A 62880-nucleotide genomic window follows, 5' to 3' on the forward strand; every position below is an offset into this window, starting at 1 on the left:
CTCCGCATTATTAATTTGTCAGGCACATGAACCTGTATTTCCTTTCTTTCTAATGCTTGTTTTTTCATGTTTAGTAGTGTCTTGATGAACAGAAGTGTTTCAATTTTAATGAATTTTGAATTGCTGTTTTTTATGGTTAGTACTTTATATAACTTAAATCTTTACCCAAGGTTACAGACATTTTTCTGTATTTTTTCTGTTTTATAATTTTTAGTTTTCATGTCTGTGTGTATGACACATCTCAGATTTGTAAATTTTTTAAGTGATACAATCATTGTGCATGCTTATGGGGTGCAGTGTGACATTGTGATATGTGTATACATTGTGTACAGTGTGATGCTGTGATGTGTGCACAGTGTGACACATGTATATGCACACATGTGATGTACTCATGCACCAGGCCCCTGTGATATGTATACATGCATGTACACACATGTGATGCACACATTGTGCATAGTGTGACCCTGTGCTACCTGTGCTGATGCACACACATGTACAGTTTGATGCCATGATGCTATACATGAATGTGCACATATGTGGTGCACACACACTGTGACCCTGCAACATGTGTACACATATGCACACACACGCAGTGCAGTACAGTGTGTCCAGTGTGATGCTGTGATCCACATGCATGCATGTGCACATGCATGACACACATGTAGAGCATGATGCTGTGGTACGTGTAGTTGTATGTGCACATATGTGATGAAGTATACAGTGAGACTGTGCACATCGTACAATGATGAAATCGGGGAAATGAGCTGGTTCATCACCTCAATATTTATGGTTTCTTTGTGCTAAGAGCGTTCAAAATCCTCTCTAGCCTTTTGGAAGCATTCATCACAGTGTTAGGTGCAGTGCCGTGCCATGCAGGACACCAGGACTTGCTCTGATTCTGTCCCCTCCTCTACCCTCCCAGCTCCTGGTGACCACCGCTCCTCTCTGAGCTTGTATGAGAGTGACTCTTTCAGACCCCACTTGTGAGGGAGGTCACACGGGACCTGTCCTTCCATGCCCACTTACTGCATTTCATACAATGACTTGCACATCACTAGGCTGAATAGTATTCTGTTGTGTACAAGGTGACTTCAAGGAGTTTGTGGGGAAATGGAATTAAAAGATGAATTTAGGAACAGATGTTTGCCACAGCAGTTGAAATTCTGCGTAGGATGTCTGCACCCCATATCGTAGTACCTGGGTTCGAGTCCTGTTTCTCCATCTGACTCTAGCTTCTTGCTAATGCACACTCTGGGTGTTAGCAGGTGGTGGCTCAAGTAGTTGGATCCCTGCCACGATCCTGGGGGACCTTACTGAGTTCCAGCTCCTGGGCTGGAATGTGAGGTCTGTCTGTCTCTAAGTCTGCCTGCCAAATGAAAAAAGATGTATTAAAAATTATTTGTAAAGTCAGAATCAAGCACAGTAGAGGCTATTGAAGCTGAATGTGAAACGCTGTGAGACAAAGGAGCTGGGGTTTGCAGGGAGGGCAGGCTGGCCGCGGGCGGGGGTCCCAGAACTGAGGTGCGGAGGGGCCGCGGTGGGCCTGCTGCCCTTCCCACCTGTGGTCTTCCCTGCTGCTGTCCTTGTCCGGAGCAGCGGAGCTGGCGGGCTCTGTCCTCGGGTCCCGTCTGAGGCACCGGGAATGCGACTGCTCCCGCCCACTTCTCCGCCGAGCGAGCGTCACCGCCTGGATGACACACAGGCTGGCGGCTCTGGGCCGTGCCTTCCTGTGATGCTGGCGGCGGAATCTGAAGGGGCCTTAGTCACAGCACATTTCCAAGTCAGCCAGCTCAGGGAGTGCAGATAACATCGCGTCGCAGCCAAGGAAGCTGCTGCAGAAGTGAGCAGCCCGCCTCCCTCTGCGATCGAGCTGCAGGTGTCTTGTTTCCGGCTGCGCCGTTTCGTTTCCCAGGGCTGCTCATCTTCAAAACCTGCTTGTTTTGGTTAATTTCCAGGTTCTGGTCTTAGAAGAAGGCGTGGTGCCTGGCTGGATAGTGAGAGCTCCGTGTAGTGGACTTCGCTTCTGCTGTGTTGTGACAAGCTGGGCAGATAGTTAATGCTTTCCTTTGTTCCCATCTTTCTCTTTGGAACCTCCTCACCCATTCACCACGGCAGCTGCATGTATCCACAGCCAACCCCGGAGGGAAAATACTGGGGAAAACTTTAGTCTGCACATGTATGCATTGTGTTCTTGTCTTTATCCCCTGACAGCACTGGGCACCGACTCTTCACTCACATTCTCTTTTTTTTAAAACATTTTTTTTTATTTGACAAGTAGAAATATATATATATATATATATATATATATATAGAGAGAGAGAGAGAGAGAGAGAGAGAGAGAGAGAAAGGTCTTCCTTCCATTGGTTCACTCCCCAGATGGCCGCCACGGCCAGCGCTGCGCCAATCTGAAGCCAGGAGCCAGGTGCTTCTTCCTGGTCTCCCATGCGGGTGCAGGGCCCAAGCACTTGGGCCATCCTCCACTGCTCTCCCGGGCCACAGCAGAGAGCTGGGCTGGAAGAGGAGCAACCGGGACTAGAACCCGGTGCCCATATGGGATGCCAGCACCGCAGGCAGAGGATTAACCAAGTGAGCCACGGCACCGGCGCCCACTCACATTCTCTGAGGTCCTGTAAGTCTGCTAGAGATGACTCAACAGAGGGTTAGTTGTGTGCGGCTTTACCAGAAGCAAACATGATGCCACTTTCTGCAAGCGACTTGAGCACCCATGATTTGGTGTCTGTGGGAGCCATCCCCGCGGATTTGAAGGACAGTGGTGTTCTCTTATTCCCAGTTTTTGCAGACCTGGACAGATGTGGGGTCAGTTCCTCCCTGTGGGCAGTTCCTGATCACTGTCAGTTTCTTTTCTTTTCTTTTCTTTTTTTTTTTTTTTAAGATTTATTTTATTTATTTGAAAGGCAGAGTTAGCTAGCAAGTGAGTAAGAGGTCTGCCATCTACTGGTTCACTCCCCAAATGACCACAAAAACGGGGGCTGTGCCAGGCCAAAACCAGGAGACAGGAGCTTCTTCTGGATCTCCCTCATGGGTGCAAAGGCCCAAGCATTTGGGTCATCCTCCACTGCTTTCCCAGGTGCTATAACGGGGAGCCGGGTTGGACGTGGAGCCCCTGGGACTCTAACACCCATATGGGATGCCAGCATTGCGGGTGGCAGTTTTACCCACTGTGACACAATGCTGGCCCCTCACCGTCCATTTAGGCCTCATAATTCCAGAGTCCTCTTCCCTCTGTCTCAGTCATTCCTCTGCCCTGTGCTTTCCTCTGTGGGCAGCTGAGCCATCACTGCTGTTGACCTGCTCCCAGCCTAATCTGTGCAGGTGCCACTCCGATGACATTTCTGCCTAGTGCCCACTTCTCTGACTGTAGATTTGAAGTCTGCTAATGTTGTAATAAGAGGTCATTCCCTCTAATGAAAAATAATAATAGAAGAAGCATATGTATTCTTATAACACTGTTACCATTGCAGTCTGATCAGTGTAATTTTTTTTCAAATGTATTGATTGATGCATTTATTTATTTTTTATTTGACAGGTAGAGTTACAGAGAGAAAGGTCTTCCTTCCATTAGTTCACTCCGCAAATGGCCGCCACGGCCGGCACTGCGCCAATCCAAAGCCAGGAGCCAGGTGCTTCCTCCCGGTCTCCCATGTGGGTGCAGGCACCCAAGCACTTGGGCCATCCTCCACTGCCCTCCCGGGCCACAGCAGAGAACTGGACTGGAAGAGGAGCAACCGGGACTAGAACCTGGCTCCCATATGGGATGCTGGCGCTTCAGGCAGAGGATTAACCTAGTGTGCCACCACGCTGGCACCTGATCAGTGTAATTTAATCACAACTCCATCTGAGTCTGCCCTCTGCGTGTTATGTGTTACATACCTTGATGTTTAATCCCTGTGACCCCAGTCATTGTCACCACCCACAGGGAAGGAAACTTAGGATCACAGATGTCACTGAACCCAGGCATGGCTTTTTCTTTAATCTCTTGTAAATGTTTGTCACTTTCAAACCCAGCATCCTTGCTTCTGGAAATTTTTTGGAGAGCCATATGGCTGACATGGGATCGACATGTGGTGGCAGGGTCCTACCCCCGGCCTCTGAGCCGTCTTCCACATTTCTGTGGACTGGGGTTACGAGAACATTGTTCAGAGTATTTTTGTATGTTGACAAGTGACACATACGAGTTGCTGGGGACACATCTGCCCCCACAGGGACTGCAGAGGTGCGGGTGGTGCCTGAAGATGGAGTGGCTTGGGGGACAGCCTTGCCGTCAGGTTCCCACCCTGTGCCTGACTACAAATGCCCCTTTGGTGTAAGCTCCACTTTTATGTGAGTCACTTAGAAAGCACGTGAGGCCAGCAGCTCCTGACTGGCTCATCAGTTAAGATGAAGATAGATAGCACATGAGGCTTTCATTCAAAGGCTGATTTCTGCTCACTTCCAGTGGGTGTCTGCTTAAGTTTCTTTTTTCCTGATCTCAAGTACATCTTATCTATTAAAAATAGTTGCATTAAGAAGTAGCCAAGGGGCTGGTGTTGTGGCGTAGCTAGTTAAACTACTGCCTATGACACTGTCATCCCATATGGGCACCAGTTTGAGTCCTGCTGCTCTGCTTCTGATCCGCTCCCTGCTAATGTGCCTGTGAAAGCAGTGGAAGATGGCTCAAGTGCTTGGGCCCCTGTACCTGCATGGGAGACCTGGAAGAAGCTCCTGGATCTGGCTTTGGCCTGACCAGCCCCAGCTATTGCAGCCATTTGGGGAGTGAACCAGTAGATGGAAGATCTCTCTGCCCCTTCCACCAGTCCCCCCCACCCCCCCGCCCAGCCACGACTCTGTCTTTCAAATAAATAAATAAATCTTTAAGAAAAGAAATAGCTAAGTCCATCTTTTGCAGAAATAGAAAAACCACTCAAAAAGTCATGGAAACTGGAAAAGGCTCCAGATAGCCAGAAGAGTCTTCAAACAGCAGAGGAGGCATCAGAGTTCTTTCTTTTTTTAGAATGTAACTTTCCATGTACTTTTAAAAGAGATTTTATTTATTTATTTATTTGAAAGAGTTATAGAGAAGCAGAAGCAGAGAGAGAGGTCCTCCAGCCACTGGTTCACTCCCCAGACAGCCACAATGGCCGGAGCTGCACCGACCTGAAGCCAATAGCCCTCTCCAGGTCTCCCACATGGGAGCGGCATCCCAAGGACTTTGGCCATCCTCCACTGGCCTCCCAGGCCATAGCAGAGAGCTGGATCAGAAGTGGAGCAATCAGGATTTGAACCTGTGCCTGTATGGGATGCCTGCACTGCAGGCAGCAGCCCCACCCACCATGCCACAGTGCCAGCCATGACATCAGATTTCTTGATTTCCACATATCTCACTGGGGCCAGCATTGTGGCACAGTGGGTAAAGCCAGTGCCCACAATGCTGGTATCCCATATGGACACTGGTTTGTGTTCCGGCTGCTCCATTTCCAGTCTAGCTCCCTGTTAATGGGCCTGGGAAAGCAGTGGAAGATGGCCCACGTCCCTGGACCTCTGGACCCACATGGGAGACCTGGAAGAAGCTTGTAGCTCCTGGCTTCACATCAGCCCAGCTCCAGCTGTTGTGGCTATTTGGGAAGTAAACCAGCAGATGAAAGCTCTTTCTTTCTGTCTTTGCCTCTACCTCTATATGCAACTCTGCCTGTCAGATAAAGTATGTTAATCTTAAAAAAATTCAGATATTTCTGTGAAGGAGATATACAGATGGCCAAAGGGTACGTGAAGAGATGCCCAACATTGCTAATCATCAAAGAAATCAAAACCACAATGAGATGTCACCTTACACCTGCTTGGATGGCTGTTGTCCAAAGGCTAGGGCAGGGCCCGTGTTGTGGTGTAGTGGGTTACGCCAGCACTGTGATGGTGGTGTCCCATATTCGAGTGCTGATTCCAGTCTTGTTGCCCTGCTTCTGATCCAGCTTCCTGCTAATGTGCCTGGGAAGGCAGGCGAAGATGGCCCAAGTGCCAGTTTAGCAGCAGTCAGTTCCTACGGATGTGGTAGAAATTCACTGCATTTCAGCTTCCCCACATCAGATGTGGCAGGAGTGGGTCCACCTTGTAGTGTAATGTGTGGATGGATGTGTGGGGCCAGATGCTGCCCACCTGCCAGTGCTGGCCGCGTTCTCCCAGCTCCTTGTGGCTCCTGAGGAGCGAGCATTAGTCATCCATGTGCTTTGTGTGTGTGTGAGAATGTGAGTGTGAATGTGTGCAAGAGTATGTGTACCAGTGTATGAGTGAATGTGTGTATGTGCAACTCTGCACATGTAAGTGTATGTGTGAATGTGAGTGCACGTGAACATGAATGTATCACTGTGTGTGTGTGTAAGAGTGTGAATGTGTGAAGAGCATACACGTGTGTGTGACAGTGTCTGAGCATGTGACACGGATGTAGGAATGCACAAGTTAAGAGTGACGATCCATGACTTCGTAATAGAGTTGTGAATGTTTATGAATGTGTAGGACAGTGTGAGTGTATGTGAGTGTGTGTATAAATGAGTGAAAACCAGTGTTCTGTGTGAATGTGAGCATGTGAATTGTACAAGCGTGTGTGTGGGGGGGGTGAAGGGCTGACTCCTTGGTGAAGCTAACAGGCAGTACAGAGCTGCAGGGGCACCAGGTGCCAGATTCCCGAACTATAGAGACTGGGGTCTGCAGGTGAGTGCTGGCCTGGAGTCCAGGGAGAGGCCACGCCAGCGGGGTTGGTGGGGAGAGGGTGAGGGGACTGTGCATGCCTGCTGATTGCCCAGAGTTCCTGCTGGGCGCAGACAGGGTGGGAGACACCTGAAGACGCCCTGGTGTCTGGGTCCTCTCAGCTCGCTGTCCTCTCTCAACAGGCCAGACTTCCACGTTGTCCCTGGAGTCGGGAGAAGGCCGTGGTGGTCGGATCTGTGTCCTTGGGTGCTCTCCTGCAGGGCACTGTGTTGACACAGGTGGGTGCAGTTGGGGTGGGGCTGGGGCTCCCGATTAAATAGGAGGCCCCTCCAGCACTCAGCTCTCTCTTAACTGAAAACATAAAGTCTGACGCCACTGGAGGATCACTGCTTAATTGTGCGTATTTTGAACTTTCCTGCCGTTGAAGCTCTGTGTCTGGCAGGCCAGCGGGAGCCCTGGCCTCTGCCGCAGCAGTGAAGATAGGCTCACTGCTGCGCAGTTCAGGCCCCCCAGGTCATGAGCAGTGGAATCCAGCTTCTGGAGGCTTCCGTAGCCGGGTGTGTGGGGCTGGCGGCAGAAGGGCAGGCTCTCCCGCGGCAGGTACGCGGGAGCTGTAGCTGCGGTCCCCTGCGCCGAGTGTGTGCTGTGTACACGTCCAGGGGGAGCCGTCAGGTTCAGCTAAGCTAAGGCTCATCATCCACAGACGCGCAGAGTTAGCGCTCCGTTAAGGAAATGCCACAAACAGCCGGGTCAGGATGAAAGATGAGGGGTGGGAAGAAAGCTGGCTGTTGCATCACTGGCGTGTTCTGTGAAACCAGACGGCGCCACTCTGCCAGTCCCCCCGGGGCAACGTGACAAGCCTGTGTGATAAGGCCGTGTGCGACTGTCAGTCACCTGTCCCTTGCATGTCACAGGGTAGTGGCAGCAGGCCGAGGGTGTGCCCTCCCTGCTGCTGTCCCCTGCGCCCTTCTCCCCACGCCTCCACTCCCTCAAGCTGCGGGAGCTGAAATGACTTGGAGAGCAGAGCCGTGTGCTGACAACCTGTGGCTGACAGCTGGACCCTCGTCATCACCACGCACTTTGTCACCGACACGGGGTAGCTGGCGGGTGCTGAGCTGCCCTCCCACTGCTCTATAAGAGCCCCAGCGAGGGGACCCCAGCAGCATCTGCCCTGGGTCCGGGCGAAGGTGTGGTGTGCAGCGCCGGCCAGCATGTCGCCCGCCTGCAGACTCGGCTGCCACCTCCTCCTGCTCTGCCTGTGCGCGCTACGAGGGCGCAGCCAGGAGCTGGAGGTGAGTCCTGGCCGCGCGCCTTCCTGCCCCTGCTGGGGTCTCCATGCCCTCCGCCCGAGCAGCCCCTCCCTCCCTGCGGCCTCCGGGGGCGTCCTGGTTTGATGGAAAGGGTCTGAGGTCTCGGGGTCCTCCCTGGCCCTGCGGGACACTGACCGGCTCTGGTCGCTCTGCTGAGCCACGAGGGGACGCCGCGTTCCCGGCCCCCGCCTCCCCATCCCTGGGACGTGGCTGGACGGATCCCGTTCTCCTTGCCAGCTGCGGGAAGCGGAGGATTACGACCCCTTCCTGCTCTTCGGCGCCAGCCCGAAACGGGATGCCGACGGGGAGGAGCTGTACCGCCGCACGCTGCGTGAGTCGGGCTGCGGGTCTCAGTGCTGAGTGCTTGGGGGGGCGAAAGGTCGGGTTTGCGCGGGGCTCAGAGTCCGGGGCTCCGTCACTGGAGGTGGCAGGACTGCCCAGGGTGCGGTCCCCAGCAGAGAACTGGCCCTAGGAGGCTGGCGGGGAAGCGGCGCCGGGAGGGTTTGCGGGAAGCGGTGCGGGGAGGGCGCTCCAGGGAAGGGTGTGAGCCTGGGAAGCAGCGGGGAGAGCACCGCGGGTCACAGGCGCCTCCCCAGGCTGCGTGGACGCGCTGAGCCTCCAGGGCCAGTTCACCTTCACCGCGGACCGGCCCCAGCTGCACTGCGCCGTCTTCCTCATCGCGGAGCCCGGGGAGCTGCTCACCGTGCGCGTCGACCGCGCCTCCCTGGACTGCCCCGGCGGGGACTTACTGAAGGTGAGGACACCGCCCGGGGCCGCCTGGGGCGCCCCAGTTCCTCTCCGTGTGCTCCACACCAGGAACTTGTAGAGACTTGAGCGCCCTGGGGTCTGCCAGGCTCCAAGCCGCGGAGCTGCCCCGCGCCTGAGGCTGTGGCTTGCTTGCGTCAGATGCAGCCATGCGTGCCCTGGGGCTCTGGGGGGGGGGGCGCAGGCCACAGGAAGGCAGTGGCTCCTACCCACATCGCCCCACACCCGCATCCAGCCGGGCTCCCTGCAGGACAGGTGCCTGGGGCGCACCCGGTGAGGTCCTGGGTGCTGGAGGCTTCCCCGGGTGCAGACTGCGCTGGACGTCTTGGGAACAGTCACTGGAGGGGCTGCAGCCAAACCTTTTTGTGGAGGGAGCGAGCGAGCGAGAGAGAACGAGAATGAATGGGAGGGGGCATGTGGGTGTTGCTGAGGGCTGTGGTCTTCAAAAGTTCCCACAAAATGTGTGCTCAGAAGTTTCTGCACCAAAAATAAGCTGCTCTCCACTCCGTGTTGAAGTGCGCCCTTAGAGCCGCTGGCGGGCGAATGGTTGCCCCAGCTTTTCTCCCCCTGCGCGTCCGTGACCAGAGCAAGGGCAGGAGCCGAGTGAGCCCCGATTCCGCGGGATTCTCCTGCAGTGCTGCGGGAAGCAGGACCAGGATCAGAGCCACAGTGGTGGAGGTGGTAAACAAGGCATAGGCGAGCAAATGAATGGGTAAAATCACTGCCCCGGCCCTGACAGTCGCAGTGAGCAGGTGGGAGTGTGAGCTGCCTCTGCCTGGCTCTCCCCCCGCCCCCTCAGCACCCCCGGGGTTTCAGGACTGACGGGGTCACCAGGTCTGTGCCCTCCCTAAGGTGTTTTTTTTTTTTTTTAACTGTTTGAGTAGCAGTTTTACCATTAATTCGCATAGTACAACACATTAAGGGCAGAGGTCCTACAGGTGCACAGTGACTGCCGTTGTTGATTTAACAATGACACTCTTATTTATCCAAAGGTCTTTGATGGCTGGATTCTCAAGGGGGAGAAGTTCCCCAGTTCCCAGGACCACCCCCTGCCCACACCTGCGCGCTACATGGATTTCTGCACAGGGGGCCTCAGCGGACAGAGCGTCACATCCTCCCAGAACGTGGCCATGATCCTCTTCCGGGTCCACGACCCAGGAAATGGGTTCACAGTGACCGTGAGGACAGATCCCAACCTCTTCCGTAAGTAGGCCTTGGGGGCAGAGGTGGGGCGTTGCTCCCTGAGGGCTGATTTGAATGGAGGTTCTTTTGTAATTAGAAGTGACCTCAGTGATATTTTCCGTTTGTCATTATGAAAATTGAATTTTTCTTTCTTCTCCAAAGTCTTGCCCTGACCCCCTCAGCCACCTGGTGAGTCTGGCAGCACTTTCGCATCCCGTGTCGTTGCCCGCATCTAGGCTAAGCTGAGGGAGCAGGCGAGAGTTGGGTCCTGGTCACTCCTAGGCAGGTGGAAGGCTGCAGGGCAGGGAGGTGGGGGCACAGGGCTTGTCCCGAGCACCTGCGGGCGCCTTCTGCTTAGTTCCTGTCTGCTGGGCACTCGGAGACGGCGCTGTGAGACGTGGCAGCCTGAGCCTGAAGCAGTGAGTTCAGAGAGAGAAATCAGAAACATGGACTTCATCACTTCAGGCTGCCCACGGTGGTGGTAATAAACGCCTTGTCCTCATCTGCTGGACAGTAACATGCTGTGGTCGGATTTCAATTAAATAACAGTATTTTGGAAGACGCCACCACCCCTAAAAGGCTGTTTCCAGGGGTCGGTGCAGGATAAATCTGGAGGGAAAAAAAACAGATGTTTCTACTGTTTTGTCTGGTTAGGGACTAGAATCTTCTAGAATCATTCAGGAACCTTCTAGAATTGTCAGGGACTTTGACTTTTAAACTAAAACAGCAGGAGGCGGCCACAGGTGGCTCTGACCTGTTCTGGTTCACCAGAAACTTTTATCCCAAAACTGGCAAAAAAAAAAAGTGCAAAATCTAATGCTTCTGGTCTCACCATCACCTCTAGAAGAGTAAATACATTGTGATGAAAAAAGTTTCAAGAATTTCTGTAAATTAAACGTTGAGAGATTACCGTTTTGTCAGCTTACCACCCCACCCAGCAAATATTTATGGCCTAAGCCTGCTGTCTATTTTTTTCAGCCTATTTTGTCAGTATTATAAACTGTTCAAACATTTATCATTTAAAAATAACGATATTGCTATAGACAGGCAGGGGTTGACTTCTGGACTTGCTTTTTTTTTTTTTTTTTTTTTTTTTTTTTTTTTTTTTTAATTTTATTTGAAAGGCAGAGTTATGGAGGGGGAGAGAGAGAGGGAAAGATCTTCCATCTGCTATTTCACTCCCAAGATGGCTTCAAATGTCACAGCTGGACCAGGGACAGGCCAGGACCCTGGAACTTCATCTGGGCCTCCCATGTAGGTGCAGGGGCCCAAGCACTTAGGTTATCATCTACTGCCTTCCTGGGTTCATGAGCAGAGAGCTGGACTGGCCCTCACACTGGGTGCCTGCACTGTAGGCAGCAGCTTAACTCACTGACCATAGCTGGTGCCTGGCCTCACCCCTAAGCCCCAATTCTTCCAGATTCCTGGCTTGCCCTTGGGCCCTGTGGGCTGAAGTGTCGCTGGAGCCACTCCTTTCTGTATTGTTGGGTTGATTGTAATGGTTACAGATGGCAGCATCGGAGGCCCCCTTGCTGCCGGCCTCCAGGCCATGGCTGCCTGTCCCTGACCGTTTTTATCCCCAGCCCCGAGTCTCCAATGGCCCTTGCACTGTGTGTTCTCTTCTGGGTACACCGGTCCCACCGCGTGCAAAGGTGCTTAGAGTAAAGTGGCAGTGTTTCTGTAAAACCCGGCATGCCAGCTAACACAAATGTGTTTTCCCCACAAAGCCTGCAACGTGGTTTCTCCGACTCCGAGCGGAAGGTTCACACTGGTGGTGCCGCGCCAGCGCCGCAACTGCAGCTTCTCCGTCGTCTACCCCGTGGTGATCAGAATCTCTGACCTCGCCCTGGGCCGTGTCGGAGGTCTGCATGTGCAGGTGAGCCATTCTCTGGCTGGCTGCGGGTGTCAGCGGTGCGCGCTGGCCTGGCGGCGGGCGGGCGGGCGGGCGTGCTCAGGTGCCAGTTCTGACGCCGGGGCTGCGTTTCTGGGGACGCGGTGAGCTGCGCTCTGTAATTACAGTTGAGCTCTCTTGTGCCCGCCTCTGAGATCGCCGTGCCGATGCCGGCGTGACTCATGCACACAGCTGCTTCCCTGCTGCTTCCGATCTTCCTTCCACACCCAGGAAGCAGCTCATTGACAAAGCTGCCACAAGGGATGCCAACTATAGCAACAAACACGAGAATGGGTTTTTATATTGCAAAATACAGCAAAAGTTTCAAAGAGTAATTTGCATTAAATTTAGTCCAATACATTTCACTTTCAAAAAAAACATCCACTGAGAACCATTATCAGCTTGTTTTCAAGTGAGCCTCTGCATGGGCCTCCACACCCAGGCTGAGCTTGGTTGACCTGCCCGGAGCTGCCCTCCTGGGTCGCCGTCATCCCCCATGCCCTGTCAAGATAATTCACGCGCTGGCGTCTGTCAGAGGCAGTCTTTATGCCCAGAGTTCAGTGAAAGCTAGTGAGTACGTCCGTCTTCCTCCAAGCCCTGAGCTCACCGCCGGTGCCTATAGTATCTTTTTTGGCTGCAGCTTATTGGAAGAGGGGAACGCCTGAGGGGCAGCCCTGTTGGCCTGGTGCCGTCTGTGTGTCACTCCGGGCGTAAACACTGGTTCTGTCGAGGCTCTCAGGAGCGATCGTGGTGTCTCTTCTCAACAATCTGGAGCCCATGGCGTCCTAGGCACCTTTTGCCTATGTGCTGTTTCCTGAATCCTTGCTGTTTGCCTGACGCTGTTCTGGATGCTAGAAATGGGCTCCCAGGTCCCCTGTTTCACAGAGTGGTCAGAGCTGCAGGACGCTGCCTCAGAGCTGGGCGGTGCACAGTGTGGACAAGGTGTGCAAAGAGGGCGGGAGCTGCGGGGGTACGGAAGCGTCCAAGCAGCAGCCCTGAGAGTGAGCTTAGAGCAGCAGTCAGCAGCTGGGAGCAGGGTGCAGAGGGGTCAGCAGGCAGGGGCTCGGAGGCAGCCTCAGGCGGGTCAGCAGGACCGGGGCTCGGAGGTGGGCTCAGGCGGGTCAGCAGGACCGGGGCTCGGAGGTGGGCTCAGGCGGGTCAGCAGGACCGGGGCTCGGAGGCAGGCTCAGGCGGGTCAGCAGGACCGGGGCTCGGAGGCAGGCTCAGGCGGGTCAGCAGGACCGGGGCTCGGAGGCAGGCTCAGGCGGGTCAGCAGGAACAGGGCTCAGAGGCAGGCTCAGGCGGGTCAGCAGGCAGGGGCTCGCAGGCAGGCTCAGGCGGGTCAGCGGGCAGGGGCTCGGAGGCAGGCTCAGGCGGGTCAGCGGGCAGGGGCTCGCAGGCAGGCTCAGGCGGGTCAGCAGGCAGGGGCTCGGAGGCAGGCTCAGGCGGGTCAGCAGGACCGGGGCTCAGAGGCAGGCTCAGGCAGATCAGCAGGCAGGGGCTCGGAGGCGGGCTCAGGCGGGTCAGCAGGACCGGGGCTCAGAGGCAGGCTCAGGCGGGTCAGCAGGACCGGGGCTCAGAGGCAGGCTCAGGCAGATCAGCAGGCAGGGGCTCGGAGGCGGGCTCAGGCGGGTCAGCAGGACCGGGGCTCGGAGGTGGGCTCAGGCGGGTCAGCAGGCAGGGGCTCGGAGGCGGGCTCAGGCGGGTCAGCAGGACCGGGGCTCGGAGGCAGGCACAGGCCTGCTGGCGGCCAGGCGGCAGGGCCAGAGCGCGCTGAGCCCGAGGGCGTCCAGTAGCACCGCAGCGGGCTTGCGGGAGAACAGTGGGAAGTGTGGGTTTCTTTTGGTGTAGAAAGAGTAAATTGTGCATAGCTTTATCGTATCTGCGTTTTTCACGTATCATGAAGAAAAGTGTTTTTGCACCAAAATAAACTCGTTCCTTCGTTCCCATTTTGAAGGCCCCTGGTGGTGAGGAGCTCGAGGGTAAGTGTGGTGGGAAGCCACGGATGGGTTCAGGCAAGACAGGGACGTGAGCGATTTGAAGGCGATGTGGCCCCCACGTGGGGAGTGGGCTGGACTTCGGTGGTCACGGTGAGATGCTATTTGATTGTTATTGATGTGCCTCTCGGGGTTATTTCCTGCAACAGGACAGCCCAGATCTTTGTAAGTTGGACGATGAGCTCCACCAAGGAAAACTTAGGTTTTGCGCACTGAGCAGTGTGGTTGTCTCACAGTGGGTGCAGGGGTCCCCCGAGTGTACTGGCGCAGCCCAGGCTAGAGAGAGCTGTGGCTGGGAACCGCAGGAAAAGTCAAGGGGATCCTGCGGTGGAGGGAGCCCCAGGGGGGTCTCCCAGGGGCTGCCCCTGTCCGTAACCAAAGCAAAGTCCCAGGACACCTGGACGGGCAGAGCAGCGGCCTCGTGTCCGCATGTCTTCCTAGTGTCTTCCTTTCCTACTCTGACGCTGCCTGCTGAGACACGGTGGCCGCAGAACCGAGTTCAGCCGCAGTGAAGCTCCCGGGCAGAGCGGTCATGTTCTCCCCTCCTGCTCTGAGCGGCTTGGTCAGCTCCCTGTGCCAGAACACAAAGCGGGGGACACGTGCGGCTCATGAAGCCGCCCTCACCTGTGGGTGCAGCGGCGTGCGGAGCTCTGAGCCCAGCCCCAGCCCCAGCCCCAGCCGGCCTTCCACACGTCCCGCCTGCCTGCTTGCCTCAGCCCAGCCACTGTCCTGTTGTTTTCTAACATGCTGTTTAGTTCTGTTTGTGTTTCTGTGTCCTTCTGAGTGTGTGGATGTGTGGGCTTGTGTGTGTGTCTGAAGTTCTCTGTTGGGCCCATCTGGTTCACCCCACCAGCTCTCTTTAAGGAAGAGGGGCGCAGGCAAAAGCAACTACACAAATGGCAGGGGGTAACACAAGACGAAAATGTGGGGCCTTGTTAAAAATGAGCGGCTCGAGATTGCGACCCAGCTCAGACGAAGCACGGAGACCCTGTGAGCATGGCCCTGGGCTGCTGGTGCCAGGCCCACGAGGGAGCCCGGTCACAGGCGACAGGGGCCTCTCCATGGCAGGTAGGAGTGACTGCCCTGCTGGGTGGGGTGCAGGGGGTGGCGGGAAACAGAGGGGACTCTGTCTCAGACTCCACCCCTCTCTTGATCAGTTTGGAAACATGCTTTTGTTGAAAGGAGAAGGACGTAGGTAGCTCCTGGCTTACGTGGCCCCAGTCAGAGCTTAGTCTCTCCTCTGTGCTCACGGCTATCTAAGCCCATAAGGTGGACATGAAGTATTCCAACAGCGGGCACTTGCCTTCAAGAAGGAGAGGGGAAGGGGTGAGCTGAGGGGAGAAACGAGGTAGAGGCCCCGTTTGTAAATGCAAGTGCTGGACTCTGCGGCGCTCAGGCCATGTGCAGGAGGAGTGCGGGTGACTCATCAGGACGTGAAGGGCAGGCGTTGCAGCCCTGCTCCACACAGCTTCTATCTCACAGATTCACTGTTTGTCGTTCAGATGCTTGAGCTGAAAATGACTCACACACATTCAAAAAAATGATTGCTCAGCCGACTTGGAAAAGCAGCCCTCGTGATCTTTCCCTTTAAAGCCTCTGATTTCCGGGGTCCCGGGAGCGCCACTGAATGGTGCCGCCCGCGGGGAGGCTGGCTGCGTCAGCTCTCTGCCCTGTCCTTGGTGGGCTGGCTGGACGTCCTTGGGGGTCTCAGCGTCTTTCTCTGCCGCTTGTTCTCTTAGCTGCCCTCGGCAGGTTGTGGGGGAACAGGAGACTTCGTGGAGCTGCTGGGCGGGACCGGATTGGACCCTTCCAAGATGACGCCTCTGGCCGATCTCTGCTACCCCTTCCGTGGCCCTGGTGAGAGACTTGGGACCCTTGCTTACGCGCCTGAAGCAGAACACCTGCAGCCTCTAGTACACGGAACACTCTGCACGTGGGACCAGCACACAGATTTTACACTGCAGCCTGTGCACAGTGTCAGAGCTTTCAGGTTCTGTTTCCCTGGGGTCCCTGCCTCCCTCCCCCAGAGGCTGATAGGTTTGTCTGGTAACTGAACAACGTAGATCAGACAGTAGGTGGATCACTGATCAGTCCTGGTGTAATGCTGACGTGATAATGAAGCTTCCCACACATATGGGACGTGAGCAGGAGACTCAGTAGGTGAACAACACAGTGAGGAGCTGCATTAGAAATTCTCAGAACTGCCGAGTGGGCTGACTTCCAGCAGCCAGGACCCCCTGCAGGGCCCGTGACACAGAGCTAAAGTCCAAAACCTCCCCGTGTCTCCTGCCACACGGGCTGGCTCAGTGCACGGCATGCTGGCATAGCCAGGAGTTCCCATTCACTCACACTAAGGTGGCCGAGGCTTGGTGAGGATTACCAGCTTGGTACCAAACCAGACCAGGCAGTCTGACCTTTCTCTGGACGTCACTCCCAGAGCTGGTTCAGGTTCCCTGGACTGACTCCCAGGTAAAGCAAGGTAACCAGTCCCTAGTTGTGTGGTGAATTCCTTCGTCAGTGCAGACCACTGACCTACCGGGGAACGAGGCTGCAGAGGGGCCGTCCGACCCGCCAGCTGTTACTGCCACAGGCAGACCAGGTCAGCCACCAGAGCTTTCTCTGAGCAGATGCTGAGACCTTAACAAACACACTGGCTCTGAAACAGAATCCATATCCACAGCTAAGCCTAAGGCCCGGGATATCCGTGCCCTCTCTGGACACACCTGGTCAAAAAGGGTTCCAGTGGCATTTCAGCTGGGCCAGGGCTCAAGGCTTTCTAGACAAGGAGAGGGCAAATGGTTTCTAGAAACCAGTTTCCTGGAAACCAGAGGTTTCTGTGAGGCCAGCCACAGTGAGCCCTGGTGCCCCGGGCACTGTGCAGCCTGCTCGGTCATGTGAGGCCAGCCACAGTGAGCCCTGGTGCCCTGGGCACTGTGCAGCCTGCTCGGCCACGTGAGGCCAGCCACAGTGAGCCCTGGTGCCCTGGGCACTGTGCAGCCTGCTCGGCCACGTGAGGCCAGCCACAGTGAGCCCTGGTGCCCCGGGCACTGTGCAGCCTGCTCGGCCATGTGAGGCCAGCCATAGTGAGCCCTGGTGCCCTGGGCACTGTGCAGCCTGCTTGGCCACATGAGGCCCCACAGTGAGCCCTGGTGCCCTGGGCACTGTGCGACCTGCTTGGCCACATGAGGCCCCACAGTGAGCCCTGGTGCCCTGGGCACTGTGCAGCCTGCTCGGCCACGTGTGTGCGGTCTCCAGACCCTCCCATGCCAGTTATGGACAGTGTCTTTGCGAAGCCACTGGGGCAGAAGACAAAATTGCGACCGAAGGACACTCATGCCTTAGAACTTAGGTAACTGAGGCAGGAGGTGCTCTTCTGCTGGAGGGGTTTGGTTTGGTTTGCATTAGGCAAAAAAATGACATGAAGGCCAAAAAGCACTTTGGCCTGCATTGCTTAGATAATTGAAACCAGTTTTAAGACAATGTGAAGGCTTGGGTTATCACACTCCTTGGTTCATTTTAAACCTCAGTTTTTCATTCATTTACCATATCTTATGAGCACCTCCTAAGTTGTTAAAAAAATATACAGAGAAGTAGTCAGGACTCTGAACTTTTTTTTTTTTTTTTTTAAAGATTTATTTGAGAGGCAGAGTTATAGACAGAGAGAGGTTACAGAGAGGCCTTCCATTTGCTGGTTCACTTTCCAAGTGGCCCCAACAGCCAGAGCTGGGCTGATCAGAGGCAGGAGCTTCTTCCCAGTCTCCCACGCAGGTGCAGGGGCCCAAGGACTTCCACTGCTTTCCCAGGCCACAGCAGAGAGCTGGATGGGAAGTGGAGCGGCCAGGACCGTAGCCGGCACCACAGCCAGCACCACAGGCGGAGGTTTACCCCACTGAGCTACAGTGCAGGACCCCAGGACTCTGAACCTTTAACGTGAACTGTATTCAGGATTTTCCCAAAATAGTAATATGCACATATCTAAAGGAATTGGGTTATCTTAGGGAAGTGTCGCACTAAGATCAGGAAAGGGCCGACGTGCATGGGGGCCCTGGTGGATCCCTCATTCAGGACCCCTGGCCTCACACTGCCCTAGCTCCAGGGCACCTCCTCCCTGTGCCCTTCGCTGGCTTTCCGTTGGACTCACCTCCACTGTCCCGCGGGAGGGGCTGGCACTCAGAATTTGGCAACGTCCTGTGGGGACAGAGTGGGTGGGAAGTGGCAGAGGCACCGCTGTGGGGACATGAGCCAGGGAGCCTTGACAGGCTCGGTGGTGAGAGCAGGACCGTGAGCCTGGGTGTGAGAGGCACCAGCCTTCGGAGCCGTCCCCAGGAGAGGGTGCGGGTGGATGTGACACCCACCACGTGCTCCACGTGTCTGCGCCGTGCTGGCGACTTCTCGCCCCTGGTAACCTGGGCTCCGGCCTGGCTCCTGAAAGTGCTACACACCGGTGCCCCAGTCTGTGCCTAAGTGCCAAGTGTTCACCCTCTGCCCAGAGACGGGCAGCCGGAGCTGGGCACTGGGGGCGGGGGCGGGGTGGCCTTGTAGGCCCGAGCCCGTTGTCGTGCAATGAGACAGCGGGGGCAGAGCCAGAGCAGGACCTCTGCCCGCCCGCCCGCCTGCTGGAAAACTTTCCTTCTTTCCTGCCCGTTACAGCACAGATGAAAATCGGCTGTGACAGCGCCGTGGTGCGCATGGTCTCCAGCGGGAAACACGTCAACCGCGTGACCGTTGAGTACCGCCAGCTGGAGCCGCAGGAAGTGGAAGCCCCGAGTGGGAACAGCCTGGGGCAGCCCTGTGTGTCCGGCCCCTGAGTCCCCGTGCCACGACCAAGCGCGTGGACCGTGGTGACCCGCCCGCGGTCCTCGTGTCGGTCAGAACCCCAGCCCTGGCACACCTCCTTGTGGACTTCCCTTCTCTGTAATCTAAATGACCATGGTCAGGAGGGAAGCCCCTTTTGATGGGAGCAGCGTTCAGTGGGGAGCTTTGCAGTTCTTGGCGTGCCGAAGAGCGGAGCTGGCACAGCAGCGCAGGGCAGCCTGCAGGAGAAAATCGGATCTCCAGGGGGCTGCGGCAGAGGAGGAAGCGGAGCGCGTGGCGTCGGACTCCGTTTCCACAGGAAGCCCCGAGGCCGCGGATCCCCCAGGAGTTGCCCCTGTCGAGTATTTACGTAGGTTGTAGTTGTAGCCGTGTGTGACTTGTAACCTCTTGTTTTCCTCAACTCTGTAGCATGGGAAAAGCTTCGCATCTGTGAGCATGGAGGTGAATAAATCACGCTCAGAGGTGGCGCCTGGCGTCGCGCTGTTTGCTCTCTCGCTGCCGTCAGAAACCAGCGTCTCATTTGGTGCACGGCTGAGTGGCCTTGTGCTTCCCAGAGCCGCAGAGGACGGCAGCTCTGGAGCGGAACTGTTTGGGGCAGAGGCACACGCGGGGCTGGCACAGCAGTGGGGCTGTGGGTCCTGGCAGGGAGCTGGCACAGAGATGCGGATTCTACCCTCCTCTGGGCAATGCCAGGGCTCAGGGCGGGACCTCAGCACTGCCCCAGACACAGTGCGTGCTGTTGACCTTGGTGTGACACTGGCTGGAGGTGAAGCAGGCAGTGTAAGCAGAACAGGGCCTGAGCAGCAAGGGAGATGCTCCCTCGTGAAGCTTCTCTGGGGCCAGTGGGTGGTTGCTTCAGACTGCACCTGAGCGCCGGCCCGATTCTGAGTTCCGAGACAGGCTTAGTATAAAGTTCACCGAATGGGCTGAATCGCACCCGCTACCTGAAGCCCAGACGGGAGGAAATCACTGGGCCAAAGTGCCGCAGACCTCGAGGATTCCACAGAGGCTTTGGCTCAGGCCGTCTGCAGGAGTGAGGGAGTGAGGGCTCACACTGTCTGGCTCAGGCAGTGTGCAGGATTGAGGGAGTGAGGGCTCACACTGTCTGGCTCAGGCCGTCTGCAGGAGTGAGGGAGTGAGGGCTCACACTGTCTGGCTCAGGCAGTGTGTAGGAGTGAGGGAGTGAGGGCTCACACTGTGTCTGGCTCAGGCGGTGTGCAGGAGTGAGGGAGTGAGGGCTCACACTGTGTCTGGCTCAGGCTGTCTGCAGGAGTGAGGGAGTGAGGGCTCACACTGTGGCTCAGGCAGTGTGCAGGATTGAGGGAGTGAGGGCTCACACTGTCTGGCTCAGGCCGTCTGCAGGATTGAGGGAGTGAGGGCTCACACTGGCTCAGGCAGTGTGCAGGAGTGAGGGAGTGAGGGCTCACACTGTCTGGCTCAGGCCATCTGCAGGATTGAGGGAGTGAGGGCTCACACTGGCTCAGGCAGTGTGCAGGAGTGAGGGAGTGAGGGCTCACACTGTGGCTCAGGTGGTGTGCAGGAGTGAGGGAGAGCTCACACTGTGTCTGGCTCAGGCCGTCTGCAGGAGTGAGGGAGTGAGGGCTCACTGCCTGGCAGGTGTTGCTTGCTGCTTGGTTGTCTGCCCGGGCCCTCCCCATGCCTTGCGCTCTGAGGGTGCCGTGACCTGGGACACAGCTGCCTGCCGGGGCTGCTCAGGACTGTGACCTGGGGCCAAAAAGCAGGCTGACCGTGACCATCGCCCTGGAGGGTGGGCCACCTCTCTCTGGGCCACGCCTGCCTCAGCACAGCAGACTCGTCTGTGGGCTCTGCCTTGCTCCAGGACCGATCCTGAGTGCAGGCAGGACTTGGTGGGACGTGCTGGTCATGAGTAGTTGACCCACAGAGTGCGTCTCGGCTTCCTCCCCCCGCACCCCACTCCAGTGTCTGTGGTCTTCCTAGATCTTGGGCATTTGACTCTTACTCTTGCCTGGGCCTGGTCTTACCTTTGCTCCTGCCCCTTGGTCTTCCTGAACTATTGAGGTGACCAGGGCAGCTCTTGGCCTTCTGCTAATGGGTTGTCTCCACCTGCTCTGCAGCTGCCCTCTTGAGGGAGACTTTGGCTCAGGACAGAGTTCAGTGATGAGACTTTGTCCAGCCTCAGGCTTTCCTTCCCTGGAAGCAGCCTTGCCAGAGTGTTCTCAGAGAGTAATGCTTTGCTGGACAGGGCTCTCTTGTAGGCTGTTTTGCTTCTGAGCTCAAAGGCACCACGGAGTGGCAGAGAGGAGGGCCTATTATGGGGCAATCATGTGGAATTACACCTGCGCGCGCACTCATCCTCACAGGCAGTGTGCCTTTGGATGTCCGGATAAGCAGGCTGAAGGGCCTCTCTTCTAATGGGTCCTCTGTCATGATTACCACCATTTTTCTCTTCACATTTGAAAGCGTTTTTTTCCCTACACAAAGAACCATGTGGGGGAGGAGATGCAGGGGAGAGGAAGCTTGATGAGAGGGTTCGAGAACATCATGAAAATCATGGGCTCTAAACTGGCCTCTGGGCTTGGCTCGTGGGAGTGGGAACAGCCGTGCCCTCAGGCCCTCTGCAGCCAGGGCTGGGAGTGAGAGGCGTTCTGTGCTACAGGGCTGAGACCCAACGCCAGCTCCAAGACAGGAAGCTGGGTGGCTGAGCAGCGCCGTGACCTTTGTGACTGACTGCAAGGGTCATCGGGCTTTGGGGACTCCTGTGAGAAGATGGACCCCTTCTCCCACTGACTCCACGTCCCCCATCAGAGGACACGTCCTGAGTGGTTGACAGCCCACCAGGCATAGGCAGAGCAGAGGGGCACCTGTGTGGTGTGGTGCGAGGGGCAGCCAGAGGCCCACCCAACTGAACACACCACCCTCCACTGAAATTCCCACTCGCAGCCCTCTGCCTCTTGTTCTTTAAGACAGTTTACAGAAGCAAGTCACTCCTTTCCCTGTTGTTTTGAAGACACAGAGATAATTAGTTGATGACACAACGGGCAGATCAGTACGTTGGCTGCAGAAGATGTTGTCCACTTGGGGCTGGCATGTGACGCAATGGGTTAAGCCACCACCTGCAACACCAGAATCCCCTATTACAGCGTCAGTTCATGGCCTGCTCCAATTCCTTTTTTTTTTTTTTTGACAGGCAGAGTGGACAGAGAGAGAGACAGAGAAAAAGGTCTTCCTTTGCCATTGGTTCACCCTCCAATGGCCGCTGCAGCCAGCGCACCGCGCTGATCCGAAGGCAGGAGCCAGGTGCTTCTCCTGGTCTCCCATGGGGTGCAGGGCCCAAGAACTTGGGCCATCCTCCACTGCACTCCCTGGCCACAGCAGAGAGCTGGCCTGGAAGAGGGGCAACCGGGACTAGAACCCGGTGTGCCGGCGCCGCAAGGCAGAGGATTAGCCTAGTGAGCCGCGGCGCCAGCCAGCCTGCTCCAATTCCAGTCCAGCTTCCTGCTAATGTGCCAGGGAAGGCAGCAGCAGATGGCCCAAGTGCTTGGGCCCCTGTACCATATGGGAGACCCTGTTGAAGGTCATGGCTCCTGGCTTAGGCCTGTGGCCATCTGGGGAGTGAACTAGTGGATCGAATATCTCTTTGTTTCTCTGTGACTTTCTCTACCTTTGTCACTGTTTTCAAATAAAATGAAATTTTTTTTCTTTTTAAAGATATATTTACTTATTTGAAAGGCAGAGTTACAGAGAGGCACAGAGAGAGAGAGGTCTTCCATCCGCTGGTTCACTTCCCAGATGACCGCAGCGGCAGGAGCTGTACCGATCCGAAACCAGGAGCCAGGAGCTTCTTCCAGGTCCCCAATATGGGTGCAGGGGCCCAAGGACTTGGACCATCTTCTGCTTTCCCAGGCCAAGGCAGAGAGCTGGATCAGAAGTGGAGCAACCGGGACTCAAATCAGTGCCCATATGGGATGTGGCACTGTAGGTGGCAGCTTTACCTGCTATGCCACAGTGCAGCCCCCCGCCAATAAAATCTTTATAAAAACTTATTGCCGAGCCGGCGCCGTGGCTCAATAGGCTAATCCTCCACCTTGCGGCGCCGGCACACCGGGTTCTAGTCCCGGTCGGGGCACCGGATTCTGTCCCGGTTGCCCCTCTTCCAGGCCAGCTCTCTGCTATGGCCAGGGAGTGCAGTGGAGGATGGCCCAGGTGCTTGGGCCCTGCACCCCATGGGAGACCAGGAGAAGCACCTGGATCCTGGCTCCTGCCATCGGATCAGCGCGGTGCGCCGGCTGCAGCGGCGGCCATTGGAGGGTGAACCAACGGCAAAAGGAAGACCTTTCTCTCTCTGTCTCTCTCTCTCACTGTCCACTCTGCCTATCAAAAATTAAAAAAAAAAAAAAAAAAAAAAAACTTATTGCCAACCAGTATGACATACATGGAACTGACAGGCAAGTTTTGGATAAAGGTGAGCGTGTGAGTGGAGTGAAGAGTATGAGATGGTGGGACTGGCGTTGCGCATCAGGTGGCTAAGCTGCTGCTGGTTACTCAGGAATCCCATATCAGAGCGCCTGTTTGAGTCCCGGCTCATCCACCTCTGATCCAGTTCTCTGCTAATGTGCCTGGGAATGCAGTAGATGATGACACAGTGCTTGGGTTCCTGCACCACAGAGAGACCCGGATGGAGTTCCGTTTTTCAACCTGGCTCAGATCTGGCTGTTGCAGATATTTGGGGAGTGAACCAGTGGGTGGAAGATCTTTGTGTCTTCCTCTGTCAGCTAAGTTAAATTAATCTGGTGAAGAAGAAAGAGGCCCAGAGGAGAGCAAGGGCCAGCACGTTGTTGCCAGTGCCAGCAGCTGGCTGGAGTTTGTAGAGAAGCAGAGGCAGCTGCCTGTGGGGCTGAGCCAGTCAGACAGATCTTTGTTTCTCCTTGGCTTTGCCTGGGGCCAGCTCAGGCTGCAGTCCCACTGTGTGAGATGGGCAGGGCCAGCTCGGGCTGCAGTCCCACTGTGTGAGATGGACAGGGCCAGCTTGGGCTGCAGTCCCACTGCATGAGATGGACAGGGCCAGCTCAGGCTGCAGTCCCACTGTGTGAGACAGACAGGGCCAGCTCAGGCTGCAGTCCCACTGTGTGAGACAGACAGGGCCAGCTCGGGCTGCAGTCCCACTGCGTGAGACGGACAGGGCCAGCTCGGGCTGCAGTCCCACTGTGTGAGACAGGGCCAGCTCAGGCTGCAGTCCCAGTGCGTGAGATGGACAGGGCCAGCTCAGGCTGCAGTCCCACTGTGTGAGATGGACAGGGCCAGCTTGGGCTGCAGTCCCACTGTGTGAGACAGGGCCAGCTCAGGCTGCAGTCCCACTGTGTGAGACGGACAGGGCCAGCTCAGGCTGCAGTCCCACTGTGTGAGACAGGGCCAGCTCAGGCTGCAGTCCCACTGCGTGAGATGGACAGGGCCAGCTTGGGCTGCAGTCCCACTGCATGAGACGGACAGGGCCAGCTCCAGGTCTGAAACAGGGAATAGACCTGGGTCCAGGCTTCACCACAGAGACCTCCCAGGCACTAGGCAGCTGCATGTTCTTGCGTGAGTCGTTGGGCTCCCGGGACTTCAGCCTGCTCCCAGCCTGGGGGCAGGCACACCTGCCTGTCCATGCATTGCTTGGTGAAGGGCCCAGCACCTGTCTGGACGCCAGGTGTGTCGGTGTGTCTGCTGCACATAACTGTCTCCAATGCTGTAAGGAAGTTTGCTATTGAAGGAAGCAGAGGTGGCTCCTTTAAGTGATGTACATTTATTTGGTAAAAAGAAAATAGCTTGGGTTTTTGTATCATCAATTGGCTCCTCATTTTTGTTCTGAAATAGGCTTACCTCTACAGTGTTTCCTCATCAGGGAATTGAATAGGGTGGTCCGTTTGCAGGGTCCATGAAACAGCGGCTCATCCTAGCACCGGCTCGGAGAAAGCCCGTCCCTGCCACGTCATGTCAGGGTGGCCAGCAGGCACCTCTGCTCTGTGCCCGCTCCCACCCCCACCCCCTTCGGTGCAAAACAACCTGGGCCACACAGTGAGAGCCCCTTGGGGACCGGGAAATACGGCTCCAGGGGGAAGGCAGGAAGGAGTGAGGCTGGCGTAACTCTGTGTAAGGCTGCAGGCTCGGAAACAAAACAGAACACAGCGCCTGCATCTCAGGCAGACAAACAGGAAGACGGCGTCTGGCCTTGTCCTGAATCCAGACCGTAATGGAAGCTGGTGTTGACTCAATACCTGGTGTGCTCCGTGCACTGCTCTGCACCCTTGCCATGAGTTAAAATGTTCACACCTGACTCCACTTTGCTGGTGGGGAAACCGAGGCCAGAGCACCAATCACCCTGGAACTCAATGGAGCCAGGCTTTGGCTGCTGGTGGTGACCCCGGCGCTTGCCGCCTCCCCTGGTGCTGCCTGTGCGAGGCTGTGCCTGCTGAAGCACCGGCTGGCAGTGGCATCAGAAGCGTTGCCATTCCACTCCTCCGTGAGAGTGAGACCACTCTGAGGCCAGGGCGAGCAGGCCGAGGCCACGGCTCATGCAAGCATCTGTGGGACCAGGCCAGGCGCCCGGGTAGTTGTCTGATACTGGTCAGGATGGGGTTAGCACTTAATTCGGGAGACTCTGAGTGCAAGCAGGTAACCTCGGCCACATGGGCTGGGCTTCCGAGGCAGAGGGAACCCGGCTCACAGTCTCTGGGCCCAGGAGGATGGGCGGCGGTGTGTGTTGGGGGGGTGCTCCTCAGCTCACACAGGTGCGGGCACTTTAAGCTGCAGTCAGGTGTTACCAGCTAGTGATTGATGCCAACGGCAGACAGGTTAAGGGTGAGGTTTGATCCAATCACAGTGGGCGTCTGGAGTGGGTGGGCCCAGCGGGAGGTCTCCTGCCCCAGGCCCTGCCCCAGGAAGGTGGACCCTGCAGAAGAGCTGGTGCCGGGCCCAGTGTGCCCCCTGGCTCCCTGGCTCCCCACGAGACCGCTCCTCGACCATCTTCCAGCCTCGCCAGATCCTGTACCCACGCGGACGCCTGGTCCCAGACCGCACACCTCCACTGTAAGCGGAATGAACCTTTCTCCTTCCGAAGTGGCTCCTCTTGGGTGTTGTAGAGAAAGCGTGGGCCTAAGACGCACCCCAGTGCCAGGTTGATTTCTGTCTGCAGAACTTTGTTCTGTAGGTAGCTGTAGTTGTGAGCAAAACTGCTGCTTAACCGCCCACAGCCAAGGGCCCGAGGGAGGCAGCCGTCAGCCAGCCCCCACCAGAAGGGGTCCTGCGGATGTCGTTGTCCCATTTGTAGTGGGATGTAAAACAGCCGGCAGTTACACAGAAACTTAAGATTGTGCCTCCATACATTCCGAGTACATGCCTTCGCAGTATTCTCCCATCCAAGTACTAACCAGGCCCGACCCTGCTTAGCTTCCCAGATCAGACGAGATCGGGCGCGTTCAGGGTGGTATGGCCGTAGACACGTAGTATTCTATTTATAACGCACGCTAATCAAGTGTCATCGCTCAGCGTTCATGATTGGTCAAGGTTTCCTGGCTCTTCTCAGACCTCGGGAAAGGTTTTAGCGTCCTTATTTCTTGAACGTGAAACCAATTTGTGGGTCTCTTTCAAAGCTTTGTCTTTGGCAGGTCCCTCAGCAGAGGCAGCAACAGCCTCTCGGGTCCCTGGTAAGACGGGCAGAGGATGAGTGTCAAGCCCCATGACCACAGAAACTTCTGGAATGTCCCTCAGCACCATGGGAAAAATCCAGGTCAGTTTTCTAAAAGTGTAGTAAAGGGGCAGGCGTTTGGCACCATGGTTAAGATGCTGCCTGGGACGCGTGTCCCGGGTTCAAGTGCTGGCTCAGCTCCAGATTCCAGCTTTCTGCTAATGTGTACCCTGGGAGCCAGGAAGTAATGGGCCAAATACTTGTGCCCCTGCCATTCACACGGGAGACCTGGGTGAGTTTTGGCTCCTGGTTGGCCCATCCCAGCCCCAGGTCATGCAGCTGTTTGGGAGTGAGCCTGCAGATGGGAGATCTAGTTTTGTTTGTTTCTGTTGTTTTTTCTCTCTCTCCCTTTCAAATTAAAGTAAAACTTAAGAAATGAAGAAGAGAGATTAAACTGTAAAACTCGGTGGGGTCAACAGGAGATTGGACACTGCTAGGGAGAACATCCGTTCTCAAGGCATGTTGGGAGGTGGCCGTGCGTCCAGTGGGCAGCGGTCTGGACGGCAGGAGTTCTTCGGTCCTCACCCCAGAGGTGAGTTTTCTTAGACGGTTTCCAGATCTGTAGAATGGCTCTCCGAACATCTCATCTAGAAAGGCAGTGACCACGAAGATGCTGTGAAAGACTGGTCTCACTCACTCACTGAATGAGATAACTCCTCCCATGTCTGATCAGTATTGCAGTTTTTTATTTTTTAAAGATGCATTTAATACGTGAGGTGGGGAGAGAAATATTCCATCTGCTGGTTCACTCCCGAAATGGCCACAATGGTCAGGGCTGGGCCAGGCCAAAGCCAGGAGGCTGGAATTCCTTCTGGGTCTCCCACATGGGTGCAGGGGTCCAGCACTGGGCCGTCTTCCACCACCTTCCCGGGGGCGTTAGCAGGGAGCTGGATTGGAAGTGGGGCAGCCAGGACTTGACCTGCTGCTTATATGGGATGCCACCATTGCAGGTGTTAGCTTAACACTCTGCCACAATGCCAATCTGTTTTATATTTATGTTTCAGGGAGAGGAGAAACAGATCTTCTATCTGCTGGTTCACTCCCCATATGGTCCCAGTGGCCAGGACTGGGCCCTGTCAAAACCAGGAGCTTCTTCAGGGTCTCCCATGTGGGTGCAGGGGCTCAAGGACTTGGGCCGCCTTCTGCTGCTTTCCCAGGCCACAGCAGAGAGCTGGATTGGAAGTGGAGCACCTGGGACTCAAACCGGCACCCATATGGGATGTCGGCACTGAAGATGGTGGCTTAATCTGCCACACCACAGTGTCTACCCCAGTTTTTAGTTCCTAAGTAGTTTCATAAAGTACCTCAATTTCTCATTTCACTTGTTATATGTGAACCTTAATTGGATACTCCAGTTTTTACATCTGTGTATTCTTTCCGTCCCAGAGCTGTGTGCGTCTCTGTACATGAAATCCAGCTGTTACTCGGTCTTTATCACCTCAGCTCTGTAGAATGGTGTGGAGGTCCCGCTTTGATCTTAGAACAGCCCAGCACGGAGGTGCTGCCGCTCTCCTGGTCTGGTGGAGGAAGTGACTGTCAGTGATGCTGGCCCCACGCCCAGGGCTGCTGCCTGTGAGGACGAGCTCCCGCTGAGTCCGGCTTAGTTCCTGCAGGAGTGATGCACCCATTTCCAATCATACATGTCTCTTACCTGACTGTCCTGCCTCTGAGCCATGCCCCTCCCTCGCCCACAAAGATGTCTGCAGTGGGAGACAGGAAGCAGAGTTCAGAGGGTTTGCCTCTGTTGCTGCCTTTTCCACGCCGGTCTCATTCCGTCACATGATGCAGCCGGGGCTTGGTTTCTCACGTCTGGAGGGGTGAAAGGAGCTCCTTTAGGCTTGGTATGCTGGGTCAGGTGTCCAGGGCCGGCCTGTGGGGGAGGAAGGGACAGTAGCACCGCTGGCCCTGGTGCTCAGGCGGCCGTTGGTAGAACTGCAGCCTGGGGCCTGGTGGTGGCCTGCACCCCTGGGGCATGCATCTCCAGGCCTCCCCTCCTGGATCAGCTGTTGCTACTTGCACTGTGCTCTGAGGAGGCCACGATGCCGGGGACAGTAGGACAGAAAGCCATGCTTCCAAAGAGAGGGCCCTACTGTGCGCTGCCTCCACGGAGTCTGTGCTGGGGGCTTGTGGGGGACCCCAGTCCGGGGTGACTCCAGCCCCAGGTGTTTCTGACGAGCTCTGGGGGCCGCTGCTGCGGTGTCCAGCACGCCCCTGTCATCACCTGTGTGTGTGTGTGGGGGGGGGTACAGCGCTGCAGGAGACGCACACCGTCACTTGTGAGCCGCAGGGGCTAGCATCCGCCGAGGGGCGGTGAAGCAGGTGGGCAGCGGAACAGGAGCCGGGCCAGCACGCCATTACCGAGTGATGTCACTTCCCCAGGCAGGGGGCACACTGCCTCTCTTGCCGCGTCTAGCCCTCCTGCGGTGGCTCAGCTGCTGCACAGAGTTCCTGGGGTTGTCCTCAGTGGTTCTGACCACATAGCCTCCCTCCTAGCAACCTACCTGTGCTGGCTGCTTCTGACCTCGGCTTGCTGCCCCTGCCCTTGGGCGAGGGTGGATGAGGCGTGGCCGGGAGGGTGGTGTGCTTTGCCTTTGTCCTCGCTTCCCCGAGGCCACCGCACCACACTGGGAATGCCGTTGCTGGCCACCGGGGCTTGAATGGTGTCCGCGCAGAGTCCCAGGAGGTGACCTTGCTGGAGGCCAAGCCTTGCAGATTTGGGGTTAATAAGAGGAGGTCTAGGGAGAGGGGGAGCCTGGAGTCCCCGACGGAGGAGATGCTGGAGAAGGTAGGGGCCTGGGGGTAGGGGTGCAGCTGGCCTGCCTTGCCCAGGAGCTGCCCTGGCAGTGTTTGCTCTAAAAATCCTGGGTTCCCTGGCCCAGACCTGCACTCCCTGGGGCAGGTCTCCAGCATGGGTTCAGAGTGAGCACTGGTGCCACAGGTCTGCCCTAGGCCCTTCCTACCTGAGCGCCCAGTGGGTAACTGTGGGGCCTCAGACGTACGAATGAGAACACAAGCACACACGGTGCCCACCATGGCAGCCATGTAGCTACCACACATGCAAACCATAAACTGCCTGCCACAATCACACACATGCACACCCCCATGCCACAACACACACATCAGACACCATATACATGCACACACCTGACACACATCTCGTAAACACATTCATCCACATGTACCCTGCCCAGCATTCCTCACACACATGTGCCCACCAACCATATACCATACACGTACCATATGAATGCACACACAATATACAAATGGAGCACGTATACACACAAACATGCAACACATAAGCACACGCATGTACAACTGACATGCGTACACCCAAGCATGCTGGCATATGTGGATGCATGTATGCATATGTGGATACATGTACCACAGGCACATAGATATATGCACATACCAACATATGGACACACATGCACAAACATGCTCTCCCACTTAGAGATGCAGAAACACTCTAGCACAAAATGCACGCGTATAAAACACAAGTCAGTGGAGGAAAAGACCGTTGACAGCAGCCCCATGATGGGCAAAGCTGCGCCTGCCTGTGGACCAGAACTCTGATACAGGCAGCACACGGCTGCTCCCCTGGGCACGTGGACACGGGTACTCGCCTGGAGCCTGGGCCTGACTTCCTGTGTAGACGCAGACATGAAGCTTGCTCACCTCAGCCTGTCCCCGACGGCTCCCATGTGGACGTAGACGCTGTTTCCTACAATCCTATTTTTCATATCCTACTAATTTTAAAAAATGCTTCTGGCCCCCCCAAAAAAAAGGTTTTCACCCATTTTAATGGGCCGTGCAATAAAGAAGAAAGGGAACAGAAGGAACAAATTCGCAGGCAGGAGAGGACAGGCGCCGTCAGTGTGGGAGGCAGTGATCTCATGGAAATGGGGCGGCGCCGGCCCCTGCTCGCGGAAGGCTGACGCCTCCCCGTGGCTTCCTGGCTTCAGGGAATGGACAGCTTCTGACAGAAGGAGCTTGTGGGGGAAGGCCGGCGTGGTGTTGCAGTGGATTGCCTCTGCAGTGTGGTGAACAGGGCAGTGTTGTGTTCGTTGGGCCCCGAATCCATTCAGATAGAGCTTCAGAGTTTTCAGTTGACTGAAGTAGCTCAGAGAAACTTCCTGGGTTTGTGTCCCGCCGCTGTGCTGCTCTTCAGTGACTGGGAAGCCTCTGCCGTGTTGGCGTAAGCAGTGCAGGTCGACTGGAAACAGATACACAACAAGGCACGCAGAAGTGCAGACGTCTACGGCGGCAGTGCAGAAAGAACCACCACGTTGTTTCCTGGTGCTGCCAGTGTTCAGGCTTCCCTACGTTTGCAAATCCTACGTATCTGCTTAATGGTCTGCTTTCCCCGGCCTGCGTTTTGTGAGTGTCTCAGGTGGACACACCTGCCTCAGGTGCGTGCGTTTGGCTGACCCGGGGTGCACTGGCATCCGCTTAGCTGGGGCTGTGTCCCCCCGACCCCCTCCCCTGGGTGCCAGGGTTCCAGCCGGTCACGGAGGGATGCGGAAAGAGGCTGAGGCTGTGCAGTGATGGTGCAGGGGAGCGTGGGACCAGACGCCGCTGGGGCTTGCCCCTGCCGTGGCCCCTCTGCCGCCCGCTTGCCAGCACCTGGTCACGCAGCCTGCGTGACAGCGCACACACCCCGCTGGGGCCTGCAGCAGCATTGGCACTCGGTGTTCCTCAGGGTCCCTGTGTGAGAGGTCGGGAACGACCTTAGGTAGAGCTGCTGGGTGTCTGCTGTGGCTGTGGCAGGGGACGGAGCCGGGCGGCTGTGGCGTCGGTCTCCACGTCCGAAGCCCGGTCACCTCAGAGTCGTGGCCTGGGGATCCCAGTGACCGAGGCAGAGCATTCTGAGACGTGGTGGTCGCCTGAGGATGTGAATAGCACACTCCTTCCTTAGTTTGTGTCTTTTTCCCTCTCTCCCTCTCTGTCTCTCTCTTTCTGTCTCTGTTGTGTGTTTTTTTCTAATTTATGGTCTCTCTATCTTACTTTGTATCTATTTCATCACTAATGAGGTCAAACCTTCAAGTGGGGATTCTTGTCTGTCTTCTGAATTGCCCTGCACTACTTTTGCCATGTTTCTGTGTCGTAGCTTTCTTTTTAAAAACATTTATTTAAGGCATACAAATCTGATGTATTTCATGTAAACAGATTTAGGAACAGTGACACTTCCCACCCCACCCTCCCTCTGGCCCACACTCCCACCCTTCCTCTCCTAGTCCCTCTCAGTTTTTATAGTGGTCAGTTTTCAGTTTACTTTGCACTCGTAAGATGAACCTGGGCTGAGTAGATTCTACAAATAGGAAGACGACGACAATGCTGATGCTAAACAGCGGAGACAAGGGCTGTAAACATCATGGAAGCCTAAAGTGTCCATGTCACTGTACCTTCTGGTGCTCTGTTGGTTATCACAGGTCAGGGGAAACGTGATGTCTGTCTTTTGGGGACTGGCCTGTTTCACTAAGTGTAATGGTTTCCAGTTGCATTCCTTTTGTTGCAAAAGATAGGATTTAATTCTTTTTTATAGTTCAGTATTATCCTATACTATATGTATGCCATAATTTCTTTAGTCATCAGTTGATGGACATCTGGGTTGACTCCATACCTTAGCTGTTGTGTACTGTGCTGCAGTAAACATGGGGGTACAGAGAACTCTGTCATATACTCGTTTGGTTTCCCTTGAGTAAATTCCCAGGAGTGGGATGGCTGGGTCACGTGGTAGGTCTGTATTCAGCTTTCTGAGGTTTCTCCATACTGCCTTCCTCAGTGACTGTACCAGTTTACATTCCCACAACAGTGGACTGGGGTACCTTTTCCCCCACACCCTCGCCAGCATTTGTTGTTTGTTGATTTCTGTATGAAAACCATTTAACTGGGGTGAGGTGAAACCGCACTGTGGTTTTGATTTGCATTTCCCTGATGGCTAGTGACCTTGAGCATTTTTTTCATGTGTCTGCTGGCCATTTGAACTCCTCTTTTGAAAAATGCCTGTTCTAGTCCTGTGCCCATTTCTTAACTGGATTGTTTGTTTTGTTGTTGAGTTTCCTGAGCTCTTTATAGATTCTGGATATGAATCCTTTATCAGTTTCATAGTTTTTATTTTTAAAGATTTTATTTACTTATTTGACAGGTAGAATTACAGACAGAGAGAAAAGTCTTCCTTCTGTTGGTTCACTCCCCAAATGACTGCAACAGCCAGAGCTGAGCCAAACCAAAGCCAGGAGCCAGATACTTCTTCCAGATCTCCCACATGGGTGCAGGTGCCCAAGCATTTGGGCCATCCTCCGCTGCTTTCCCATGCCATAGCAGAGAGCTGGACTGGAAGAAGAGCAACTGGGACAAGAACTGGCATCCATATGCGATGCTGGCCCCTCAGTTTCATAGTTTGCAAATATTTTCTTTCGTTCTGTTCATTGCCTCTTTGCTTGGCTGAGTATTTCCTTTGCTTGTTGTAATCCCAATTGTCAATTTTGCCTTTGATTTCCTGTGCCTCTGTGGTATTTTCCCAGAAGTCTTTGAGTTTCCTCAATGTTCTCCTCTATAGTGTGATGGTATTGAGTTGTAGATTTAGATTCATGATCCATTTTGAGTTGATTTTTGTATAAGATGTAAGGTAGGGGTCTTGTTTCATACTTTTGCATTCAGCACCATTTGTTGAAGAGACTGTCCTTGCTATAGGGACTGATTTTAGTTCCTTTGTCAGAGGTCAAAGATTAGATGGTTGTAGATGTGTGGACTGATTTCTGTTCTGTTGGCCTACATGTCTATTTTTGTGTCGTTACCAGGCTGTTTTGGTTATAACTGCCCTGTAGTATGTCTTGGAATCTGGTATTATGATGTCTTCAGTTTTGCTTTGTTGTCTAAGATTGCTTTAGCTATTCAGGGTCTCTTGTATTTCCACATGAATTTTAGCATGAGTTCCAGTAGTCTCTTCGTGGAGTTTTTTGGTTCCCCTATATATAGAATTTTGTCATCTGCAAATAGGGATAATTTGACTTCTTCCTTTCCCATTTGAATCCCTTTGATGACTTCTTCTTGCCTAATGGCTCTGGCTAAAAATTCCAGGACAATATTGAATAGCAGTGGTGAAAGTGGACATCATTGTCTGGTTCTGGATCTCAGTGGGAATGCTTCCAGCTTTTCCCCATTCAGTAGGATGCTGGCTGTGGGTTTGTCATAAACTGTCTTGTTTATGTTGACGAACTTTCCTGCTGCGCTCAGTGTGTGTAAGGTTTCATCATGAAAGGGTGTTGTGTTTTACCAAATGTTTCTCTTCATCTATTGAGATAATCTTACGGCTTTTGTTCTTCAGTTTGTTAGTGATGTATCATTGATTGATCTGAGAATGTTGAACCATCCCTGAATACCAGGGATAAATCGCACTTGGTCAGGGTGAATGCTGTTTCTGATGTGTTGGTGGATGCAATCAGTTAGTATTTTATTGAGGATTTTTGCATCTGTGTTCATCAAGGATACTGGTGTATAGTTTTCTTTATTTTATCTTTTTCTGGTTTAGGAATTAAGGTGATGCTGGCCTCGAAGGTGTTTTTAAATTTTTTAATTTATTTTTTATTTTTTGGACAGGCAGAGTGGACAGTGAGAGACAGAGAAAGGTCTTCCCTTTCCATTAGTTCACCTCCCAGTGGCTGCTGTGGCCACCACACTACGGCCGGCGCACTGTGCTGATCCGAAGCCAGGAGCCAGGTGCTTCCCCTGGCCTCACATGGGGTGCAGGGCCCAAGCACTTGGGCCATCCTCCACTGCACTCCTGGGCCACAGCAGAGAGCTAGCCTGGAAGAGGGGCAACCGGGACAGAATCCGGCGCCCCCACCAGGACTAGAACCTGGTGTGCCGGTGCAGCAGGCGGAGGATTAGCCTAGTGAGCCGCAGCTTCGGCCTTAAAGAAGGAGTTTGGGAGGATCCTGTCGCTCCCCCATTCGCGGAGGAACGACACTGGACCCTGCGCTGTTCTTTTGTCTGCTCGGCCCTTCCCGGGTTGGCTGCCGACCCCTCCACCTCCGTGGAGGGGCGGCTCCCCCTGCCACTTTCCCAGCTTCCGCGGGGGAGCGGCACACCGCCGGCCGGCTCTCTCGGGGGCTGCTCAGATGTTCCTTCAGATGTTCCCTCAGATGTTCCTGGTGCATGTTGTCTCTCTCCTCCTTTATAGTCCTCTTCCACCAATCCCAACTCTGCTACCCACACGCCGAGTGCGCTGCTCTCCTCCAATCAGGAGCAGGATCAGCTCCTGCAGGTCATCAGTCAAATTGGCGAGAGACAGCTGCGTAGAAGTTTACTCCTCCCCAGCGCCATATTGTGGGAGAGCAGATGCATAGAATAAGTCTTAATTCCAGTAACTTAGTCTAGTCCGAGTTGCTCCCCACAGGATCCCCCCCTTTGAATTGTGTTGAATATCTTGAGAAGTATTAGAATTAGTTCTTTAAAAATCTAGTAGAATTCAGCAGCGAAGCCACATGGTCCTGGGTTTTTCTTGTTGGGAGGATCTTTATTACTGATTCAGTGTCTGTCTTGATTATTGGTCTGCTTTCGTTGTCTCTGTCTCCATGACTCAATTTTGGTAGATTGTATGTGTCCAGAAATCTTTCCATTTCTTCTGGATTTTCCTATTTGTTGGCGAATGGCTGTTTGCAGTAATTCCTGATGATTCTTTTTATTTCCGTGGTATCTATTGTTACATTACCTTTTTCATCTCTGATTTTATTAATTTAAGTCTTCTGCCTTTTATTTTTTTGGCTAGTTGGGCCAATGGTATATCAATTTTGTTTAGTTTTAAAAAACCAGCTCTTCATTACACTGATATTTTATTTCTATTTTGTTTATTTCTTCTCTAATTTTATTTCTTTCCTCCTATTAATTTTAGGTTTGTTTTGTTGTTGTTGTTGGAGGTCCTTTAGATGCATTGATGCATTTCTTGATGTAGGCACCAGTTGCTGTACTCCTCCCTCTTAACACTGCTTCTGCTGTGTCCCGTAAGTTTTGATCTGTTGTATTTTCATCTTCATTTGTTCTAGAACTGTTTTGATTTCCCCCATGACCCACTGCTCATTCGGGAGCATGTTGTTCAGGCTCCATGTGTTTGCATATGTTCTGGAGTTCACACAGTAAGGTTAAACCCCTGCTGTATACATCAGAGCTGACATGCACACAAGGTTAAACCCCTGCTGTATACATCAGAGCTGACATGCACACAGGTTAAGTCCCTGCTGTATATGTTAGAGCTGACGTGCCCACAGGTTAAGTCCCTGCTGTATACGTTAGAGCTGACGTGCACACAGGTTAAGTCCCTGCTGTGTATGTTAGAGCTGACATGCACACAAGGTTAAGTCCCTGCTGTATATGTTAGAGCTGACGTGCACACAGGTTAAGTCCCTGCTGTATACATCAGAGCTGACATGCACACAGGTTAAGTCCCTGCTGTATATGTTAGAGCTGACGTGCACACAGGTTAAGTGCCTGCTGTATACATCAGAGCTGACATGCACACAAGGTTAAGTCCCTGCTGTATACATCAGAGCTGACGTGCACACAGGTTAAGTCCCTGCTGTATATGTTAGAGCTGACGTGCACACAGGTTAAGTCCCTGCTGTATATGTTAGAGCTGACGTGCACACAGGTTAAGTCCCTGCTGTATACATCAGAGGTGATGTGCACACAGGTTAAGTCCCTGCTGTATACATCAGAGGTGATGTGCACACAGGTTAAGTCCCTGCTGTATACATCAGAGGTGATGTGCACACAGGTTAAGTGCCTGCTGTATACATCAGAGCTGACATGCACACAGGTTAAGTCCCTGCTGTATATGTTAGAGCTGACGTGCACACAGGTTAAGTCCCTGCTGTATACATCAGAGCTGACGTGCACACATGCTGTACATGTCAGTGTGTTTCTCAGAGCCCCTTGTCCTCACTGAGCGGTCACTGCTGCTTCTGCCCCCTCTGGCGTAGGATTCCCAGAAGCACTATCAGTGTTCACGGGCTCTTTTTCAGAAGCTGAGTGTTTTCCTCTAGTGGAGACAGCAAGTTGCTTGGCAGGTTGGCACGGTGGTATCACCTCCTCCAGGTAGGATCGGACCAGCCGACCCTCAGGCCGAGTACCACGCTTGGAGTCTCATTTAGATCCAATTTCTTGGAGATCCGTGTGCACATCGAGTCCTGAGAAACACAGACCTGCAGGGGATGAACCGTCTTCAGAGGCGTGAGTGTCTCACGGGCAGCGGCCCTATCTGTCTTGGCATGGCAGGAGCCCAAGCTGAGGGATTGGGTTTGAAAATGACAGGGAGTTCAGTAGACTGTGGGCTCACCCGGTGCCACCCAGAACCCTGTTCTGATAGAATCCGCTGAGCACGGCCCGACGCTGCGGGATGCTGCATTAGCGCGGCCAGCGTCCCGGGTGCCCTCGCCGGGCCCTGGGTTCGTCCCTGGTTTGTGTTTCTTAACACTTCATGAAGGACCCCCATGCATCTTGTTTAATCTCTGCAGTGAGCGTGGGCTCCACTTGGAACCAGGTGACCGTGGGTGCTCTCACTAAATCCACGGATGGAAGGGTGTGGAAGGACGGGCGGTGAGTTAATGCCAAGCTGGACTCTGTGTGGTGTTTCTAGGCTGCTGGCTCACTACCCACCACGGAGGCGCCCTGTGGAACTCAGTGCTGGGGTGCTGTGACGTGCACACTGCTGCAGAATCCAAGGCGAAACACTTACAGTCACACGTTACAGAACATGCCCCTTTAAAGCCACATCCCCTTAGTTTTTGTATTCTACGTTTGGTTATTTTTTTTTTAAGATTTATGTATTTATTTGAAAGTCGGAGTTACACAGAGAGAGAATAGGCAGAGAGAGAGGGAAAGAGAGAGAGAGAGAGAGGTCTTCCATCCAGTGGTTCACTCCCCAACTGGCCACAACAGCCAGAGCTGCGCTGATCCAGAGCCAGGAGCCAGGAGCTTCTTCCAGGTCTCCCACGTGGGTGCAGGGGCCCAAGGACTTGGGCATCTTCCACTGCTTTCCCAGGCCACAGCAGAGAGCTGGACCAGAAGAGGAGCAGCTGGATCTCTAACTGGCACTCATATGGGATGCTGACCACAGTGCCGGCCCCTCTGCGTTTAGTTTTGAGTAGCTAATTAACGTGTACCCTAAAACCCCCACGTTAATATTGGCAATACAGCCGTGTAAAGAATCTTTGAAGATGGAAGATCAGACCGCCCCGCGTGTCCCTCAGCACGCTGCTGTGAACGCCTCCTCCTGCCGCCCCTGCATCCTTGAGAGCCGGCACACGGCACGTTCCGTTTGATGGAGCTGTCACTTCATTTCTTGCATCAGAAGATAAACCTCCGTTTCTGCTGACACCGGAGCAATCTCTGATAATACAGTCGCTGTGTCAGTTCGCTGGAGGAGATTTGCAGCTGAGGGAAGCTCGAGATGGATGTGCAGGGAGACGTCGTGACGTCCGAGGCGAGGCAGGCCAGAGACGTGACAGATTCATGACAGTGTGGTCACCGTGCATGGACGAGTGTGCACAGCGGCGTCACCAGACGCCCCTGCCACCTGTGGGCCCGACTTCCCGCGGCAGCCCGGCTTCCTGGGTGGACCCCTGTGTTACTGCCACCTGTGGCGAGGGGCCCTCTGCGGAGCGGGGGTTCAGGAGTGGCCCTACTCCCCCCACTGCCCCCACAGCCTCATCCCGAGGGCTGGAGCAGGAAGGGCCAGGCTGGGGCTCCGGGGCACGGCAGGAGCAGGTGCGTGGCCGGGGCTCTGAGGGCTGTGCGTTCCCTGTGCTGCTCTGACGCCTGCCTGTTCTTCCTGTCGTCACATTCGTGCTGCTTCTGGCGGCCTCGTTGGCTCCGTGCGTGGGAGGTGATGCCTTACCTGCAGAGCGAGCTTCTAATGACGGAGTCCTGACTGACTCAGGCCCCTGCATTCATGGGAGAGTCTCCCCCATCCCTTCCCCACCGGGGCTGACCGCTCACTCACCCCTGCTGTGTCCCTGCAGATGGTCTCAGGCCAGGCAAGCACGCACCGTGGGGTTTTGTGTTTCTCCATAGCCCTTCGATAATGCATCACAGGGCTCTTCTCTCCTCTTTTCTTCTCTTTCTCTCTTTGTCTCTCTCTTTCTTCCTCCCTCCCTCCTGTCCTCCCGTCCTTCCCTCCGTCCTTCCCTCCATCCTTCCATTACACACAGAAGGAGAGGCAGAGAGAGAGAGAGAGCGAGCGAGCGAGCTTATACCCGCTGGTTCATTCCCCAGTTGGCCACTACGGCCGGAGCTACGCCAATCTGAAGCCAGGAGCAGGGAGCCTCTTCTGGGTCTCCCATGTGGGTGCAGGGCCCAAGCACTTGGACCATCTTCTACTGCCTTCCCAGGCCACAGCAGAGAGCTGGATCTGAAGTGGAGCAGCCGGGACTAGAACCAGTGCCCATATGGGATGTCGGCGCTGCAGGCAGCGGCTTTACCAGCTACACCACAGCACTGGCCCCGCAGGGCTCTTTCTAGGTCAGTATTGGACAACAGTTCAGAGCACCCTGGTTTTGCGGCTGCTCCACACTTTATTTAGTTATCACAGTGGACATGTGGGGTGTTTCCAAATTTGTATAATTATCTGGTTCCACCTTGAAGCTTTTAAAAAATGCCGTCTTGGGCTGTATCTGTCTGGTTCTTTTACCAACAGCCTTGGGAGGCAGACCTGGTCCATAACACTCAGCCTCCATTTCTGTCCCATTTTACAGCTGAGAACATGGAGGCTTAGAGAAGTCACATCTCTCCTCCAGAGTCATCCATCGAGAAAGAGCCAGAGCCTGGATTTGAATCCTGGTCCTTTGGTTCCCCAGTGGAATCGTGGGAGAAAAATGTGAAAACCTGACGGTGCTTTTCCCCGCTGGTGTCCACGTGTGGCTCTGCCCAGAGCAGATGAGACTCTGACACTGATTCATTCTGACTCTGTTCGCTACGGGCCAGGCTCCCTCCACGGTCATTACCTCGCTTTGGATTCCAGACCCAGCGGTGTGCTTGTCTGTTAACTCCCGGGACTTCCCGCCCGCTGGCTCCACTCCACTGTGCCTGCTTCCCCCGCAGCTCCTGGGGTACAAACCGACTCCCCTCCCTGCCTGCTCTCAATTAGCGCTGTTTGTCCAGTGCCTGGTACACCACAGGGGGCCATGTGAAATTGGCAGCCGGCCTGCCTTCCTGCCTACGGCTGTCCTGGAACAGCATTTAAAAATTTATTTACTGGAAAGAGTTATACAGAAAAAGGCAGAGAGAGAGAGAGACAGAGAGAGTGAGATCAATCTTCCATGCACTGGTTCACTCCTCTAATAACTACAAAGCCAGGGCTGGGCCAGTCTGAAGCCAGGAGCCAGGAGCTTCATTCGGGTCTCCCACCTGGGTGGCAGGGTTCCAAGCACTCGGGCCCTCAGCAGGGAGCTGGACCCCGTCGCCACAGGTCGGCTTTGCCCACTGCGCCACGACAGTAGCCCCAGGAGGTCACTGTTTAACCCATGCACACCTCCATGCACGCCCAGGTTGATGCTGTAACTGCGCTGTCGCTAGCCATGCTGTGGTAAGCACAGGAGTGCAGTGGCCCCTCGTCCTGAGTTGATTCCCCCCACAGAGTTATAGCTGGGTCTCTGTTAGTTTGCTCAGGATCTTCATACTTCTCTCCGCAAGGCTGTGCTACTTTGCATTCCCACCAACGGTGTGTTAAGCTCCCGTTTGTGCATGCCCTGCCCACATCTGTCAGATTCCGTCTTGGTAACACTGCGCTGACAGGGAGATAGTGTCGCGCTGGTTTGACTTGCCTTTCCCGAGGCTGATGATATCGGGCGTCCTGTCACGTCTCTGTTGGCCCTTCCGTCTCGTTTCCTAACTAGATTGCTTGGGTCACCTTTTGTTGCCGTTGCTGAATTTCTTGAGTTCTTGTGTATTCTGGATGTTAACCCAGGTAAGCGGCTTCCGCTGTTTCCTCTGTTCCGACGGTTCCTCGTCGCCTTCTTGGCCGTCTCCTTTGCCGTGCAGAAGCTCCGCACTTTGACACAAGCCATTCGTCGACTTTCACAAGCCCATTCGTCGACTTTCGCTTTTGTTGCCTGTGCTTCTGCAGTCATATAAAAAATCATTGATGTGCCAGGGTCCGGAAGTATTTCCCTTACGTTTTCTCCTAGTGGTGTCGTAGTTTCGGTGTGACGTTTCGGTCTTTGATCCCTCTTGATTGGGTGGGGGTGAAGGTCAGGGTCTTGGATCCCTCTTGATTGGGTGGGGGTGAAGGTCAGGGTCTTGGATCCATCTTGATTGGGTGGGGGTGAAGGTCAGGGTCTTGGATCCCTCTTGATTGGGTGTTTGGGGTGAAGGTCAGGGTCTTTGATCCATCTTGATTGGGTGGGGGTGAAGGTCAGGGTCTTTGATCCCTCTTGATTGGGTGTAGAGGTAAAGGTCAGGGTCTTGGATCCCTCTTGATTGGGTGTAGGGGTGAAGGTCAGGGTCTTGGATCCATCTTGATTGGGTGGGGGTGAAGGTCAGGGTCTTGGATCCCTCTTGATTGGGTGGGGGGTGAGGGTCAGGGTCTTTGATCCCTCTTGATTGGGTGGGGGTGAAGGTCAGGGTCTTTGATCCCTCTTGATTGGTTGGGGGTGAAGGTCAGTCTACTGGGTGCAGGGTCCAGTGCCCAGACGGGTCCGTTCTCCAGTGTAAGCTGTCTTTGTTGAGAGTCGGGTGGTTGTCCACACGTGGATCCACTTCTAGAGATTGTTTCCTGGGGTTGGGGTTGTGGTGCGGCTGGTTAAGCTGCCTCCTGCGTCAGTGGCATCCCACGTGGGCGCTGGTTTGAGACGTGGCTGCTTCACTTCCAATCCAGCTCCCTGCCAGTTTACAGGGAAAAGCAGCAGACGATGGCCCATGTTTGGCTGTTTGTTTGGCCTGGCCCAGCCTTAGCTGTTGAGGCCATTTGGGCACTGAACCAACAAATGGAAGATCTCTCTTTCTCTAGCTGCCTTTCAAGTAAATAAATAAGTAATTTTAAAGCAAATTTAAAAATTAAAAAAGATTCTTTTCTGTCCCACTGGTCTAGGTGTCTTTTTATGGCAGTGCCTTGCTGTTTTGTTTATATTAGGTCTGAATGACATCTTGAAATCATGTATTATGATGTCCAGCTTTAGTTCTTTTAGCTCAAAATTGCTTTGGCTAGTTTTGTGTGTGTGTGTGTGTGTGTGCTTATACGTGAATTTTAGGATTTTTTTTCTCATTCTGTGAAGAATGTCATTGATCTTTGATGAGGATTATATAGAATCTATAAGTCACTTTGGGTAGTATGGACATTTTAATAGTATTAAATCTTCCAGGGGGGCTGGAGCTGGGATATAGTAGGCTAAACCTCTGCCTATGGCGCTGGCATCCCGTATGGGTGCAGTTTGTGTCCCAGTGTTTCCTTTTCCAATCCCACTCTCTTCTATGGCTTGGGAAAGCAGCAGGAGATGGCCCAAGTGCTTGGGCCCCTGCACCTGCGTGGGAGACTCTGAAGAAGCTCCTGGCACCTGGTTTCAGATTGACCCAGTTCCGGTTGTTGTAGCCATTTGCGGAGTCAACCAGTGGATGGAAGACCTTTCTCTCTGTCTCTCCTCTCTGTCTGTAACTCTTTCAAGTAAATAAGTGAAATCTTTAAAAAAAAAAAAAAAACTTCCAACCATGAACACGGAGGATTTTCCTGTTTTCGTCTTTCTTCTGCAATCTCTCTCATTAGTATTCTTACATTCTTGTTGTAGATGTCTTCCACAGCTTTGGTCAAATGCATTTCTTTTTTGTTTGTTTGTTTGTTTGTTTGTTTGTTTTTGACAGGCAGAGTGGACAGTGAGAGAGAGAGAGACAGAGAGAAAGGTCTTCCTTTTGCCGTTGGTTCACCCTCCAATGGCCGCCGCGGCCGGTGCGCTGTGGCTGGCGCACCGCGCTGATCCGATGGCAGGAGCCAGGAGCCAGGTGCTTTTCCTGGTCTCCCATGGGGTGCAGGGCCCAAGCACCTGGGCCATCCTCCACTGCACTCCCTGGCCACAGCAGAGAGCTGGCCTGGAAGAGGGGCAACCGGGACAGAATCTGGCGCCCCAACCAGGACTAGAACCCGGTGTGCCGGCGCCGCTAGGCGGAGGATTAGCCTAGTGAGCCGCGGCGCCGGCCAGTCAAATGCATTTCGAGGAATAGTTCCTGGATGCGCTGTGAGTGGAATTCCTCTCGCTACTTCCTTTCTCAGCAGGCTTGTCATACATGTGTAGAAATGCTGTTGACTTCCCAGTGTTGGTTTGGGATCCTGCAGCTTTACTGAGTCTGTCAGCTCTCATAGTCTGGGAGTCTCCGGTCTTTGCTGTGGAGAGAATCATGTCCAGAGATGGATTGTGTGACCTCCCCTTTTCTCTTTGTAGGCTTTTATTTTTCCTCTCGCTTAATTTCTGTGGCTGAAACCTCCAGTACTGTATCAAATAAGAGTGGCAAGAGTAGACATCCTTGTCTGTTTCCAGCTTTTCCTCATTCAGTACCACGCTGGCTGTGTGTTTGTCATTTATGGTCTTGACTATGTTGAAATCTATTTCTTTTATGCATATTGTGTTCATGAGTGGATGTTGGATTTTATCACATGCGTTCTCTGCATCTGTTGAGGAGATAATGTGTCTGTATCCGTTCTGGTGGTGATGAATTAAGTTTATTGACCTGCACATGTTGAGCCATCCTTGGATTCCTGGACAGATGTCCCTTGACCAGAGTGGATGATCTTTGTGATGTGTTGTTGGATTTGATTGGCTGGTATTTTTCGAGTGTTTTTGCACCTGTGTACACCAGGGATATAGGTCTGTAGTTCTCTTTTTGTTGTTGTGTTGTATTCTTGTCTGGTTTTCCAATTAAGATAATGCTTGCCTCAGAGAATGAGTTTGGAAGGGTTCCTTCTCTTTAAATGGTTTGGAATGGTTTATAAGAATTGGTGTTAGTTCTGCCTGAAAAGAACCCATACTTAATTGGGAGGATTTAGGAAATTTCATTCAAAGTTGGTAAGGGATGACTTAGCTCTGGAAAATACCCTGTTTTCATCTTTCTTCCAAGGAAACCCAAATTCATTTTTTAAAAGATTCATTTATATATCTGAATGATTTGCAGAGTGAGAGGCAAAGACAGAGACCTTCCATCTCGTTCTGGGTTCACTCCCCAGAAGGCTCCAACAGACAGGGCAAAGCCACACAGAAGCCAGGAGCCAGGAGCTTCTTCCGGGTCTCCCAGGTGAGTGCAGGGGCCCAAAGCACTTGGCCATCTTCCACTGCTTCCCCAGGTGCATTAGCAGGAAACTGGATTGGAAGTGGAGCAGCTGGGACGTGACCTGGCACCCATGGGGATGCCAGCATTGCAGGTGATGGTTCTACCTCCTGTGCCACAAGGCGAGCCCCTAAATTCATTGTCTAGGAATGTCTCTTTGTGCCTTCACGTCCCAGACTTGCAATAAACTGCTGATGAAGTTGAAATCAGTCACAGCAATACTGAAAAATGAAAGCAGACTTGTTAGGGAAGTTCCCTAGAAGGCTCACTAGCTTCCCGCTGACCTCTGTGCCCTTGAAAGTCCGTCTCTCACTGTGCCGTTTCACAGGTGTGGACTAAACGCCCACTCGCTCTACAAGCTGTGCTTCTCACCTCGGCTGATGGGCTCGCAGGCGGCTGGTTTGACAGTGGCCACTTGCAGGCCCTCACCCACGCTGGCCACCGTATCTCCCAGTCACAGGAATGCCTGCTCTAGAAAGCTTAAGGCGACCAAAGGAGGACCACACAGCCACAGGCTGGACGGACATCTCGAGGTCTCTTCCTGTGCCTGGCTGAGGCCAGAGCTTGGCCCCTCCTCCCACCACAGCAGACTCCTGGAGAGTTCACGCTGATCATATCCCCTGAGCAGAAGTCCTGTAAAACCATGCCACCCTCAACCAAGTAGGAGCAGTGACCAACGGTGAAAGTAACTGAGAACATTTGGAAAACGATGCCGAGCAGCTGGGAAAACCGCAGAGATGACTGACATACTTCATATAAACTTACTCACTGGAAAGCACCAGGCCTCTGCTCACTGCTTCTGGCATCTGACGGGCATGGAGGTCAGGTTTAAGGACGTGGTGGATCCGGAGCTGTGAGCTGCCGCTATGACAGACTAAATGGAGTGAGAAGGCGTCTAACAAGGCTGTCCTAGCAAACGAGGTGAGTCAGCGACTTAGAATGGAATTGGAGTGCTGCAAATATGTTGCTGATTTCTTTGCCATTAGAGAGGGCTGAATTGCACAAAATAAACGCCTTTCGTGCCATGACTCAGGTCTGAGGTTTTTCTTGGTAAATGAATCAAATCTTTATGTGACTATTCATCTGACATCTGCTGTCTCACACCAGGCAGGAAGAAAACACTCACACTTGCAGACTGGAACGCCGGCCTCTCTCTGTCGTGACGCAGACACGCCCCAGGCGAAGCGTTCTGTGAGTAACAGGAGGTGGGATTTTCCTGACGACTGCGCGGAGTCAGGTGTGCCGTGTCACTGGTGAGGTGATGCTGTGCCGTCTGCTTATCCTCGCCAAGCCTCAGTTCTCGGGGGCAAAACCAGGGTAATAACGGTATTGATCACAAAGACTTTAAAAAAAATCTGTTTGTTTATTTGAAAGAGCTACAGAAAAAGCGAGAGACAGAGAAGGAGGTCTTACCTTTGATGGTTCACTCCCTGGGCGGCTGCAGCAGTGGCAGGGGCCCAAGCACTTGGGCCATCTTCCCCACTGCTTTCCCAGGCCATCAGCAGGGAGCTGGATCGGAAGTGGAGCAGCCAGGACAGGAACTGGCGCCCAGATGGGATGCTGGTGTTTCAGGTGGCAGCTTTACCCCTGTACACATGGGGCTGGCCGCCTCAAAGGCTTTTAAAAACTATTTGCAAGAAGTTGCAAGAAAACCATAGTGAGGACTACGTGTCCACCCCCAGAGCTATGCTCTGAGAGTGCTCCCCAAATCCCATGGTCCCTAGCACAGCACTTGAGGGTGTCCGGGTCGTGGTGGATTCCTGGGTGACTGGTGAACTCTTTGCATACAGCCGCCCTGTGCGAGGCCTGCAGCCGGGAAACACCGGAGCACGGGGCCTTTCTGGGGCTCAGCAGAGCTGGCGCCGTGCTCTGGGACTGCCTGGGCTCTAGAACGAGAGGCCCAGTGAACCCCGCCCTTCCTAAGTCCCCAAAACACAGACCAGCAGCCACTTCCCCCTTGTCAGTGGCCAAAACCCTTTCAAATAGAAGCCATGCGAATTCCCAGCATGCAAACCGAGAAGAGCAGGGCTGCTTGGTTGACCAGGGTTGCTGTCCCCCAGGACTGTTTAGCCCGAGGGCTCTCGGCCTCCCTGCCACCACCCCCAGATCCCCCCCGCCCTGAGACAGCTGTCAGATTAAGGGAGGGGATGTCACTCTCGGTTGAAGTTGGCAAACGTTAAGAAACGCCTGCTCCACTTTTATTAGTGCAGTCGCTCATTGACACTGGCAAAATCTTGGCTGCTAACCGACCCCGTGCCAGCCCGTGAAGGCTGGAGGGAGGCGCAGAGGCGGGTGTGGACCTGCTGTGGAGATGGCACTCTGACGGAGAGCCGCTCGGGGCAGCTGCTCTCTGTGAGGGGGCTGCTTGCCCCCGGTGTCCGTGTCTGCAACCCTGGCTGGAAGTGCGCGTTCACACGTCCCTCCCCCACGCGTCTGAGGAAGTCCTGGCAGACCGCCTCTGGCCGGGCCACAGCAGCTGGTGAACGTCACCTGCGACTGCAGGAAGATGGCCAAGGCGCGGCCAGTCTCCGAAGGCACGCTGGCTCTGTGGCCAGAACCTGAGATTAGAAGACACACTGGGCTCGTCCGCGTGGGTTCCTCAGCCCCTCCATCGGCGAGCCTCTGCGGGGACATTTGCCTAATCTGCAGTTCTCTTAAGTCTGTCTCTTGCCTGGACAGGTGGAGAGCCCGGTTTCCATCCCCTGGGTCTCAGGAAGCTGAGCCAGGAACACCCTGGTTGGCCGTGTGTGCTCCCCGGGTCTGCCTGTCCAGATCCGGCCTTGCTGGTGCCGCGGCCTCAGAAGTGAGTGTGAGGCCGTTCCTTCTCGGTGTGAGCTCGGACTGCCACGTGCCACGCTGCTGCTGCTGCTTCCTTCTTCCTCACCCCCTCCTCCCCCTCCCCCTCCCCCTCCCCCTCCCCCTCCCCCTCCTCTCCCCCTCCCCTCCCCCTCCCCCTCCTCCCCCTCCCCCTCCTCCCCCTCCCCTGCCTCCCCCTCCCCCTCCTCCCCCTCCTCCTCCTCCCCCTCTTCCTCTTCTTCCTCCTCTTCCTCTTCTTCCTCCTTCTCCTCCCCCTCCCCCTCCCCCTCCCCTCCCTCTCCTTCTTCATTTCTTTGAAAGGCAAAGAGGAAGAAAGAGACAGAGAGATCTTCCACACGCTGATTCACTCCCCAAATGCCCACAACAGCCAAGGCTGGGCCAGGCCAGAGCCAGCAGCCAGGAACTCCATCCGGGTCTCGCGTGTGAGTCATGCGCTGTGTGCGGAGGCAGCTCAGCAGGGAGCTGGATTAGAAGCCCAGCGGCCAGGACTCAAACCAGCTTTCTGATGTGGGATGCCGTGCAGCAAGCCGTGGCTTAACCTGCGGCACCATCCTAACCACACCACCATCCTAACTCCTTGTGTTTTTAAGATGTTTGGGGGCAGCGCTGTGGCACAGTGAGTTAAAGCCCCAGCCTGTAGTCGCAGCATTCCGTGTGGGCGCCAGTTCAAGTCCCGGCTGCTCCACTTCTGATCCAGCTCTCTGCTGTGGCCTGGGGAAGCAGCGGAAGATGCCCGAGTCCTTGGGCCCCTGCACCCACGTGGGAGACGCAGAAGAAGCTCCTGGCTCCTGGCTTCCGATCAGCCCAGGCCATTGTGGCCGTTTGGGGCGTGAACCAGCAGATGGAAGATCTCTAACTCTGCCTTTCAAATAGTAAATAAATAAATCTTTTAAAAATGTTTAATTTCATGTTGCTGACCTGGAGATGGCTGGAACCACTCTAACACAAGAGTGGCCACATCCAGAAGGAGTGCCGTTCTCCTAACATACACGTAGGACCCGGGTTCGCACCTGCTGCTCACAGCTCGTCTGTGATGGCCGTCCCGGCAGACAGAGGGACAAACTGCCTCAACAAGTGAAGGGACAGGCCAGGGTCAGGCAGCCAGGAGGCCCTGAGCCCAGACTCTCCACGCTGAGCCGAGTCGGTGCCTGGACACTCGGGGTCATCCCAGGTCTGCGGCCTCTGTCTCTTCCCATACTCAGACCCCTGAGAAAGCTGGCGGTGCTGCCCCCTGTCTCCTGGACAGCGCAAGAGGGCAGCATGGCTCCATGGCCTGTGTCGAGCTCCTGCAAGGCTGTCCCAGGCAGGGACGCTCCGCCCCTCCGTCACCCCCGCACGCCGGGCCAGCGCTCCTGGCCTCTCCTGGGCTCTGTCTCTGCTTGGCCCTTGTGCCTGCTGCGCCCTCCCCCGCCCACTCCCCTCTGTCCCCACCCCCACCGACTCTCCAGGCTCCCTGCGGGGTCCCTTCAGGGCCCCTCCCATCTTGCGCCCCCCCAACGGCGCCCCTCAGTCTGTCACATGCTCCCGCTTACCCCGGGACCATCCGGGTCTGGTGACTGGCTGGTCAGTGTTGTGGCACTGACGTGGACTGCACTCTGCCTGTGCCGCCATGGGCACTGGGCTGTCATCCCACTGGGCAGTTGCCTGTCAGTCTCTGCTCTCGGTTCCTGTGGGATTGTTGGGACATAATCATGATTCTGGCTTGTTTGTTTTTAAGATTTATTTATTTATTTATTATTTGCAGAGGGAGAGGGAGAGGCACAAAGGGCTTCCGTTTGTTTGCTGGCTCACTCCCCAAATAGCCTATCCGGCCCCTGCTGGGCAGGCAGAAGCCAAGAGCCCGGAGCATGGTCCGCATCTCCCACATGGATGCAGGGGCCCAAGCACGGGGCCACCTTCCACTGCTTTCCCAGGCGCGTTAGCAGGGAGCCGGCTGGGAAGTGGAGCAGCCACGACACACCGCCCCAAATAATCCGCTTCTCGTTGTTTCGAGGAACCTCGGGCCACTTTCCCTGGTTCCTGCACCTTTTCCGTTGCCGCAGCCCTGATGGAGGATTCCAGCCCCAGCATCCTCTCCAGAATGCGCTGGTTTTGTGGGAGTCACCCTGATGGTGTGAGGCGTGGAAGTGTCCACTGATAGTCGCTTGTGACAGCTTCAGAACGATGCGGGAAGGGATCCTGGCCTGGGGGAGAGGGGAGCCCCGTTCTCCACGTCTCACAAGCCGCCAGCCTGTAGAGGATCTGCAGGGACGTGGTGGCGAGGTCTGTGTAGGAACACAGGCTGGTGACCCTGGGCAGGGCGGAGCGAGGTCAGCGGTGCGGGACGCACTGTGGCCAGGGTGGAGCGAGGTCGGCTGTGTGGGACACACTGTGGCCAGGGTGGGAGCGAGCTCGGCTGTGCGGGACACACTGTGGCCAGGGTGGGAGTGAGGTTGGCTGTGCGGGACACACTGTGGCCAGGGTGGAGCGAGGTCGGTCGTGCAGGACGCACTGTGGCCAGGGTGGGAGTGAGGTCGGCTGTGCCGGACACACTGTGGCCGGGGTGGGAGTGAGGTCGGCCGTGCCGGACGCACTGTGGCCAGGGTGGGAGTGAAGTCGGCCGTGCTGGACGCACTGTGGCCAGGGTGGGAGTGAAGTCGGCCGTGCTGGACGCACTGTGGCCAGGGTGGGAGTGAGGTCGGCTGTGTGGGGCACACTGTGGCCAGGGTGGGAGTGAGGTCGGCTGTGTGGGACACACTGTGGCCAGGGTGGGAGTGAGGTCAGCTGTGCGGGACGCACTGTGGCCAGGGTGGGAGTGAGCTCAGCTGTGCGGGACGCACTGTGGCCAGGGTGGGAGTGAGGTCGGCTGTGTGGGACACACTGTGGCCAGGGTGGGAGTGAGCTCAGCTGTGCGGGACACACTGTGGCCAGGGTGGAGCGAGGTCGGCCGTGCAGGACGCACTGTGGCCAGGGTGTGAGTGAGGTCGGCTGTGCCGGACACACTGTGGCCGGGGTGGGAGTGAGGTCGGCTGTGCGGGACACACTGTGGCCAGGGTGGGAGTGAGGTCGGCCGTGCCGGACGCACTGTGGCCAGGGTGGGAGTGAAGTCGGCCGTGCCGGACGCACTGTGGCCAGGGTGGGAGTGAGGTCGGCCGTGCCGGACGCACTGTGTCCAGGGTGGGAGTGAGGTCGGCCGTGCCGGATGCACTGTGGCCAGGGTGGGAGTGAGGTCGGCTGTGCTGGACACACTGTGGCCAGGGTGGGAGTGAGGTCGGCTGTGCAGGAGTCACTATGGCCAGGGTGGGAGTGAGGTGGCCGTGCTGGGCGTACTGTGGCTAGCGTGGGAGTGAGGTCGGCCGTGCTGGACGCACTGTGTCCAGGGTGGGAGTGAGGTCGGCTGTGCTGGACACACTGTGGGCATGGTGGAGCAAGGTCAGCTGTGTGGGACACACTGTGGCCAGGGTGGGAGCGAGGTCAGCTGTGCTGGACACATTGTGGTCAGGGTGGGAGTGAGGTCGGCTGTGCGGGACACACTGTGGCCAGGGTGGGAGTGAGGTCAGCCGTGCTGGACGCACTGTGGCCAGGGTGGGAGTGAGGTCAGCTGTGCTGGACGCACTGTGGCCAGGGTGGGAGTGAGGTCAGCTGTGCAGGACACACTGTGGCCAGGATGGGAGTGAGGTCAGCTGTGTGGGAGCTCAGCTGTGCGGGACGCACTGTGGCCAAGGTGGGAGTGAGGTCGGCTGTGCTGGACACACTGTGGCCAGGGGGGAGCGAGCTCAGCTGTGCTGGACACATTGTGGCCAGCGTGGGAGTGAGGTCGGCTGTGCTGGACACACTGTGGCCAGGGTGGGAGTGAGGTCGGCTGTGCTGGACACACTGTAGCCATGGTGGGAGCGAGGTCGTCTGTGCTGGACACACTGTGGCCAGGGTGGGAGTGAGGTCGGCTGTGCTGGACACACTGTGGCCAGGGTGGGAGTGAGCTCAGCTGTGTGGGACGCACTGTGGCCAGGGTGGGAGTGAGGTCGGCTGTGTGGGACACACTGTGGCCAGGGTGGGAGTGAGGTCAGCTGTGCGGGACGCACTGTGGCCAGGGTGGGAGTGAGCTCAGCTGTGCGGGACGCACTGTGGCCAGGGTGGGAGTGAGGTCGGCTGTGTGGGACACACTGTGGCCAGGGTGGGAGTGAGCTCAGCTGTGCGGGACACACTGTGGCCAGGGTGGGAGTGAGGTCGGCTGTGCTGGACACACTGTAGCCAGGGTGGGAGTGAGGTCATCTGTGCGGGACACACTGTGGCCAGGGTGGGAGTGAGGTCGGCTGTGTGGGAGTTCAGCTGTGCGGGACACACTGTGGCCAGGGTGGGAGCGAGGTCGGCTGTGCGGGACACACTGTGGCCAGGGTGGGAGTGAGGTCAGCTGTGCTGGACGCACTGTGGCCAGGGTGGGAGTGAGGTCATCTGTGCTGGACACACTGTGGCCAGGGTGGGAGTGAGGTCGGCTGTGTGGGAGTTCAGCTGTGCGGGACACACTGTGGCCAGGGTGGGAGTGAGGTCGGCTGTGCTGGACACACTGTGGCCAGCGTGGGAGTGAGGTCGGGTGTGCTGGACACACTGTGGCCAGGGTGGGAGCGAGGTTGGCTGTGCTGGACACACTGTGGCCCGGGTGAGAGTGAGGTCTGCTGTGCTGGACACACTGTGGCCAGGGTGGGAGCGAGGTCGGCTATGCGGGACACACTGTAGCCAGGGTGGGAGTGAGGTCGGCCGTGCTGGACACACTGTGGCCATGGTGGTAGCGAGGTCGCCTGTGCTGGACACACTGTAGCCAGGGTGGGAGCGAGGTCGGCTGTGCTGGACGCACTGTGGCCAGGGTGGGAGCGAGGTCGGCTGTGCTGGACGCACTGTGGCCAGGGTGGTAGCGAGGTCGGCTGTGCTGGACGCACTGTGGCCAGGGTGGGAGCGAGGTCAGCTGTGCGGGACACACTCTGGCCAAGGCTGCGGGTGAGATGGAGGTCGGGGTGGGGGGAGGGAGGGGTGACTCCAGCACACAGTGGCAAGGGAGAGGGGGGAGTTCTCACAGCTGCTCCTCACTCTGGACCCTAGGGGTACACAGCAGAAGTGTGGACGAAGCCATCATGGATACAGGGAGCAGGAGCAGAGCTGCTCCGTGGCAGGTGGCTGACAAGGCTGTCGGCCAGGATCCCAAGTCAAGACCGGGTTCTGCAGTACAGAGCAGTGCAGGTACCCAGGCATTCTGAGGGCCAAGACAGATGTGAGCAGGGGCACGGGCAGGGGTCCCTGAAAGGCCAGGGAGAATCCCAGTGCAGCCAGAGCAAGCCGCGGGCCTGCCCCTCACAGCCCCTGCCACCTCTGCAGGGGGCACCACAGCACGCGCTGAGTACAACCAGACAACCTGGAGGCCTCCGGAGTCCACTCATGCACCCTGGACCTCGCCTGAGGAGTGCGGTAGGGGAGAAGCTGGGGTGGACGGCGGTGGTCTCTGGACTGCTGGCAACTCCTGACGCCCCCCACCACGCAGACACACGGGAACTCCCAGGGTGTGGCCGAGTGACTGCCACAGGGGGAGGGGGTGCTTGGCCCCTCCTAGTGAGAGCCTGGGGCGGGAAGAGGAGCTGTGGAGACCCCCCACCTTCACCAGCTCCTTTCGGGCGGATTCACTGGCAAGAGTTGTTAAAGCACAAGGCGGCCTACGTCCCAGACTACGGAATTTCTCGTGGAAGTCTGGTTTTTCAGCACGTAGGTGGTTGTGTTCCGGGTTGTGGACCTGTTGTGACCCGCTAGAGCCGAAGTCAACATCACTGACGTCAGATTCTACTCACAGGAACTTGAACCTGAGCACATTAATCACCTCGGAGTTCTGCTCAGAGAACGGAGTGCAGGGGCGGTGCTGTGATGCAGGAGGCTGGGCCTCCGCCTGTGCGGCGGGTCCTATGTGGTTCAGGTCCCGCTGCCCCTCTTCCCATCCAGCTCTCTGCTGTGGCCTGGGAGGGCACTGGAGGATGGCCCACGTCCTTGGGCCCCTGTGCCCACATGCGAGACCCGGAATAAGCTGCTGGCTCCTGGCTTCAGATCAGTGCAGCTCCAGCAGTTGTGGCCAGCTGGGGAGTGAACCAGTGGGTGGAAGACCTCTCTCTCTCTCTCTCTCTCTCTCTCTCTCTCTCTCTCTCTAACTCTTTCAGATAAATAAAACAATAATCTTTTAAAAAAAATCTAGTTGTGGCAGGAGCTGACGGGCACTAGGAGACGCTGCAGACTGAAGCCGTGGGTGCCCAGAGGCCGCTGGCTGCCTCCCGCCTCTCCCTCTGCCCCTCCACGTGCCCTCCAGGATGCGAGCCCTCGTCTCCATGCAGAGTCCTGTCGGACTGCGTGTGCCTTTCGCTCAGAACAGGTGGGTGGAGACACGCCTGCTGTCTGTAGGTGGCTGTGCTCGGTCAGCTTCAGGAAGCCTGGACCCAGGAGTTCCAGACACAAGTCCGCTCCCTTCACAGAAGAGAGAGGAAGCAAATCCGGCCAGGTGACGAGCTGTGCCTGTCTCAGATGTTTCTCAGACACTACAGGGGGAAAATGACTTTAAGATGAAATGTTGAGTGACTTCTGAAGTTTTGTGGCACACAGGGCAGCTGCGGTTCATAACAGTTACACTTTTTTTGTTAAAGATATTTATTATTTGAGAGGCAGAGTTACAGAGAGGCAGAGGCGGAGAGACAGAGATCGTCCATCCGCACGTTCACTCCCCAGATGGCTGCAGCAGTTGGAGCTGAGCCGGTCCGCAGCCAGGAGCAGGAGCTTCTTCCGAGTCTCCATGTGGGTGCAGGGGCCCAAGCCGTCTGCTGCTGCTCTCCTACAGCACGGTGCTGGATCGGAAGAGGAGCAGCCGGGACCGGAACCAGCGCCCATGTGGGATGCTGATGCTGCAGGTGGAGGTTTAACCTGTGCTGCGGCGCTGGCCCCGTGGTTCCCATGGTTACACTTTTCAAAACATCTGGAGGAAGGATTTCCCAGGTTTCCGCTGCAGAGAAATGACCAATGTTTGGACCGACCTGCGGGGTACCCCGAGCTGCCCGAGCTGGACGCCTGGCTCTGGCTGCAGCTCCATGGGAGAGAGCGGAGCTGGCTCGAGAACTTGGGTCCTTGCCGACCGTGTGGGATTCAGCTCTGGGATCCTGGCTCAGCTGGCTTAGTTCTGGCTGAGTGCAGTTGGGGGCGCACAGCTCACCAGCGTGCAGGGTTCCTGGGGCGGGGGGGGTGGATAATGCACGTGAGTCACCTCCACGGCGTCGACCAAAGGAAAACGCAGTAGGAATAACCAACATGAACTTTTCCGTTGTCTTGATTTGAAGGGTAATTTATCTCTGTCAAACCTACATCGTTTAATTTCAGTAACAGCTGTTTCATAACCGCCTCCTGCAGTTCCTGAGCCGTAACGGCTGGCTCTTGCTGGCCGGCGCACGCTGCTTCAGCTCCCACCTGCGTTCCACAGGACACCCACAGAACAGAGTGTGCAGAGGCCGGCGTCGTCGCTGGGTTTCGTCTCCTGCCATCATTTGCTCCAGAGAGGAGAGGGTGGCGGGCGCACCTCCCGGCCTCCAGGCAGCACGCGGTCAGCCCGTTCTGCGCAGGCTGCAGCTCGCTGTGGCTGGTGCTGAGTGGTACCTCACCAGGAGTGGTTTTCTTGTCTTTAACAACTGAGAGGCATCTGGGTGGCCGTGGAAAGGCTGCCCGGGGGGGGGGGGGGGGCTGTGCTGTGGCGCAGCCGGTAAAGCTACCATCTGCAGTGCCAGATGCCCGGCACCCCATACAGGCGCCGCTTCAAGTCTCGGCTGCTCCACTTCCGATCCAGCTCCCTGCCAGTGTGTCTGGGAAAGCAGCGGAGGATGAGCCAAGTGCGTGGGCCCCTGTAGCCACGTGGGAGACCTGGAAAAAGCTTGTGGCCATTTGGAGAGTGAACCAGCAGATGGAAGATATCCCCCCACCCCCCTTTCTCTCCAACTCTTTCAAAGAAATAAATCCTTTTGAGAGAAAAAAACAGGAGGGAGGGAGGGGGGAGGGAGCGAGGAAAGGCCACACTGAGGGCTGGTGAATCCAGGAACCCAGGCTCTCTGACAAGCTGAACTCAGAGGCTCAGAGCAGGGAAGCCCTTAGCCCCCCGGGGAGGGGACGAGACCACATGGGTGGAGTCCAAGTGCAGAGCTCAGGGCCCCACACCCGTGTTGCAAAACTTCCAGCTGTCAGAGGGCGAACTGGTGTTTTAATGAATGGGCTGGACTTTTTAAGGATTGCAGTTTAAGTTATTGGAGAGAGAGAAAGATCTTCCGGCCCCTGGTTCACTCCCCAAATGCCCATGACAGCCGGGAGCCAGGAGCAGTGGGACTCGAACCCAGGCCGCCGACACGGGATGCGAGTGTCCTAGGTGGTCTTAGCGGCTGTGCCCCTGGGCCCGCCATGTGACCCTCAGGAAACACTTCCCTCTGTGGGTAGAGAGGAGGAGGAGGAGGAGATGCTCACCGGGGCCCCAGGGCCGGGACAGTGGACGCTGGCCAGTGGGGGTCCAGCCTGCCTGGGGCTGGCCGAGGCAGCGAGTGCCGCGCGGGCTTCCCTCCGCAGCCACCCCTCCCGTGCAGTGAGGGGCATCCTGGGGGCTCGTTCTTTAAGGGTGGGTTCCCAGGAGACCGGGAGGGGAGCGAAGAGCAGCAGGAGGTGAGGGTACCCAGCACACGCAGAGGGCCGGCGGTTCACGTGCGCGTGCTGCCCCCTGCTGCGCTGCGGCGGAATTACACCGCGGGACCGCCGTGGCCCGGGGCGCCCGACAGTGTGCAGGGAAAGCGAGGCTGCGCGTGTGGCCCCCCAGGTGAGTGTTGTGGAGCCGGGAGCTGGCCCTGCACCCGGGCTCCCAGGGCTGCTGCGGACACGGTGGGCGTGGTTCCCCAGCCCACCCCTCCCCGCGTTTCCAGGAGGACAATGAGAAGAGGCCAAGGTCCCTGTGGGGCTGCTTGGAGCCGCCAGGGCGCTTTGCCCACCTTGGCTGCAGGTCCCCTGTGCTCTTCCAGATAAAGATGGGAGGACTGAGGGGTGCAGGGGTGAACCAGGAGAGCGGACCCCCTTTCCGAATGACCGTAACCAATTAATACTCCGGTTAGAGGACCAGCTGACACATACACGTTACATTAAAAAGTAAAATAAACGGGTTAAATGGATGAAGGTCTTCTTTCTCTAAATCTGAACTTTTTGGGGTATGTCTCTATACATGTTTTCCTCCTGTGCACGAACAGGTGCTTGCACACATGTCACATGTGTGACTTTTACATGAGTGATTTGTTTGTTTTGAAAGAGTTGCAGGGGCCGGCGCTGTGGCATAGTGGGTAAAGACCCGGCTGCTCCACTTCCAGTCCAGCTCTCTGCTGTGGCCTGGGAAAGCGGCGAAAGATGGACCAAGTGCTTGGACCCTGCACCTGCGTGGGAGACCCAGAGGAAGCTCCTGGCTTCGGATTGGCATAGCTCCGGCTGTTGCGGCCAATTGCGGAGTGAACCAGCAGATGCAAGGATGCAAGACTTTCTCTCTCTCTCTCTCTCTCTCTCTCTCTCTCTCTGACTTTCAAATAAATAAATCTTTTTTAAAAAAAGAGTTACAGAGGGAGGCAGGGAGAGATACATACATAGAGAGATCTTTGATCTGCTGGTTCACTCTCTAGTTGGCTACCACAGCCAGCACTGGGCCAAGCCAGTCAGGAGCTTCATCCGGGTCTCATGTGGGTGCAGCGGCCCAAACACTTGGCCATCTTCTGCAGCTTTTCTCAGGCCAGCAAGGAGCTGGATTGCAAGTGGAGCAGCCAGGACACAAAACACACCCACGTGGGATGCTGCAGGGGAGACTTGACCTGATGCCCCACAGCACCGGCCCTGTGTTACGTACACATTCCTTATTGGTGAGCATTCCTGCTTTGTGCTGAGATTCAGTATTAACAATACCAGCCACCCTGTTCTCCCCAGGTGATGCTTAATTCAAAATATACAGGGGAATGGTGAGATGGAAACCTGAGTGCCTCTCTCTCTCTCCCTCTCTCCCCCCTCCTCTCCCTCTCTCCCATCTCTCTCCTCCTCCCCCTTTCCCTCCTCTCTTTCTCTCCTCTCCCTCCCCCCTCTCTCCCCCTCTTCCTCTCTGTCTCTCCCTCTTCCCCTCTCTGTCTCTCCCTCTCTCTCCTCCTCCCCCTCTTCCCCTCCTCTCCCTCTCTCTCTCCCTGCTCCCCTCTTCTCTCCTTCTCTCTCCCTCTTCCCCTCTCCCTCCCTCCCTCTCCATCTCTGTCCCTCCCCCTCTTCCCCTTCCCCTCTCTCTCTCCCTCCCTCCCTCCCTCCCCTGCATTCCAGTTCGCAGTCCCCAGAGGTGTGTTGTTGGTTGTCCTTCCCGGGCTGACCTTTTGACCTTTTCACTTTGGTGTGTGCAGCACTTGTCCTTGATCACCTTTTTCGAAAGGACCTGTTGTCCTGCTTCGTGACAGTGGGGGATAAACCTGCTTTGCCTTTTCTGCCTCCCTCCTGGGAGTTGCTGGGTTAAGTTTATGCTTTCCTACAAGGGCGCCTTCTGAGTTTGCAGAGGTTTTGGAAGATTTTAGGCCAGAGTCAGGTCAAATATGTCTCATGGTGTACGTGTCAGAAGCCCCAGGTGGTGTCCCGGTAGCTGGAAGGAGCAGCACTGTGGGCAGACGCATTACCCCTCCATTTATCCCCGCTTCCTCCTGGCACCTCTCGGTGGCTGTTTGACAGTACGTCCAAGCTCAGCCAACAAGGGCTGTGTGTTCTCCAAGCTCCATTGGCAGAATGCGTGGATGGACGAGGCAGAGTTACACGCCGTCCCCACGGAGGGAGGGAGGCCTAAAGGGCCAGTGAGCAGCCAGGGCCTGGATACGCAGGAAAGACTGCAAGGCAGGACAGGCCGGCCAGCAAACCAGAGAGCACGGAGCACAGCGTTCGTACAGAGAGACAGGGCCACTCGAGCAGGCAGCAGGAGTCAGGATCAGAGGCTCACAGGAAGTCTCCCAGAACCCACCGTGCTGACCTGAGTCCCTCATAGTCTGTGCAGGAACAGGAGTCAGGATCAGACACTCAAAGGAAGTCTCCCAGAACTCACCTGTGCTGACCTGAGTCCCTCATAGTCTGTGCAGGAACAGGAGTCAGGATCAGACACTCACAGGAAGTCTCCCAGAACTCACCTGTGCTGACCTGAGTCCCTCATAGTCTGTGCAGGAACAGGAGTCAGGATCAGAGGCTCACAGGAAGTCTCCCAGAACCCACCGTGCTGACCTGAGTCCCTCATAGTCTGTGCAGGAACAGGAGTCAGGATCAGACACTCACAGGAAGTCTCCCAGAACCCACCGTGCTGACCTGAGTCCCTCATAGTCTGTGCAGGAACAGGAGTCAGGATCAGACGCTCACAGGAAGTCTCCCAGAACCCACCGTGCTGACCTGAGTCCCTCATAGCCTGTGCAGGAACAGGAGTCAGGATCAGAGGCTCAGGAAGTCTCCCAGAACCCACCGTGCTGACCTGAGCCGTCTTTTTTTCTTGGCCAGAGAGAGACGGTTTGTAGGATGGTTGCATCCAGGTCCTGTCTGACAGAAGAACGAGTCGGAGGATGAGATGCATGTAACGGTTAGGGGGAATCAGATTACTGAGGGCGATGCGCACAGCGGAGACCCAGCTGCACCAGGGAATTCGGGGTTCTGGGGTGTTCACAGTGGGTGGTGTGGGGGGTGGGATTTCCGGGGGGAGGTGGAACGCTCCAGGAGTTGGAGAACCTCCGTGTCTTGCCTTTCTGGGCAGTCTCATGGCGTCATGGCGTTGGGAGTGTGATGGGAGTAGGAGCGTCAGTGGTGGTGTTTTTGTGACGCTGTAATAGGGCGCGGCCATCAGCCGTGCTGGGCACTTTCACCTGGCACTGGTGCTGGGTGGCGGTTTTGTTGCAGAAGTGGTTTTGGGTTATCTCCACCATGGCACAAAGCAGGGGCTTTGGGAAGAGTGGGTGGGGTCCTAGGGGGCGCTGGTGACGCACAGCCCCTGCTCCGTCTTTGCTGCCTCCTTCCCATCCCGATGGGAGAGACGGTGAGCTGTAGTCACGTCAGGAGCCTCCCAGGGGGACGGGCGGGAAGAAGGAGCCTCCTCCGGGTCTCCCACATGAGTCGGGGGCCCAAGCACGTGGGCCGTCTTCCGGGGCTTTGCTGGGGACAGTAGCAGCGCTGGTATCCTAGGCCTGTGTTTCCGTCCTCACTGGTCACCTGAAATCGTTCTGAGAGGAAATTTCCTTTTTTTTTTTTTTTTTTTTTTTTTTTTTTTTTTTTTTGTCGCCTGTGAAGTGCTTGCCACGGACAAAGCAGGCGCATGGCTGGTTTCCTGGCCTGAGACCGGTTACCTGGTCTCAGAACACGGGCTCAGCACAGGCGGGTGTGTTGGCGCCTTTCTGTCCAAGAGGCAGCCGTAGCCAGCAACGGCCCTGGCGGGCTGACTGAACCGCCACCACGCTTGGCTCACATCGGCTGCGCGCAAAGTGGCAGCCACGGAGCAACGCCGCAGGAAGAGCTTACACCAACACGTGCCTGCTGGAACCTGAAGCGGATACTCGGTGCGTGACGAGACAGGGAGGTCTGGGTGGCCCGGGTCTGTGTGGCACCCTGCGGGTCACCGCTGACCGTGAGTTAGGGCTCACGGGCCTGGGACTGCACGGCCGGCCAGTGGCTGGCACGGTGCGGGAGGGGGACGCCGGCACTCACGGGATGCAGGCTTCTCCGCCGCACCTCCGTCAGGCATCGCTGGGCCTGGCCCTGCGTCGCTCGGTGCTGTGAGAATCCTGTACAGTCATTCAGGGAGAAGCCCCCTCGCCAGGGAGCCTTGATCACTCTGGACATCGCGCCGGGTCCCCCAGGCCTCCCCCTTGGTGTCCCAGCACCTGGGCTGCCTGCGGTGGTCATCCTGGCAGGTCTGTCCAGCCGGAAGCCCACCGTGGTCTCTCTTCTGAGTGGCTTCCGTCTGCAGCGCCCCAGGCTGCTCCTGGCTTCCGAACCCCGCTGGGTTGGTGTGTGCAGTGTGGATCCGGCTCTTCCTGCTGTGGGAAGGGTCTTGGCGCCAGCCGCAGTGGTGTTGAGTGGTCTGCCTCACTGTGTGGACAAGCCCCAGGCCCGGGCTGTCCTGGACAGCATGAGTGCGCAGCAAAGCAGCCTTGCCAGGGTCCTCCTCGCACGTTACTGGAGTGCAGCACGTGCAGCGCCCGCCAGTGTCCGAGCTCCCAGACCTCACTCCCACTCCTTAGACAACACAGGGAGAAGCCTCATTCCTAGGTGCAGTGAAGTTGGTGCAAAAACCACCATTCTCGGTCTGTGAGGGCACGCGTGTGTCTCCACACACCAACATTGGTCTCTGTGAGGGCACGCGTGTGTCTCCTACACACATGAACACTGTGAGGGCATGTGTGTGTCTCCTACACACATGAACACTGTGAGGGCACGTGTGTGTCTCCTACACACATGAACACTGTGAGGGCACGTGTGTGTCTCCTACACACATGAACACTGTGAGGGCACATGTGTGTCTCCTACACACACGAACACTGGTCTCTGTGAGGGCACGCATGTGTCTCCTACACACATGAACACTGGTCTCTGAGGGCACGCATGTGTCTCCTACACACATGAACACTGGTCTCTGTGAGGGCACGTGTGTGTCTCCTACACACTTCTCTGAGGGCACACGTGTCTCCTACATACATGAACACTGGTCTCTGAGGGCACCCATGTGTCTCCTACACACATGAACACTGGTCTCTGAGGGCACCCGTGTGTCTCTTACACACATGAACCCTGGTCTCTGAGGGCACGCATGTGTCTCCTACACACATGAACACTGGTCTCTGAGGGCACCCGTGTGTCTCCTACACACATGAACACTGGTCTCTGTGAGGGCACGTGTGTGTCTCCTACACACATGAACACCATTCTCTGAGGGCACCCGTGTGTCTCCTACACACATGAACACTGGTCTCTGTGAGGGCACGTGTGTGTCTCCTACACACATGAGCCCTGTTCTCTGTGAGGGCACGTGTGTGTCTCCACATACATAAACACTGTGAGGGCACACGTGTGTCTCCTACACACATGAACACTGGTCTCTGAGGGCACACGTGTGTCTCCTACACACATGAACACTGGTCTCTGTGAGGGCACGTGTGTCTCCTACACACATGAACACTGGTCTCTGTGAGGGCACGTGTGTGTCTCTTGAATACATGAACACTGTTCTCTGAGGGCACCTGTGTGTCTCCTACACACATGAGCGCTGGTCTCTGTGAGGGCACGTGTGTCGCCTACACACATGAACAGTGTTCTCTGTGAGGGCATGCGTGTCTCCTACACACATGAATGCTGTTCTCTGAGGGCACGCTTGTCTCCTACACACATGAATGCTGTTCTCTGAGGGCACGCATGTCTCCTACACACATGAATGCTATTCTCTGTGAGGGCACGCGTGTCTCCTACACACATGAACAGTGTTCTCTGAGGGCACGCGTGTCTCCTACACACGAGCGCTGTTCTCTGAGAGGGCACGCGTGTCTCCTACACACATGAGCGCTGTTCTCAGCCTGAGGATATGCAGGTATCCGTTAGGCGCACACAGGTTCTGACTGCAGCGGTTTAATAGTTTACGAAATGTTTTCATCTCCGGTTATCGGTAACTGGAGAGGAGCTGGTGGTTCGCAGTGGTTTCCTGGCAGTCCTACGAGAGGGGAGTAACTCAGGAAGCTCCGCGTGTGCTTGCGTGTCTCGTGGTGGAAAGCTTCCTGACCTTGCTGTCCCAGGTCCACGTCCAGGCTTCGCGTCAGCAAGCTCACCTGTGTACGCAGACGGAAGCCAGCACACAGGGGTGGTGTGCGCGTCTTGGGAAAGCGTCTTGTGGGCAAACCGTTGGTAATGAACGAGCACAAGGCCGCTTTACGAGAACAGGGAAAATGAATTAAAGGGAAAATGAATTAAAGGGAAAATGAATTAAAGGATGATGATTCTCGTGCAGACATGTCTGAAATGCACGCATTGTTTGGTCGGTGCCGCGATGGAGTGCTGCTGCTGCCCTGTGTGCAGCGGTCAGCACGTGGTGGGCACTGCCTCCCCGGCGTCCTGCGCCGACCCTTCCTGTGTTCTCTGAAGCAGCCCACTGGGGCAGGGCCCTGCTCTGGGCCTGTGGTGCAGGTGCTGGTGGGAGGCCTGTCCCACAGGAGAGTTAATGGATCGTCCCTGCCCTGCACAGCGCTCACAACAGTGCGTGGCACTGGGTTCCTGTAAGTAACCGGAACCGGGGGGGCCGGCGTCGTGGCTCACTTGGTTCATCCTCTGCCTGCAGCACCGGCACCCCATGTGGGCACCGGGTTCTGGTCCTGGCTGCCCCTCTTCCAGGCCAGCTCTCTGCTGTGGCCCGGGAGTGCAGTGGAGGATGGCCCAAGTGCTTGGGCCCTGCACCCCATGGGAGACCAGGAGAAGCACCTGGCTCCCGACTTCGGATCGGCGCAGCGCCGGCTGTAGTGGCCATTTGGGGGGTGAACCAATGGAAGGAAGACCTTTCTCTCTCTCTCTCTCTCTCTCTCTCTCTCTCTCTCTCTCACTGTCTAACTCTGTCAAATAAGTAAAAAAAAAAAAAAAAAAAAAAAAAAAATTCAGAGCCGTGCAGCCCCAGAGCGAGCGCCTCGTACACCTACGGTCAGCAGAACGCTTGCCGCCAGCGTGCCTGCGCAGGCCCTCGAGGAGCACTGTGCCCGCGGTATTGGCTTGCCTCTTCCCACAACCTATGACACGTGTCGTGACAGATGAGAAAGCTGGAAACATGGTGTGCGCAAGTACCCTGCCCGTCGCACGGCACGTGTGCAGCGAAATGAGGTGCAGGCAATCTGTCTCGACCTGGAAGTCATTTTAGGGCCAGACGCAGCCTCGCCGTTCAGATGCTGTGGCCCACATAGAGGGCCTGACGCCGCTCCCTGCCGGTGCAGACCCGGAGGCTCGGTGACGGCGCAGGTGCAGGTGACTGGGTCCTGTCCTCCCCCCCCCCCCCCCGACTGCATTTCTGGCTCCCAGTTTTGCAGGCACTGGGGAGGTGAACCGGCAGGTGAGAATTGTTATGTGTCTCTCAAATAAGTAAATTTAAGTAAATTGTAAAGAGTCGTTTTAACGGGCAAGCCTTGCTGTGCAGTTTAGCCTGTTCCACACCCGAGTGCCTGGACTCAGGCCCCAGTTCTGATTCCAGCCCCTGCCGACGTGACCCTGGGAGGCAGCAGTGGTGGCTCAGGCCTGGAGTGCCTGCCACCGTCCACCTGCTGGCTCCAGTCAGGAATGTTTAAATTACTTGCTTATTTGAAAGGCAGAAAGAGAGAGGGAGAGGCATCTTCC

General features: G+C 55.8%; 1 protein-coding gene and 1 long non-coding RNA gene across 2 annotated transcripts; both read left to right on the forward strand.

The window, feature by feature from the left end:
- The first annotated feature begins 7384 nt into the window (after positions 1-7384).
- On the forward strand, positions 7385-19123 carry CRHBP (corticotropin releasing hormone binding protein). Its single transcript, XM_002723021.5, has 7 exons — positions 7385-7988; positions 8244-8337; positions 8603-8760; positions 9764-9974; positions 11681-11829; positions 15581-15698; positions 18492-19123. The coding sequence occupies exons 1-7, from the start codon at positions 7908-7910 to the stop codon at positions 18647-18649; spliced, it is 969 nt and encodes a 322-aa protein (XP_002723067.3). The 5' UTR covers positions 7385-7907; the 3' UTR covers positions 18650-19123.
- A 4771-nt stretch (positions 19124-23894) lies between these two features.
- LOC138845224 (uncharacterized) lies at positions 23895-46491 on the forward strand. Its single transcript, XR_011382116.1, has 3 exons — positions 23895-26403; positions 43510-44583; positions 44770-46491. It is a non-coding gene; the product is annotated as an uncharacterized lncRNA (long non-coding RNA).
- Positions 46492-62880: the final 16389 nt, after the last annotated feature.

The sequence above is a fragment of the Oryctolagus cuniculus genome, chromosome 14 (assembly GCF_964237555.1).
Source record: "Oryctolagus cuniculus chromosome 14, mOryCun1.1, whole genome shotgun sequence".
NCBI lineage: Eukaryota > Metazoa > Chordata > Mammalia > Lagomorpha > Leporidae > Oryctolagus > Oryctolagus cuniculus.

Coding starts and splice junctions, on each gene's coding strand:
- CRHBP (XM_002723021.5), top strand. CDS start 7,908: ATGTCGCCCGCCTGCAGACTCGGCTGCCACCTCCTCCTGCTCTGCCTG. Junction 8,338..8,602: donor GCTGTACCGCCGCACGCTGC/GTGAGTCGGGCT, acceptor GCGCCTCCCCAG/GCTGCGTGGACGCGCTGAGC. Junction 11,830..15,580: donor TCGGAGGTCTGCATGTGCAG/GTGAGCCATTCT, acceptor TTGTTCTCTTAG/CTGCCCTCGGCAGGTTGTGG.